This window comes from Mustela erminea, chromosome 4, assembly GCF_009829155.1.
Source record: "Mustela erminea isolate mMusErm1 chromosome 4, mMusErm1.Pri, whole genome shotgun sequence".
Lineage (NCBI taxonomy): Eukaryota > Metazoa > Chordata > Mammalia > Carnivora > Mustelidae > Mustela > Mustela erminea.
Window position 1 is genome coordinate 96,053,149 of NC_045617.1, and position 72,089 is coordinate 96,125,237.

The following is a 72,089-nucleotide window of genomic DNA, read 5'->3' on the forward strand; positions in this document are numbered from 1 at the left end:
GAAAAATGCTGTTAGTATTTTGATAGAGATTGCATGCAATCTGTAGATTGCTTTGGGTAGTATCGACATTTGTTCTTCCAACCCAGGAGCATGGAATGTCTTTCCATTTCTTGGCATCATCATGAATTTCTTTCACCAGTGTTTTATGGTTTTCAGAGTACTGGCCCTTTCACCTCTCTGGTTAAGTTTATTCCTAGATATTTTCCTGTTTTGGGTGCAATTATAAATGGAATTCTTTTCTTATTTTGACTTTGTGCTGCTTCATTATTAGCATATAGGGATGCAACAGATTTCTGTGCATTGATTTTGTATCCTATGAGTTTACTGAATTCATGTGTCAGTGCTAATAGTTCTATGGAGGAGTCTTTAGGGTTTTCTATATAGAGTATTATCAGAGTTTTATTTCTTCCCTACCCATTTGGCTTTTATTTCTTTATGTTTTCTAACCACTGTGGCTAGCACTTCTAGGTCTCTGTTGAGTAAATGTGGTGAGAGTGGACATCCTTGTCTTATCCCTGAGCTAAGGAGGAAAGCTCTCACCATTTTCACCAAAACTGTGAATTTTTCACATAAGTCTTTTATTATGTTGACGTATGTTCCCTCCAGACCTACTTTGCAGAGGCTTTTTAGGATGAATAGATGTTCTTTGTCAATTTTTTTTTCTGTATCTATTGAAATGATTGTATGTTTTTTATCCTTTCTCTTATTCATGTGATGATTCATGTTGATGATTTTGTCAATATTGAACCACCCTTGTATCTTGGATTCAAATCCTACTTTTTCATGGTGTATGGTTTTTTAGATGTATTTTTGGATTTGGTTTGTTAGTATTTGTTGGGGGATTTTTGCATATATATTCATAAGAGATATTGGCCTGTAGTTATCTCTCTCTCTTTCTTTCTTCTGTCTTTCTTTCTGGTGTCTTTATCTAATTTTGGTATCAGGGTGATATTAGTCTCATAGGATGAATTTAGTTTTCTTTCCTCTTCTGTTTTTGGGAATAGTTTGGGAAAAATAGGTATTAACTTCTCTCTAATTGTTTGGTAGAATTCTCCTGTGAAGCAATTTGGTACTGGATTTTTTGTTTTTTGGGGGGAGATTGTTTGCTTGCTGATTCAATTTCATTGCTGGTTATTGGTTTGTTCACATTTTCTACTTCTTCTAACTTTAGTTTTTGTAAGTTTTATGTTTCTAGGAATTTAGTCATTCCTCATAGATTGTACAATTTGTTGGCATATAGGTTTTCATAATACTTTGTTACAGTTATTTGCATTTCCATGGTATTGGTTGTTATTTCTCCATTTTCATTAGTGATTTTATCTATTTGAGTCCTTTCTGTGTTTTTGATACATCTGGCTACAAGTTTATCAATTTTGGATTTTTTCAAAGAAATACCTCCTAGTTTCCTTGATCTGCTTAATAGTTTTTCTGGATTCTCTATCACTTATTTCTCCTCTGATATTTTTAATTTTCTTTCTTCTGATGGTTTTTTTTTGTTGTTGTTGTTGTTCTTCTTCTTCTTTTGTAGCTCCTTTAGGTGTAAGGTTATGTTGTTTATTTGAAATTTTTATTGTTTCTTCTTGAGATAGGCCTGTATTCTTATAAATTTCCTTCTTAGGAGCACTTTTGTTGCATCCCAAAGATTTTCTTCTTTGATTTCTTGGTTTATCAATTCATTAGTCGCATGTTATTTAATCAGCATGTGTTTGTGGATTTTCCAGATTTTTTTTCTTGTGGTTAATTTCTAGTTTAATAATGTTGTGGTCAAAAAAGATACATGTTGTGAGCTTGATCTTTTTGAATTTGTTAAGACATGTTTTGTGGACTAATATGTGATCTATTCTGAAAAAAATTCCATCTATACTTGAAAAGAATGTGTATTCTGGTGTTTTAGGATAGAATGTTCTGAATATATCTGTTAAATCCATCTGGATTTTGTTGTCATTCAAAGCCACTGATTTCCTTGTTGGTTTTCTGTTTGGATGTTCTATCAATGCAAGTGGGGTGTTATCATCCCTTATTATTATTGTACTACTACCAACTCATTCCTTTATGTTTATTATTAACTATTTTATGAATGTGGGTTTTCCATGTTTGCTGCATAAATATTTACAATTGTTATATCCTTTTTTGGATTGTCCTTTTTATTATTGTATAGTGTCCTTTGTCTTTTGTTACACTCTTTGTTTAAAAGTCTATTTTGGGGGCATCTGGGGGCTCAGTCAGTAAGCATCTGCCTTTGGCTGAGGTCATGATCCCAGAGTCCTGGGATTGAGCTCTGTGTCAGGCTCTCTGATTGGAAGGAAACCTGCTTCTCCCTCTCCAACTCCCCCTGATTGTGTTCCCTCTCTCACTGTGTCTCTCTCTGCCAAATAAGTAAATAATAAAATCTTTAAAAAAATAAAAAAATGAAAGTCTATTTTGGAAGAGAACAAGATGGTGGAAGAATAGGAGGGGACCTTGTTTCATCTGGTCCCTTGAATCTAGTTAGATAACTATCAAATTATTCTGCATACCCATGAATTCAACCTGAAATGTAAGAAAAATATCTGGAACACTACGAGTAGAAAAGAGACCACTTTTTGGCAAGTTAGGAAGTGTGGAGCTGTGAATCTGAGGGGATATACCAGAAGAAAAGCTGTGGGGGAAGGAAGGCTTCAAAAGGTGGCACTGGAAAGTGATATAGCCACAGAGTCCAAAATGTGAACGCTCAGAAATCTGCCCAGTGAGAGAGACATTCTTGCCTAAAAGGTGTTCAGGTGGTGAAATGGGGGAGATTTCTAGGTGGGACAGTGTTATCTCAGGATCCCTGGCATCATGGAAAGAACATGGGTGTCTGAGCTGGTGGAGTTCCCAAACATTGAAGCAGGGAAACTGGTTATGGTTAGTGAAACTGGGAAGAGGCAATCTTAGCTCAGTTTGCCATAAACTGTGAGCTGGGATGAAGGTGACCAGTCTCTGTGTGGGGACCTAGTAGAGGACAGGAATGTGGGGACCCTCCAACTTCCCCTGGGAGACATGGGGCAGTTGCGTACACCATTGGAAAAAAGCTCTCAGTGTGGGAGCCCTTCAAAAACACAGGAATATTGTGACCCCCTACTTTCCCCCACGGAGGGAGTGGTTGTGCACCACAGAAACCTGCAGAGTTTGGCGCTCATGAAAGGGAAGACTGCTTATCCCTGAGGGTTGTTGAAGAACAATCTTTTAACTCTGGGGCTGGAGATTGGGGGCATGGCCATTTAAATTGTGGTCCTCTAAAGAGGTGTGACACAAAGCCCTCAAGGAACAAAATCCACAGAGAGCAACCAGAAAGAGTTTACACAGAGCCTGGCTGCCTAACAAGGGTGATGCAACTCTGCCCAGGCAAAAACACCTAAGAATCAGCACAGCAGGCCCCATCCCCAGAAAAGCAGCTGGAAGAAGAGGTGAACAGCAAGTTTACGGACCTCACAGGACTACAAAATTCCAGTACTATGGGAAAATAATCTATATAGTTTGAGGTTTTTTCTCATGATTCCTTTACCTTTCAATTTAAAATTTTCCATTTTTTTTCCCTTTTCAACTAGTTTCTCTATCAACTCTTGGTTTTTAAGTCTTTTTTTAACTTTCATTTTTTACATTTACATTTTATAGATATAGTTTTCATTTGTGACTTGCACTCTATTCTATTATATATGCATATATATATATATATGGTTTTGCTTTCTTTACAACTTTGAGATTTAGTGTCTTCTAACACAGAGACCAAAATACATCCAGGACCAAGCAGATCACCCTATTTTATCCACCCTGTGAGATTATATTCTCTCTCCATCCCCCCCTTTTTTTTTCTTTCTTTGTTTTTTCTTTTCTGTTTTCTTTTCTTTTCCATACTTTCTTTTCTTTCTTTCTTTTCTTTGTTTTTTGTTTGTGTTTGTTTGTTTCTGACCTCTTTGGCTTGTCTACTGTGTATATCTTTGGGTCGTGGTTGATATTATTTGATTCTGTTCACTCATTCCATTCTTTTCTGGGAAAAATGACTAGAAGGAGGAATTAAGAACAACAACGACAACAACAACAGCAAACAGTGTTAATACTGTCTGCTACAGATCTAAGCAATATAGATATAAGTAAATGTCAGAGCTGGAATTTAGATAACAATTATAAAGTTAGTAGCTGGGCTTGAAAAAAGCATAAAAGACACTAGAGAATCTCCTAGTACAGAAAAGAGATCTAATCAGGTCAGAATTAAAAATGCTGTAACTGAGATGCAGTCTGAATTGGATGCTCTAACAGCTTAGGTAAATGAGGCAAAAGAGAGAATAAGTGACATAGAAGACAAGTTGATGGAAAGGAGGGAAACTGAGGAGAAGAGGAAAAATTCTAATTGTTCATGAGGGTATGTTTTGAGAAATTAGCGATTCTATAAAACAAAACAATACCAGAATTATTGGGGTACCCAAGGAAAAGAAAGATTAGAGGGCCAGAACGTATATTTGAGAAAATCATAGCTGAGAATTTCCCTAATCTGGAGAAGGAAACAGGCTCCCCAAATCAATAAAAATAGATCAACTTACTGACATATAATAGTGAAGCTTGGAAATTTCAAAGAGAAAGAGAAAATCCTGAAAGTACCTTGAGACAAGATATTCCTAACCTGCAGGGGCAGGAACATCAGACTGGTATCAGACCTATTCACAGAGACCTGGCAGGCCAAAAAAGGCTGGCATGATATATTCAGGGTATTAAATGAGAAAAACATGCAGCAAGGTTGTCATTCAGAATGGAAGGAGAGATAAAGAGCTACCAGAGTACCTGAAACAATATACAACCACCATGCCAAACTTGGAAAAAATATGAAGGAAGTCCTGCAAGGAAAGGGAAAGCCCAAGAGTAACATAGAGCAGAAAGAAACAGATAATCTACAGAAAAAGGGACAAAACAGGTAATATAATGGCACTAAATTCATATCTTCCAATAGTTACTCTAAATGTAAATTGACTAAATGTTCCAACCAAAAGACACAGGATATCAGATTGGTTAAAAAGGGAAGACTGATCCATATGCACTCTCAGGAAACTCATTTTAGACCTGAAGATATCTGTAGACTGAAAGTGGGGGTGGGGAAATATTTATCATGCTAATAGACATCCAAAGAAAGCTGGGGTAGAAATCTTTTTATCAGGGATGCTTAGGTGGCTCAGTGGGTTAAGCCTCTGCCTTCTGCTTGGGTCATGATCTCAGGGTCCTGGGATTGAGCCCCACTTTAGGCTCTCTGCTCCACAGAGAGCTTGCTTCCCCCCACTACCACCTGCCTCTCTGCCTACTTGTGATCTCTGTCTGTCCAATAAATAAATAAAATCTTTAAAAAAATCCTTATATCAGACAAATTAGACTTTAAACCAAAGACTATAGTAAGGAATGAAGAGGGCCACTGTATCGTACTTAAAGGGTCTACCCAACTAGAAGATCTAACAATTATAAGTATTTGTGCTCCTATTTTTGGGAGCAGCTAATTTTTTCAACTAATTAATAACCAAATTAAAGAAACATATTTATAATAATAGTAGGGGACTTCAAAACCCCAATCACACCAATGGACAGATCAACTAAGCAGAAGATCAGCAAGGAAACAGGGCTTTGAATAACACACTGGACCAGAAGGACTTCACAGATATATAGAGAGCATTCCATTCGAAAGCAACAGAATACATATTCTTCTTGGGTGCACTTCAAACTTTCCCCAGAATAGATCACATACTGGGTTTCAAATCAGGTCTCAACCAATAACAAAAGATTGGGATTATTCCCTGCATATTTCTAGACTGCAATACTTTGAAACTTGAACTCAGTCACAAGAGGAAATTTGGAAAGAACTCAAACACTTGGAGTTAAAAACACCCCACTAAAGAATGAATGGGTTAATCATGAAATTAAAGAATTTAAAAATTCATGAAAAGTAATGAAAATGAAAACACAACTGTTGAAAACCTTTGGGATACAGCAAAGGTGGTCCTAAGAGGGAAGTGCATTGCAATACAACCCTCTCTCAAAAAATTAGAAAAATCTCAAATATACAACTTAACCTTACACGTAAAGGAGCTGGAGAAAGAAGAGCAAGTAAAGCCCAAGCCAAGCAGGTGAAGAGAAATAATGAAGATTAGAACAGAAACCAATAAAGTAGAAATCAGAAGTAAAGTAGAACAGATCAATGAAACTAGGAGCTCGTTCTTTGAAAGAATTAATAAGATCGATAAATCCCTGGCCAGACTTGTGAAAAAGAAAAGAGAAAGGACCCAAATCAATAAAATCATGAATGAAAAATGAGAGATCATGACTAACACCAAGAAAATACGAACAATTTTAAGAACATGTTATGAACAACTATTTGTCAACAAACTAGGCAATATAGAAAAAAAATGGATGCATGCCTGGAAGCTTATAGCCTACCGAAACTGAAAGAGGAAGAAACAAAAAATCTGAACAGACTCATGACCAGCAAGGAAAGTGAAACAGTAATCATAAACTGCCCAAAAAACAATCCAGGGCCAGATGTCTTCCCAGAGGAATTCTACCAAACATTTAAAGAACTAATACCTATTCTTCTGAAGCTATTTCCAAAAAAGAGAAATAGAATAGAAAGTTAACAAACTTGTTCTATGAAGCCAGCATCACTATGATCCCAAAACCAGATGGATCCCATCAAAAAGAAGAATTACAGACCAATAACCCTGATGAACATGGATGCCAGAATACTCACCAAGAGAGTAGCCAATAGTATCCACCAGTACATTAAAAGTATTATTCACCAAGATCAAATGGGATTTATTCCTGGCTGCAAGGATTGTTCAACATTCACAGATCAATCAACATTAATAAACAACACATCACATTAATAAAAGAAAGGACAAAAACCATATGATACAATACATGTTGAAAAAACATTTGATAAAATACAGCATAATTCCCTGCTTAAAACTCCCCACAGTGTAGGATAGAGGGCACATACCTCAATATCATAAAAGCCATCTACAAAAAGCTCACAGTGAATATCATGCTCAATGGACAAAAACTGACAGCTTTTCCCCTAAGGTCAGGAACATGACAGGGATGCCATGCCCACCGCCACCACTGTTGTTCAAGTAGTACTAGAAGTCCTACCCTAAGGAATGTGGAATCCCCAAAAGACTCCACCCTAAAATTGTCAGAACTCATACAAGAATTCAGCAAAGTGACAATATATAAAATCAATGCACAGAAATAAGTTGTATGTTTATACAGTAACAATAAGAGAGAAGAAAGAGAAATTAAGGAATCGATCTCACTTAAAATTGCACTAAAAACCATAAAACACATGGGAATAAACCTAACTGAAGAGGTAAGTTTCTTTACTCTAAAAACTATAGAACACTTATGAAAGAAAATCTGTGCTCATGGATTAGAAGAACAAATATTTTTAAAATATTTATACTGCCCAGAAAAATCTACACATTCAATGCAATCCCTATGAAAACAATATCAACATTGTTCACAGAGCTGGAACAAATAATCTTAAAATTTGTATGGAACCAGAAAAGGCCCTGAATAACCAAAAAAAAAAAAAAATGTTGAAAAAGAAAACCAAAGTTGGTGACATCACAGTGGCAAACTTTAAGGTCTATTACAAAGCTATAATCATCAAGACAGTATGGAACTGGCACAGAAACAGACACCTAGGTCAATGAAACTGAATAAACAACCCAGAAATGGACCATCTACTCTATGGTTAGCTGATATTTGACAAAGCAGGAAAGAATATCCAATGGAAAAAAAGAAAGTCTCTTCAAAAAATGGTGCTGGGATAATTGGATGGCTACATGTGGAAGGATGAAACTGGACTAACTCCTTTCACCATAAACAAAAATAGACTCAAAATGGGTGAAAGACCTAAATGTGAGACAAGAATCCATCAAAATGCTGGAGAACAATATATTGAAATAAAGGGATTGAATTAAAAAAAAAAAATCCTAGAGAACACAGGCAGCAACCTCTGTGACCTTCAGCCGCAGCAACTTCTTGTTACATATGTCTCTAAAGGCAAGGGAAAGCAGAAAAAGTGAATTATTGGAACTTCATCAAGATCAAAAGCTTTTGCATGAAAAAGGAAAGAGCAAATCTAAAAGGTAAACTACGGAATGGGAGAAGATATTTGCAAAATACCTTATCAGGTAAAGGGTCAGTATCAACTTTTATAAAGAACTTATCAAATTCAACACCTCAAAACCAAAAAATCCAATCAGGAAAGGGCAGAACACATGAACAGGCATTTCTCCAAAGAAGACACTCAAACAGAACTGGAACAAATCTTAAAACGGCCAACAGACATATGAAAAAATGTTCCACATCACTTGGCATCAGGGAAATACAAATCAAAACTACAATGAGATGCCACCTCACACAGGTCAGAATGGCTAAAATTAACAAGATAGAAAACAGAAAATATTGGCAAAGTTGTGGAATATCCCAAAGATACAGATGTAGTGATCCTAAGGGGCACCTGCACCCCAATGTTCATAGCAGCAATGTCCACAATAGCCAAACTGTGGAAAGAGCTGAGATGTCCATCAAAAGATGAATGGATAAAGAAGATGTGGTGTATATATTCCAGTGTGTGTGTGTGTGTGTGTGTGTGTGTGCATGCGTGCATGCAGTGGAATATTACTCAGCCATCAGAAAGGATGAATATTTACCTTTTACATTCAGATGGATGGAACTGGAGGGTATTATGCTTATCAAAATAAATCAAACAGAGAAAGACAATTATTATATGGTTTCACTCATATGTGGAATATAAGAAACAGCCCAGAGGATCATACTGTAAAGAAAGGGAAACTGAATGGGAAGTCATCATAGAGGGAGAAAAGCCATGAGAGACTCTTACCTATAGGGAACAAACTGAGAGTTGTTGAAGAGGAGGTAAAGAGGGAGATCGGGTAATTAAGTAATGGGTATAAAGGAGGGTACAAGATGTAATGAAATTCTCAACTGATACATTTTTTAACTGATTTGCACTGATATATTTTGAATACCAAGTCTGAAACTAATGATGTACTATGTGTTAGCTAAATGAATTTAAATAAAGAATTTAAAAAAAAAAAAGAAAAGAGGGGGGAGGAGTCAAGATGGCGGAGAAGTAGCAGGCTGAGACTACTTCAGCTAGCAGGAGATCAGCTAGATAGCTTATCTAAAGGTTAAAAACACCTACAAATCCATCGTCAGATCGAAGAGAAGAAGAACAGCAATTCTAGAAACAGAAAAACAACCACTTTTTGAAAGGTAGGACTGGCGGAGAAGTGAATCCAAAGCGATGGGAAGATAGACCCCGTGAGGGGGGGGGGGGTCCTGCTCCGGGCAAGCAGCAGAGCAACGGAGCACAAAATCAGGACTTTTAAAACTCTGTTCCTCTGAGAGACATCGCTCCAGAGGCTAAACTGGGGTGAAGCCCACGCGGGGTCAGCGTGGCCTCAGGTCCCGCAGGATAACAGAAGGATTGGGGGTGTCTGAGTGTCACAGAGCTTACAGGTATTAGAACAAGGAAGCCAGCTACAGAGACAGAGCCGACAGTGAGCTCACAGCTCGGGAGTACCTTGAACTGGTCGCAGGCTCGGTGAGCTTGGAGCGCGGCTGGAGGTCAGGCAGACGGGAGTTACTGAGCGCTGTTCTCTGAGGGCGCACTGAGGAGTGGGGCCCCGGGCTCTCAGCAAATCCGGGCAGGAGACCAGGAGGCCGCCATTTGTATCCCAGTCCTCCGGAACTCTACGGAAAGCGCTCAGGGAACAAAAGGTCCTGAAAGCAAACCAGAGCGGATTACTCAGCCCGGCCCCTGGTAAGGGCGGTGCAATTCTGCCTGGGGCAAAGACACTTGAGAATCACTACAACAGCCCCCCCTCCCAGAAGATCAACAAGAAATCCAGCCAAGACCAAGTTCACCTACCAAGGAGTGCAGTTTCAATACCAAGGAAAGCAGCAGAATTCCAGAGGAAGAAAAAGCAAAGCACAGAACTCATGGATTTCTCCCTATGATTCTTTAGTCTTGCAGTTAATTTAATTTTTTTTCTTTTTCATTTTTTTCCTCTTCTTCTGCTAAAATTTTTTAACTTTCACCCTTTTCTTTTTTAATGTTTTTTAACTAGTTTATCTAATATATATATACATATATATATATTTTCTTTTTTATACTTTTCTTTATTATTTTTCTTTTTAAAATTGTTTTCTTTCTTTCCTTTTTTTCTTCCTTTCTTTCTTTCTGAACCTCTTTTTATCCCCTTTCTCCCCCCTCACGATTTGAGATCTCTTCTGATTTGGTTAAAGCATATTTTCCTGGGGTTGTTGCCACAGTTTTAGTATTTTACTTGCTCCTTCATATACTCTTATCTGGACAAAATGACAAGGCAGAAAAATTCACCACAAAAAAAAATAATAATAATAATAACAAGAGGCAGTACCGAAAGCTAGGGACCTAATCAATATAGACATTGGTACTATGTCAGATCTAGAGTTCAGAATGACAATTCTCAAGATTCTAGCCGGGCTCGAAAAAGGCATGGAAGATATTAGAGAAACCCTCTCGGGAGATATAAAAGCCCTTTCTGGAGAAATAAAAGAACTAAAATCTAACCAAGTTGAAATCAAAAAAGCTATTAATGAGGTTCAATAAAAAATGGAGGCTCTCACTGCTAGGATAAATGAGGCAGAAGAAAGAATTAATAATATAGAAGAACAAATGACAGAGAATAAAGAAGCTGAACAAAAGAGGGACAAACAGCTACTGGACCACGAGGGGAGAATTCGAGAGATAAGTGACACCATAAGACGAAACAACATTAGAATATTTGGGATTCCAGAAGAAGAAGAAAGAGAGAGGGGAGCAGAAGGTATATTGGAGAGAATTATTGGGGAGAATTTCCCCAATATGGCAAATGGAACAAGCATCAAATTCAGGAGGTTCAGAGAACACCCCTCAAAATCAATAAGAATAGGCCCTCACCCAGTCACCTAAAAGTAAAATTTACAAGTCTTAGTGACAAAGAGAAAATCCTGAAAGCAGCCCGGGAAAAGAAGTCTGTAACATACAATGGTAAAAATATTAGATTGGCAGCAGACTTATCCACAGAGACCTGGCAGGCCAGAAAGAGCTGGCATGATATATTCAGAGCACTAAACGAGAAAAACATGCAGCCAAGAATACTATATCCAGCTAGGCTATCATTGAAAATAGAAGGAGAGATTAAAAGCTTCCAGGACAAAAAAAAACTGAAAGAATTTGCAAACACCAAACCAGCTCTACAGGAAATATTGAAAGGGGTCCTCTAAGCAAAGAGAGAGCCTACGAGTGGTAGATCAGAAAGGAACAGAGACAATATACAGTAACAGTCACCTTACAGGCAATACAATGGAACTAAATTCATATCTCTCAATAGTTACCCTGAATGTTAATGGGCTAAATGCCCCTGTCAAAAGACACAGGGTATCAGAATGGATAAAAGAACAAAACCCATCTATATGTTGCCTCCAAGAAACTCATTTTAAGCCCGAAGACACCTCCAGATTTAAAGTGAGGGGGTGGAAAAGAATTTACCATGCTAATGGACATCAGAAGAAAGCAGCAGTGGCAATCCTTATATCAGATCAATTAGATTTTGAGCCAAAGACTATAATAAGAGATGAGGAAGGACACTATATCATACTCAAAGGGTCGTCCAATGAGAAGATCTAACAATTTTAAGTATCTATGCCCCCTACGTGGGAGCAGCCAACTATATAAACCAATTAATAACAAAATCAAAGAAACACATCCACAATAATACAAAAATAGTAGGGGACTTTAACACTCCCCTTACTGAAATGGACAGATCATCCAAGCAAAAGATAAACAAGGAAATAAAGGCCTTAAATGACACACTGGACCAGATGGACATCACAGATATATTCAGAACATTTCATCCCAAAGCAACAGAATACACATTCTTCTCTAGTGCACATGGAACATTCTCCAGAATAGATCATATCCTTGGTCCTAAATCAGGACTCAACCGGTATCAAAAGATTGGGATCATTTCCTGCATATTTCAGACCACAATGCTCTGAAGCTAGAACTCAACCACAAGAGGAAGTTTGGAAAGAACCCAAATACATGGAGACTAAACAGCATCCTTCTAAAGAATGAATGGGTCAACCGGGAAATTAAAGAAGAATTGAAAAAAATCATGGAAACAAATGATAATGAAAATACAACGATTCAGAATCTGTGGGACACAACAAAGGCAGTCCTGAGAGGAAAATATATACCGGTACAAGCCTTTCTCAAGAAACAAGAAAGGTCTCAGGTACACAACCTAAACTTACACCTAAAGGAGCTGGAGAAAGAACAAGAAAGAAACCCTAAGCCCAGCAGGAGAAGAGAAATCATAAAGATCAGAGCAGAAATCAATGAAATAGAAACCAAAAAAAAAAAAAAAAAAAAAACAATAGAACAAATCAATGAAACTGGGAACTGGTTCTTTGAAAGAATTAATAAAATTGATAACTCCCTGGCCAGACTTTCAAAAAGAAAAGAGAAAGGACCCAAATAAATAAAATCATGAATGAAAGAGGAGAGATCACAACTAACACCAAAGAAATACAAACAATAATAAGAAAATACTATGAGCAACTCTACGCCAACCAATTTGACAATCTGGAAGAAATGGATGCATTCCTAGAAACATATAAACTACCACTACTGAACCAGGAAGAAATAGAAAGCCTGAACAGACCCATAACCAGTAAGGACATTGAAACAGTCATTAAAAATCTCCAAACAAACCAAAGCCCAGGGCCAGATGGCTTCCCGGGGGAATTCTACCAAACATTTAAAGAAGAACTAATTCTATTCTCCTGAAACTGTTCCAAAAAATAGAAATGGAAGGAAAACTTCAAACTCATTTTATGAGGCCAGCATCACCTTGATCCCAAAACCAGACAAGGATCCCATAAAAAAAGAGAGCTATAGATCAATATTATTGATGAACACATATGTGAAAATTCTCACCAAAATACTAGCCAATAGGATTCAACAGTACATTAAAAGGATTATTCACCACGACCAAGTGGGATTTATTCCTGGGCTGCAAGGTTGGTTCAACATCCTCAAATCAATCAATGTGATACAACACATCTATAAAAGAAAGAACAAGAACCATATGATACTCTCAATAGATGCTGAAAAAGCATTTGACAAAGTATAGCATCACTTCCTGATCAAAACTCTTCAAAGTGTAGGGATAGAGGGCACATACCTCAATATTATCAAAGCCATTTATGAAAAACCCACCGCAAATATCATTCTCAATGCCAAAAAACTGAAAGCTTTTCTGCTAAGGTCAGGAACACAGCAGGGATGTCCATTATCACCACTGCTATTCAACATAGTACTAGAAGTCCTAGCCTCAGCAATCAGACAACAAAAGGAAATTAAAGGCATCCAAATTGGCAAAGAAGATGTCAAACTATCACTCTTCGCAGATGATATGATACTTTACGTGGAAAACCCAAAAGACTCCACTCCAAAACTGCTAGAACTTGTACAGGAATTCAGTAAAGTGTCAGGATATAAAATCAATGCACAGAAATCAGTTGCATTTCTCTACACCAACAACAAGACAGAAGAAAGAGAAATTAAGGAGTCAATCCCATTTACAATTGCACCCCAAACTGTAAGATACCTAGGAATAAACCTAACCAAAGAGGCACAGAATCTATACTCAGAAAACTATAAAGTCCTCATGAAAGAAATTGAGGAAGACACAAAGAAATGGAAAAATGTTCCATCCTCCTGGATTGGAAGAATAAATATTGTGAAGATGTCTATGCTACCTAAAACAATCTACACATTTAATGCAATTCCTATCAAAATACCATCCATCTTTTTCAAAGAAATGGAACAAATAATTCTAAAACTTATGGAACCAGAAAAGACCTCGAATACCCAAAGGAATATTGAAAAAGAAAGCCAACGTTGGTGGCATCACAATTCCGGACTTCAAGCTCTATTATAAAGCTGTCATCATCAAGACAGCATGGTACTGGCACAAAAACAGACACATAGATCAATGGAACAGAATAGAGAGCCCAGAAATAGACCCTCAACTCTATGGTCAACTAATCTTTGACAAAGCAGGAAAGAATATCCAATGAAAAAAAGACAGCCTCTTCAATAAATGGTGTTGGGAAAATTGGACAGCCACATGCAGAAAAATGAAATTGGACCATTTCCTTACACCACACACAAAAATAGACTCAAAATGGATGAAGGACCTCAATGTGAGAAAGGAATCCATGAAAATCCTTGAGGAGAACACAGGCAGCAACCTCTTCGACCTCAGCCACAGCAACATCTTCCTAGGAACATCGCCAAAGGCAAGGGAAGCAAGGGCAAAATGAACTATTGCGATTTTATCAAGATCAAAAGCTTTTGCACAGCTTTTCCTTGCACAGCAAAGGAAACAGTTAACAAAACCAAAAGGCAACTGACAGAATGGGAGAAGATATTTGCAAACGAGATATCACATAAAGGACTAGGGTCCCGAATCTATAAAGAACTTAGCAAACTCAACACCCAAAGAATAAATAATCCAATCAAGAAATGGGCAGAGGACATGAACAGACATTTCTGCAAAGAAGATATCCAGATGGCCAACAGACACATGAAAAAGTGCTCCATATCACTCGGCATCAGGGAAATACAAATCAAAACCACAATGAGATATCACCTCACACCAGTCAGAATGACTAAAATCAACAAGTCAGGAAATGACAGATGCTGGCGAGGGTGTGGAGAAAGGGGAACCCTCCTACACTGTTGGTGGGAATGCAAGCTGGTGCAGCCACTCTGGAAAACAGCATGGAGGTTCCTCAAAGTGTTGAAAATAGAACTGCCCTATGACCCAGCAATTGCACTATTGGGTATTTACCCTAAAGATACAACCGTAGTGATCCAAAGGGGCACGTGCACCCGAATGTTTATAGCAGCAATGTCCACAATAGCCAAACTATGGAAAGAACCTAGATGTCCATCAACAGATGAATGGATAAAGAAGATGTTGGTATATATACACAATGGAATACTATGCAACCATCAAAAGAAATGAAATCTTGGCATTTGCGACAACGTGGATAGAACTAGAGCGTATCATGCTTAGTGAAATAAGTCAAGCGGAGAAAGACAACTATCATATGATCTCCCTGATATGAGGAAGTGGTGATGCAACATGGGGGCTTAAGTGGGTAGGAGAAGAATAAATGAAACAAGATGGGACTGGGAAGGAGACAAACCATAAGTGACTCTTAATCTCACAAAACAAACTGAGGGTTTCTGGGGGGAGGGAGGTTGGGAGAAGGGGTTGGGGTTATGGACATTGGGGAGGGTATGTGCTTTGGTGAGTGCTGTGAAGTGTGTAAACCTGGCAATTCACAGACCTGCACCCCTGGGGATAAAAATATATGTTTATAAAAAATAAAAAATAAAAAATTAAAAATATAAGAAAAAGAAAGTACATTTTGTTGGGGTGCCTGAGTGCCTCAGTTAGTTAGAAGTCTGCCTTTAGCTTAGGTCATGATCCGAAGAAGATGAAAAAGTGGACAAAAAACAAAACCCATCTATATGCTGCCTACAAGAGACTTATTTCAGACCTAAAAACTCCATGTCAAACAGCATGGGCTGTTTGTTGTGCTTTTATAAGACCAAAGACTCGGGTTCCTACCTCTGGGCTTTACCAGAGACAGAGACCACTGATTTCTAAAAATTCTACACTTAAAACACTCCTGCTGGTTGCAAGAATTCATGAAATCAGCTCCTCTTGATTTCAAAGGCAAATGCTATGGGGATTTGTCCTCTGTATTCATGACTTCCCCAGTATGAAATGTTTTTGCCTTTCTTCATGTCACTGGCTCCCTCTCCACTGTGATCAGCCATGGCCCATTTCATTCACAAACCATGTCTTCACAAGTCTTATCTTCTTTGATGTGGTCTCATCTTTAGTTGTGGAGTTTGTTCTGCCCATCTTTGAATCATTTTCTGGGTTATTTACACTAGTGGGAATGTTATCTAGTTGTATCTGTGTTATATCTAAGCCAAATTTAGGCTCCACTTACCCTGCCCTATTACCCCAGGGTTAGATGCAAGCAGTGGGGAGCATGACTGGAAGCTAGGTCCCTGAATACCTAGGCAGTGCCCTTTTCCACACTAAAATTTTTTTTTTCCCTTCTCTCATTCTCTCTCTCTCTCTCTCTCTCTCTTTTTTTTTTTTTTGTTCCCTGCATTGGCAGTATACTTAAAATGTGAACAAAATGGTGCAAACTGAGAGTTTTGCTTTATTCCTGAGAGGAGAATCCAGATTGGAAAAATACTATAATACTGTTTTCCTCTGTAACATAAAGAGAAAGCATTCATTCATTAATTACTAAGTAAAGAGTTAGCTGGAGAATTTTGTAAAATATTTCTTATTAAGATGAAGAAGTTACCTTCTATTCCTAGGTTTTTGAATACTGAAACATTTCATTCCTCACTTTGTCATGGTGTATAATATTTTTTATATGTTGAATCTATGTTCATGAGAAATTGTAGTCTATAGTTTTTTTTTCTTATGATGTCTTTGTCTGGCTATGGTATAAGTTAATGCTACCTGAGTTGGGAAATAGTTCTCCTGTTTTCTGTCATGATATAAATAAATATTATCCTGAGATTGCACAATATATATTTTGTATTTAAGGTACATCCATAATCTAGTAAAATTTAAGTCAACCTCTCTTCTACTCAAATGTCTCTTAACTGGTTGCTTGCATTCTTGTTCTTTTACAATTTATACCTCATCATATCACCATCTTCTTGTTCTTTTACACTCTTGTTCTTTTACAATTTATACCTCATCATACCACCATCTTCTTTAATATATTCTCATGGCTTGTTATCCTACTTATAACAATATCCCAATTCTTTATGTACCCTAGAGCACAGCATATGACTGTTTCTGCTTAACTCTCTGGCCTGCTTTCAAAATGATCTTTACCTTGCTCATTCTCCTCAACTATGTTAACTTTATTCCTACCTCAATAACTTTGTATTCACTATATTCTGTTTTCTCCTTTAAATCATCTTGTCCATTGTTCTCTTAACTTCTAGTGTGATTCTAACCCATCCTTAGAGAGGATGCACCTGACATTCTTATTAACATTTTCCCAGTCTATCCTCACTATTCTCTATTCTGTTGCCCATTTTAGTTCATAGCACTTACCACTTCCACTATTATCTTAAATATTTATTTGCAAAATAACTTCCTATTTCCCTTATGAAAGTATGAACTCCATGGAGTTCAGAACTTGGTCTCTTTTGTTAATCACCTTATTTCAAGATCCCTAATTAAACACCTGAGACATTTTTCAATAAATATTTGTTGGATGCAGGAATGAAATGCATTACATTGTGAAGAGTATTATGAAAGAAAATACAAGGAGCTATGAGAGAGAATGGGGTGAATTCTTCAGATTAAATGCACAGAGGAATCTCTTGGATAAAATGACATTAAATGTGAAGAAGTTATTCTAGCAAATAATAAAAGGATGACTCGTCCAGACAGAGCTAATAGCAAACACAAATGCCCATAGGTAAGGAAAACCTTAAGGAACTTGAGAGAATTAAATAAGGTCGTTGATCATTATTGGAGCATAAGAACTAAAAGAGAGTGGAATGAAGTGGGATTAGAAAGGAGCGTTTAAAAACATCATTCTACTTCTTGCAGATTGGTATAAAAGTATAAATATTATCTAAATGCTTAAGAAGTTGACAGAAAGGTTTTGAAAGTAGACTAATTAAGAAGCATTTCTCTTTAGAGGATAGGAAATGTGCTCTAAAAATCACATCCAGGACATACATTGGTGGTCTTGAACCTCTCCTTACTTTCCCTTTACCCCATAACTATACCTGCCCTTGATATAATTTGTGAATCCTGACACTGCATAAGGATGTGAATCTAGTATGACAATCCAATTATTGGTGTATCTGAAAGGTCTATGAAAAATATAAAATCAAATATTTAGCAATGAAATAAAGGAATTGACACTGGGTAAGGGAGTGGCTGAGAAAGAATAACCAGATAATCAGGAGAAAAATTTTCCAAGCATTATAGAGCCAAGAAAAAAAAAAAAAAGGTGTTGTTGTTGTTGTTTTAAATGCATTTTTTATTTTGGAGTACTTTTAGATTTACAGAAACTTTGCTAAGATAGTACAGAGAATTCCCATATACCCTTCACCCAGCTTTAGTTTCCCCTAATAATCATCATCTTGCATTACTCTGGTACATTTGTCAAGGCTAAGTAATGGGTGTTACTATCAAAACCAATTCAGACTCTATTTAGATCCCACCATTTTTTCCCACTAATGACCTTTTTGTGTTCAAGGATCTGATCCAGGAGACCACACTCCATTTAGTTCTCATGTTTTTGTAGTCTCTTCTGGCCTGTAATGCTTTCTTGGAATTTCCTTTTTGCTCATGATTTTTACATGAGCAACAGATAATCATGGATTATGTTATTTTTTTAATCCTTTGTATGAAAGATATTTCTGTAAAATAAAAAGTAGATCCAAGAGAAAAAGTCTTATTATTTGGAATAAAATTTATAGCTAACATGCTTACATCTGTGCTAATGTCAAATCTAAGATGATGCCGGTCTCCTTCCCTTAGCCCTGCTCAGTCTGTATTGGCATTTAGTAAATTTTGTCTTCACATTCGCAGGAGGCCTTGCAATTTTTCTTGACAAAATCATGTTCACAGCTATAGTTTTTCTTCAAATCATTACAGTTAGAAAATTCATTTTTATATTCACAACTGTTGGCTGGAATAAAAACAAAGAAATTAGTCTGTTCATTATTGTTTTCCTCCATAGCAGCAATGCAAACAATAAATTCAATGTAAATGGGGAGAAGACAATTGAGCAAACAAGTTGGTATAACATTACGATGTAAAGGGACACATTAATCTGTCACTTCTTTTAAAATTTGAGCTTTCTGGAATGTTTCTAAAATGAATTGACTTACTTTCTTTTCTCAGAAAATAAAGTAAAATAAACTTAAATGAGTTTCTCTACAATTACACTGTCCAAAATTATAACCTCTAGCCATGTGGTTGTTTAAACATAAGCTTAAATTAATTAAAATTACATAACATTAAAAAATAAATTTTCAGGTCATTGGTGATACTTGTTACACATCAAGCACTCAATGTTCAATTTGTCTAGGGGTTACTTTACAGGACAGTGAAAATATTGAATATTTCCATTATTGCAAAAGATTTTACTAGACACTCTTGCTCTATCCAGACTTTAGTGACACTAGTCTTTCTTTCAAGAGAAAGAAATCATTATGAGAAAATGTAAATGTAAAAACAGGAAGGAATTTCACTATGATTATCAGATATTTCTACCTTGAAGTTCCTCATTGGCCACAAATTCAATAACTCTCAAACTAAATTCATCATTCTACTCCCAAGTGTGGCATTTCTTTGGAGTCACTCTCCAACTCCCAACTCAATTTCCCCAGTATCAGAGAAATGAAATTCCTAGTTACTAAATAATTCAAACCAGGAACTGGGAATCAACATGAACTCACTGCTTTTTACTTTTTGTCAGCATTTGCCAAGTACAAGAAACAAACACCGGTTTTGCTACTTCCTTCCTATGGCTCTTTACTGTCCATTTCTCTTCATTAAGTTTGTCCTAATGCAGTAAATACATCCATTTGTTTTTTGAACCCCCATTTTCAACTGTCTCCAAGCTGGCTTCCATTCACTACTGCCAGATTTTCATAAAACACAATTCTGATCTCATTACTTTTTTGTTGAAAAATCTTTCAGTTGGTTGCCTCTTGCTAACAGGATAGATTCCAAACCCCTTAACAAATAGTATTCAACAGAGGAGTAAATATGTTCTTCTTTAATGGATGTACAGCTTTAATATCATTCAATATTCTGAACTAGAGCTACACAATTCACTCAGAAAGAATGGTGCAGATCAATCTAGTGAATGCATTTGAAAGTAAAAATTTCAGTTAATGGGTTAGCTGCATTATTCATAATAATTTTTTTCAACTTAATTTAATTTTAATTTCAATTAAATTTACTTTTTTCAATTTAATTTGTGTTTGAGGTCAGCCTTAGTTTTATTTATATTATAATATTTAATTTTAACTATTTAACTCATTGAATTTTACACATATATATATGTTTACATTGCATTCACACTAGATATATTCACTTTTGGTGGCTTTCTTTTTTAAATTAAATTAAATATAATTTTTTTTCAGTGTTCCAAAATTCATTGTTTATGCACCACACCCAGTATTCCATGAGATATGTGCTCTCCATAACTCCCACCACCAGGCTTAATAATTTTGATAACATATCACAACTAAACAAAAATACCAATTATTTGTATTTAAATCCATAACACTAAACATGAAATATTATATGACACTAAATTTAATCTTTTGCTATAGTATTTTGAGGGTTCTGTGAGTTAATAATGCTATATGCAGATTTGATTGTCATTTTAAAAGTATGTAAAAATTACTAGCAAACACAAGTGTGAGTGTTTATTAAATTAAACTTGAAAAAAATAACCTTGATTATTCTAAGTATACTGAGGGGAAATGAAGAACTTAGTATGATAAACTCATTAATTATATAAAGACAGGTGTCTGAACTGATCTGTGTCTGTTCTCATACTGTTATATCTTGTACATATTTCTCTTTATAAAATCTTACTTTTGATTTAATTGCATTAACTTTGATAGAAAAAAATATTTAATTGCAATGAATTATTTCCACAGAAACATTTTTATATATGCCCATATGTAACAAGTGCATATATATTGATGGTAGATGTTTTTTTAGGTTACACGTGGTAACAGGAATTTCATTGCAAATAATACATAGATACTGTGTAAAATTTTTGATTAGACACATCTGTTGCATACTTTTATTTTTGTCTTTTGCATGAAGACATTAAGTTGGTTACAATCAGAAGCTTTCCTAGTTCTTAAAAAAAATTTTAAAAAGGGTCTATGGCTTTTATGATATTGAGGTATGTTCCTTCTATCCCTACTCTGTAGATAGTTTTTATCAAGAAACAATACTGTATTTTGTCAAATGCTTTTTCTGCATCTAGTGAGAGGATCATATGGTTTTTATCCTTTCTTTAATTAATATGATGTATCACACTGATTGATATGCAGATGTTGAACCCTTCTTGCAGCTAAGAAATAAATCTCACTTGGTCTGGTGAATAATCTTTTTAATGTACTGTTGGATGCTATTTATTAGCTAAGGTCTTGGTAAGAATTTTTGTATCCACGTTCATCAGATGATGCTCTATGCAGACAATCCAAAAGACTCCACCAAAATTTTGTTACATATAGGAATTCAGCAAATTAACAAGATATAAAATATTGATTTTGTTGATTTATTATTCCTATTTCTAAGCCCTAAAAATGAGGCAGAGGAAAGAGAAATCAAGGAATTCATCCCATTCAACTGGACCAAAAAACTGTAAGACATTTAAGAATAAACCTAATCAAAAGGTAAAAGCTCTGTACTCTGAAAACTAGAGAACACTTATGAAAGAAATTGAGGAAGACACAAAGACAAGGAAAAACATCCCATGATCATGGACTGGAAGAACAAATATTGTTGAAATGTTTATGCTCCCCAGAGCAATCTACACATTCAATGCGATCCCTATGAAAATACTATCAACATTGGTCACAGAGCTGGAACAAATAATCCTAAAATTGGTATGAAACAGGAAAAGACCCAGATAGCCAAAAAAAAGTGTTGAAAAAGAAAACCAAAGCTGATGGTCTCATGGTGCCAGACTTTAAGTCTTATTACAAAGCTGTTGTCATCAAGACAGTATGGTTCTGACACAAAAACAGACACCTAGATCAATGGAACATAGCAGAGACCTCAGAAATGGACCCTCAACTCTATGGTCAACTGATCTTTGACAAAGTAGGAAAGAATATCCAATGGGGGTGGAGACAGTCTCTTCAAAAAATGTTGCTGGGGAAACTGAACAGCCACATGCAGAAGAATGAAACTGGACCACTTTCTAATACCATACACGAAAATAGACTCAAAATGGATGAAAGACCTAAAGTTAAGACATGAATTCATCAAAATTCTAGAGAAGAACATAGGCAACAACGTCTTCAACCTCGGCAACAGCAATTTCCTGCTAAACACATCTCCAAAGCCAAAAGAAACAAAAGCAAAAATGAACTATTGGGACTTCATCAAGATCAAAAGCTTCTGAACAACAAAGGAAACAGTCAGCAAAACTAAAAGACAACTGATGAAATGGGAGAAGATATTTGCAAAATATGTCTTATCAGATAAAGGGCTAGTATCAACATGAACTTATCAAATTCAATACCTCAAAACCAACATCCAGTCAAGAAAGGGCAGAACACATGAACAGATATTTACCCAAAAAATACATAGAAATGGCCAACAGACATGAAAAAATGTTCCACATCACTTGGCATCAGGGAAATACAAATCAAAACTACAATGAGATACCACCTCACACAGGTCAGAATGGCTAGAATGAACAAATCAGGAAACAGCTAATGTTGGCGGGAACTCTTTTTCACTGTTGATGGGAATGCAAATTCTGGAAGACAATATGGAGGTTCCTTAAAAAGTTAAAAATAGCGCTACCCAATGACCCAGAAATAGCACTACTAGGCATTTATCCAAAGTCTACAAACATAGCTATTCGATGGAGCACATGAACCACAATGTTCAGAGTAGCAATATCCGCAAAAGCCAAACTATGGAAGGACCCCAGAAGTCCATTGGTAGATGAACTGATAAAGAAGATGTGGCATATATATCTATATTATGCATATAAATATCTATATTAGAATATAACCCAGCCATCAAAAAAAACAAAATCTTGTCATTTGCAACAACATGGTTGGAACTAAAGGGAATTATGCTAAGTTGCTAAGTAAGATAAGTCCATCAAAGAAAGACAGACTATATGATTTCACTCATATGTGGAATTGAAGAAACAAAACAGATGAACATAAGGGAAAAGAAGGAAAAATAAAATAAGTTGAAAACAGGGAGGCAAACCATAAGAGACACTAAACTCTAGAAAACAAACTGAAGGTTCCTGGAGGGGAGGTGGGTGCAAGGACGGGATAACTAGACGATGGGCATTAAGGAGGGCCCTTGGTGTAATGAGCATTGGTCACTATATGCAACTGATGAGTCACTAAATTCTACCCCTGAAGCAAATATAATGTTAATTAAATTGACTTTACATAAATAATTAAAAAGATAAGAGGTACCCATAGAGAAAAAAAGAGTCAGGTTATTTTATTATATATATTAACAAACAAATGACATCAAACTTACTGCAGAGTCCATTGACACAGTGATGAGGACAGCTGGCACAAGTTTTTCCTTTCAGGTAAGGGGTATTTATCTTGCTAATAATATTACCACTGAAATTTGAAATACAAAATGTCAAACATTTTTCATTTTTCAGTTTAGTTTATACTGCCAGGGTAGCATCTATCACCATATATACCTGAATATTTGGTCACTGTTTTTCATCATATCAAATAACTGAAAAAGTAAAATTCTCAGCATGTACTCAGGTATCAGTGTAAAGAAAAAAACTGACACATTCACTCATGTCCTTGACCATAATTTCACAGCCTGAACAACGGAAATGGGATTAATAGGGTCTAAAATATTCAGAGTTCATTTTAACATGACATTCTTTCTTCCCCAAAAGATTTGGTCAGATTGCTAAATTAGTGAACCCCAAAGTGATGGATAGTGATAAAACATATCCTTTAGAGAGAGATCACAACTTGGGATCAAAAGGGTTGCAGTATGTAAAGCTTAAAGTTACATATAATTTTATATTAAAAATGATAATTTCTATAATATGAGCTAAGGAAGGCAAAGCCCCTGGATAATTTTGGCTTCAAGATGGTGGTATTGAGGGCACCTGGATGGCTCATTGGGTTAAGCCTCTGCCTTTGACTCAGGTCATGCTCTCAGGGTCCTGGGATTGAGCCCTGCATTGGGCTCTCTGCTCAGCAGGAAGCCTGCTACCCCCCTATCTCTGCCTACGGCTCTGTCTACTTTTGATCTCTCTCTCTGTCAAATAAATAAATAAAATCCTTTTTTTTCTTCTTTTACTTGTTTCTTTTTTTTTTTTTCTTAAGATGGAGGTATTGATTTGGGGTACCTGGATAGCTTAGTAGGTTGTCTGCCTTCAGCTCAGATCATGATTCTAAGGTCATGGGGTCAAGCCCCATATCGGTCTCCCTGCACTGTGGGGAATCTGCTTGTCCCTCCCTACTTCTTGTTCTCTCTCAGTCACTCTCTCAAATAAATAAAACATTAACAAAAAGATGGAGGTAGTGATTTTAAAGTAGTTTTTGATGTGTGTTTTTGGTAGTAGGGATGCTTAAAGGTTTTTGAATGTCTAGAGGATTTATGTGTGAGATTTTAATGCTTACGAAAAATGGGAATGTTAGAAAAAACAGTTTTATTAACACTAATCACTAATGTATATTGGTTTTACAATAACTAACCTATATCTCATTGATGAATATTATTCAAGAGAGTCAAAGTCTCAATAGTACCAAGTGGGCCAAAAATACAAAGCCATACACCTGAATCTCACTCCCTGCACAGAATATAATAACCATGTGTGAGTCCCTGGAAAATCATGAAATAAGACACAAACATTTTCTGGAATTTCTCTCATTCCTGCTTTTCCTCATTATTCACTCCAACTCTCACTTCAGATGACTGGCTCCAGATCCTCCTCTCTTAGAGCCAGCCAGTGAGTTTGGGTGCCTTCTCCTAGGACCTTTCAATTCTTTTTCTTTTATTTTCTTTTATTTACTTATTTATTTATTTTAAATCTATTTCTACTTATCTATCTATTTATTTATTTATTTATTTATTTATTTATTTTTAATTTATTTGACAGACAGAGATCACCAGCAGGCAGAGAGGCAGGCAGAGAGAGAGAGAGGAGGAAGCAGGCTCCCCCCAAGCAGAGAGCCCGATGTGCGGCTCCATTCCAGGATCCCGGGACCTTGACCTGAGCTGAAGGCAGAGGATTTAACCCACTGAGCCACCCAGGTGCCTGGACCTCTCGATTCTTTCTAGTAAACCTTAATAAGTGCTTGCAGGAAAATGATATTGGAGGTCATACTTCTCACCCTTGAGATTCATATGCTCAGGTTATCTACAGTCTCAAATAAATCCTGTAGGAGCCTTGGTTCTAGGGGTCCTCCTGTCTCCATTGGCAAGAAAATCAAACATTAAAAGAAATTAATGTTAACAGAGATATTGAGATTAGATCTTCAGTATATCCACAGAGTTTATTGTGGGTTAGTTTAGACATAATCCTTGATGAAATAACATATTTCCTGCTATAGATCAAGACCTTAAAGTATGGTTCATTATAGAGATTTTATGAAAACTTCTGAAAAATAAAGACAAGATTTTGTTCTTTTCTGGACCCTGAAGTACATTAAGGATCTCTTGAAAAACCTTTGAGCTGCAAAAGAATGAATAATTTGTGAGGTAATAATATGGCTGATTTTTTAGATAAACAGGACAAGGGATATTTTAGCAGGAGAAGCTAAAATCTCTATCTGCCATCCCCTACTTGGCACTCCTCTACCATCACTTCTTAACCATCAAGCTGTCACCCTTCTAAAGTGTGAAGTTAGTGAGAACCGATGATATCAAATCTAGAGTATTGCTCATGGAATAGCTGTGGGCACAAGGGAAGGGCAACTGATAGAAAAGATGCCACTTTGAAACTGAGAAAAGAGAGTTTCAGATTTTATACTTGGAATTGAGAACCTGGTCTCTTCCCTGAGAAGTTGAATGTATCTCAACTTAAAAGGCATTTCCAAAGATGTATTGCTTCTGGATGGACCCAGAAGGTATTATGCTAAGTGAAATAAGTTGAACAGATAAAAACAAATACCATATGATTTCATTTATATAGGGATTCTAAAAAAATAATAATAAAAAAATAAAAACCACAAATATACCATAAGTACAAGAACAAACTGATGTTTGACAGAGGGGTGGCAATGGGGGGTGCAAAATAGTTGAAGGGAAGGGGCACCGGGTGTCTCAGTGGGTTAAAGCCTCTGCCTTCAGCTCAGGTCATGATCTCAAGGTCCTGGGATCGAGTCCCACATTGAGCTCTCTGCTCAGTAGGTAGCTTGCTTCCCACTCTCTTTCTGCCTGCCTCTCTGCCTACTTGTGATCTCTCTATCTCTCTCTGTGAGATAAATAAAAAATCTTTAAAAAAAAAAAAAGTTGAAGGGGAGTGGGAAGTAAAGGCTTACAGTTATGGAAAAAGTAAGTCATGGGAATAAAAAGTAGAACATAGGGACTATAGTCAATAATATTACTATAGTTATAATAGCATGATATGGTGACTGGTGATAGCTACAGTTGTGGTGAGCATAGCATAAAGTATAGACCTGGTATTATGTCATATACCTAAAATAATATGACATTGTGTATGAACTATGCATCATTTAAAAAATGAAAAAAGGATTTATTCCTTTTCATTACTGAAATGTTTTATATTCTAGTTTGTCTACTATACAAGAATTTAAAAAATATTAAATTGCACATAGGATTATCACATGAACTCTAAAGTATATACTTACGCAGGACAATATTGGCAAACATAGTAGTATCTTAGAGTCTCTTGATTGGGACAATAGGCAACCCCACATCCAACACGGTAAGAAGAATACCATACAACCTACAATTTCAAAAAGGAATATAGGAGAGTACATTAAAGAAGAGGGAAAATACTGCAAAAAATAGTAGCAACTGTAACACTGAAAAATGATACTATCATAGTTTGTAGCCAAGTTCCTTTAGAAAATATTTGATACTATCATAGTTTTTTCCTTTTGAAAATATTTAATTCAGTTATTGAAGAAAATTGCAAATTTTAAAATATTAAATCTTAATGTATCTGTACTATTTTACCCATTTCTAATTTTGAAAAAAATATGGAGTATGCTTCATTACCAAGAGTTTTGCAAGTGATGGAAAAAAAAGACAACTCTAGATGAAGTACCAGCCAATGCCAGGGCTATCATATCTATTCATGCTCTTACCCAAATTGAACATTGGACTTGGTCATAATTTAGAGATGCTTTCATGTTAGAGCATTTGTGGTCAAAGTATTTTCATTTTTTTTGTCTTACCTGGGTGTAATGTCCAACAACTGCATTGGAACTCTTTGGTCCTACACCATAGACAAAATCATGGTGCTCATCATACCAGTTTTGGATTGCATCTGACCAGGAAGCAGGGTAACTTGACATAAAGAGATTCTCACCACATTTTGTATCTAAAGATAAATGGATTATTCTTGAGGAAGCAATAAATCATGCAATGGCAAAAGAAATCAACTACATGCTTTCACTCATATGTGGAACATAAGGAATAGCATGAAAGACCAGAGGGGAAGGAAGGGAAAACTGAAGGGAGGGCCGGAGAATCAGAGGGGGAGATGAGCCATGAGACACTATGGACTCCAGGAAACAATCTGATGGTTTCATAGGGGAAGAGGGTATGGAGATGGGGTAGCCCAGTGATGGGTATTAAAGGGGGCACATGTTGCAATGTACACTGGGTGTTATATGCAAATAACAAATCATGGAACACTATATCAAAAATGAATGATGTACTCTATGATGACTAACATAATATAAAAATATTAAAAAAAGAAATCAACTACATGCAAGGATGTTGCCCTTCAAACACAATGTCTGTATTTATAATTGTAATACATAATTAAAAGGGCTTCCGTCCTTCTCAGATCTAAAGCTGAATGGAAGTCAGATCTGTCTGGGGCACCTGGGTAACCTAGTAGCTTAAGAGGCCGACTTTTTATTTCAGCTCAGGTCATGATTTCAGATCATGAGGTCAAGCCCTGCCTCAGGCTCCCCACTCAGCAGGGAGTCTGCTTGGGGTTCTCTTGCTCTCTCTCTCTCCCTCTCTCTCCCCCTCTGCCCCTCCTCCAGCTTATACTCTCTCTCTCTCTCTCTAAAATAAATAAATCTTTTTAAAAAGATTTTATTTATTTATTTGTGAGAGAGAGTGGGAGCACAAGCAGGGGAAACTGCAGGCAGAGGGAGTAGTAAGCTGCCTGTTGAGCAGGGAGCCTGATGCCAGATTTGATCCCAAGACCCTGGGATCATGACCTGAGCTGAAGGCAGACCCTTAACCAAATGAGCTACCCAGGTGTCCCTAAAATAAGTAAATCTTAAAAAAAAAAAAAAATTGGTCTACGATGCAGAGACAGGCATCAACATGCAAGTCTGCATAGGTTACAAAGACCTTATTATTCAAAAATAAAAAAAATATTAAAAATCTTATAACTCAAAAATATTGTTTTTTAAAAAGAAGGCTACTTCTCCACATTGTAATGATGCCTATGCTCTTAGCTTTGTACTGTAAATTCTCAAAAAGCAGTGACCAACTTTCATTCTTTTTTTCCACCTCTTGTCCACCCTCATCAGAGTTTTTTCACATATTAGACTTTGTCTAAATGTTTATACTTAGGATTTTTGTGTGACCTTCCAAAAAGAGTTCTACAGGCCGTCTATAAGAGCCCCAATTAACAGGCAACTTACATCAGGAGGGATGGCAGATTTCAAAGCTTTTTGATTCTCTCTTAATCACTACATCAGAATGTCATAAAGCCAAATCTTCCTCAGAGAATTAGCCAAGAAGAGCCTTGTAGAAGGTGACATCAGCAAGATGGGGGAGTAGGGACCCCTGGACTCTCATTTCCCTAACACACTGATCCAGTAACAATTTCCAAATAAATTGCCCTTTGTGGGAAAACTAACTGAAAGACTCCTAGACCATGGGAGAATATGAATGCAGACTCACTGAAATCTGTAGGGAAACTGGGACACCCTTTGCTAGAATGCCTACCCTCAGAACAGTGCCTCCCTTATGATCAGGAAGAGGTCCCCTAGCTCCCAGCATCTCCCAGGAGGAAGGAAGGAGTTGATTCCAGTGTCCAACATCCCAACCTTCCCTAAGGAAACTCCCCAGATAGCTTGTTTCTGTCTTGATAGTTTTAGAGCTCTGACAGGCACAGGCTACCCTACCTGGAGAAAATGGAGATGATGGCTTGAGCTGGTAGGTACCATACCTCCTCCCCTTGGCTCAGCACAGAGCAAGCAAATGAATAATCTTAGTTCTCAGCTTCCTCCTGGGGAAGCAAAGAGCTGATTGGTGGGTCCAGGCCTCTAATTTCTCTAATGCTGTCTAAAGAACTGACATCTGTCTTGCCAGTCTTGGAGCTCTGAAGTTTTTTGCACAGTGTTGCTCCCTGAGGGAGAGCAGAAATGGTAGTTTGGATTGGTAGAAGCGATAGCTCTTCTTTCCAGTTCAGTATAGAACAAGCCAACACCACTGCTGCCTGTTTCTCCCTAGAGTGGGGCAGATTTGGTCTATGCATTCAATGTCACAGATTTTCCAGAGGCTACCCCAAAGACTGCCAAAAACTGTCCTTGCCTCTCTGAGAACGCTAATAAGATCTAGCATAATCTAGCTGCCTGGGGCAAATGAGAAGAGATAGAGATTTGGATTCACAGTTGCCTCAGTTTCCCTTCCTAGTTCAGCACAGAATGAGCAGATTAAAAACAAACAAACAAACAAACAAACACAATTTCAGCCTCTTCTTGAATAGGAAAAGAGTTGAATGAAATGTCCAAAAATCTTTTTCAGGGGGCTGCCTGAGGAACTGACTATAGATCTTTTCTGATCACAATGAACTTGAATATATATTTCTTCAAGGAAGATGTACAACTTGAACAACAGGTATATAAATGGCCTTGGATAACATGGACATTTTAACAACATTGGTTCTTCTCAATAAGCAAAAAATACTTTCTTCAATAAGTGATGATGAGAAAATTGGACAGATACATGCAGAAGAGTAAATTTGGACCTCTATTTTATAGAACTCACAAAAATTAACTCAAAACAGATTAAAGATTTAAACGTAGGACTTGAAACTGTCAACCTCCTCGAAGAAAATATAGGGAAAAACCTCTTTGACATTGTTCTTAGTAATTCTTTCCTGGATAGGACACTAAACGTTCGAGCAACAAAAGCACAAATAAATAAGTGGGCCTGAATAAAACTAAAAAGTTTCTGCACAAAAAAGAAAAAATCAAGAAAATGAAAAGGTAACTTATGGAATGGGTGAAAATATTTACATAGCATATAATTGATAAGGAGTTAATTTTCAAAGTACAAAAAGAAATCATACAACCCAATAGCCAAAATTAACCCCATTTTAAAATGGGCAGGGTTTTTTATTTTTTCTATTTTTTAGTTACCACTTTTTATCTAGCATTTATTTATTTTTATTATTTTATTTTATTATTTCCAATGTAGCTAACATACAGTGTTATATTAATTTCAGGTGTGCACTGTAGTGATTCAACAATTTTCGACATCACTCTGTGCTTATCACTAATGCTCTCCCTCATCCCCATCACCTATATCCCTCCTCCACCCACCCACTTCCCCTCTGGTAACCATCAGTTTGTTCTCTTATAGTTGAGTCATTTTCTTGATTTGTCGCTCTTCTTTTCCTTTGCTTATTTATTTTGTTCCTTAAATTCCAAATATGAGTGAAATCATATAGTATTTGTCTTTCTCTGACTGATTTTGCTTAGCATTATACACTCTAGCTCCACCCATGTTGTTCCAAATGGCAAAATTTCTTTTTTTTTTATGGCTGAATAATACTTTATCATATGTTTGCATGTGTATATTCATTCTGTCCTATCAATGGACACTTGGGTTGCTTCCATAATTTGGCTATTATAAAATAATGCTGCTATAAACATAAGGGTGCATGTATCCCTTTGAATTGGTGTTTTTGATATGTTAGGGTAAATACCCTGTAGCACAGTTACTGGATTGCAAGATAGTACTATTTTTAACTTTTTGAAGAACCTCCATACTCTCTTCCACAGTGGTGGCATCAGTTTGTACTCCCATGAACGGTGCATGAGGGTTAATTTTTTTCCACATCCTCTCCAACAGTTGTTGTTTATTGTGTTTCTTATTTTAGCCATTCTCGTAGGTGTGTGATGATACACCTCACTGTGGTTTTGACTGCATTTCCATGATGAGTGATGTTGAGAGTCTTTTCATGTCATGGCTGGCCACCTGTAAGTCTTTGGAAAAATGCCTGTTCAAATCTTCTGCCTATTTTTTGAGCAGAAGACATCAAAAGGTATTTTTCCAAAGAAGACATACAGATAACCAACAGGTATTTGAAAAGGTGCTCAACATTATTAGTCATCAGAGAAATGTACATCAAAGTCACAATGAGATATCACCTTAAACCTATTGTGATGTCTATTATGAAAAAAAGAAAAAAGAGACAAGTGTGTTGGTGAGGATGTAAAGAAATCAGAATCATGTACACTGTTGGTGAGAATGAAAAAATAAGTGTAGCTACTGTGGAAAACAGTATGGAGTTTCCTCAAAAAATTAAAAGTAGAACTACAAAATGATCCAGCAATACCACTTCTGAATATTTATCCAAAAGAATTGAAATCAGCATCTTTAAGAGATAGTGAAACACTCACGTTCATTGCAGCAGTAGTCAAAATAGGCAACATTTGGAAACAATCTAAATGTCCATGGACAAGTGAACGGATGACAAATCACACATGCACACACACACACACACACACACACACACACACACACTGGAACATCATTCATCTTTAAAAGAAAGGAGGAAGTTTTGCAACATGTGATAACATGGCTAAAATTTGAGGACATGATGCTAAGGGAAATATACCAGCCACAGAGAAATTACTGCATGAATCCATTTATATGAAATATCTAAGAGTCAAATTCACAGAATCGGAGTTCAATGGTGGTGGCTGAGGATGAGGGAAAGGAGAAATGGGACTCACTAATCAATGAATTTCAGGTAAGCAAGGTAAATAAGTTCTAGGTATCTGTTGTACAACATTCTTCCATATAGTATTTTTAAAAATTGGTCAAAAGTGTAGGTCTCATGTTAAGTATTCTCACTACAATAGAACTTTTTAAAAAAGCATTGTTGCTACAATAAAAGTACTAAAAAAATAATGAAATGTCTTGCAGCTCAGAAACATTTGCCTCTTTTCAGCTCTCACTTAGTATTTACATTTTGGTGCCTTGAAATATAATATCTAGATGCCGCTTAAAGAGAATATAAAGTATTCTTGGTACACAGTCTATGCAAACTACTTGACTATTATCAAAGAGTAAAAACTGAATGAACATACACAAAGTATTCATGATGATATTTAAAGTTTAAGTATTTTTATAACAGAATTCAGGAACTAGTCTCATAACTCAGTATATTTATGAATACAAAATAAGGAGATATTTAAACACCAAGCAGATCAATTTGCAAAAGGGCAGTGGGTTAGAAATCAATAAGCCTGTCTTTCTTTGACTGAGTTATTTCACCTAGCATAATACCCTCTAGTTCCATCCACATCATTGTAAACAGCAAGATTTCATTCTTTTCATTTCATTCACTCATTCAAACACTCATATGTGGAATTTAAGAAACAAAACAGGCAAACATAGGTAAAGGGAAGGAAAAATAAAATAAGATGAAAACAGAGAGGGAGAGGGTGGCAAACCATAAGAGACTCTTGACTATAGGAAACAAACTCAGGGTTGCTGGCAGAGAGGTGGTGGGGGGTTAGGGTAACTGGGTGATGGGCATTAAGGAGGTCATCTGGTATAATGAGCACTGGGTTTGTATGCAACTGATGAATCACTGAATTCTACCTCTGAAATTAATAATACAGTATATGTTAATTAAATTGCATTTAAATAAGAGATTTTAAAAAATAAATCAATAAGCCCCACATTGGGCTTTCTGCACAGTACATGACACGACTTCAGGATGGGCTCCTTGGTCTTTTTTCCCATGTCCCTAAGCTTGGAAGCTGGAGAAATGATGCTGTATGACTTGTTAACTCATGAGCTTGTTGAGAGGAACAAATGAAGTATTGCTTCAGGAATTATTTGCATAATGTAAATAGTCAAGAAGCCTAAACTACTTATAATTCTCCCTCCCTCTATAGATAGTTCGATTTTAAAACAAGCAGTATAAGCAACATTTATTTACTAAGTCTTCTTACAACATCCCAGAATGTTCCATTCTATTTGATTTTTCCAATGTTATTTTATTTGTTCATTCATTCAACAAATATTTACTCATTTACATACTGGTTTTTCGGTCCTCTGGCACACTGTGTTCTAAAGTGCACTTGTTTGCCCACTTTTGGGCATTTGCTGCTGCTTCTGTGCTCCATTCCTAAATGCCAAAAGAAAAAAAAAAAAACACTTAAAGCTTCAATTCCAATGAAACATATGCTTTATAATCTGATTGGCAGGTTGATTTGCACTACTTTAAAACTTCTGTAGCTATAGTAATTGTCGTCGGTTTGATGAGGTCTTTTTGTTAGGGAGGTACGTGTGTGTTTATCTTCTCCAATGCCCATTTCCACATGAAGAGAAGTTCATAAATGATGTGTCTACTGAGAGAAACATCTAATACAATATCTGACAATTTGTGATAGTACAGGAGCCACACCTAGGATTTTTAGTAATAGTTCTAGTCTAAATACTCACCAATATGTGAAGTCTTTAAATTATATTTCAATAGTAATAAACTGTCCCAGATTACTCCCAATTCCACTTATAGCTCATCACATTTAAATGGGAGACATCTAGTATTTACAGATTGTGTCTTAGAAAGTGGACTATTATTTACCCCAAATGACACTGATTTTTTTTAAAAGACTTTTAAAATTTATTTAACCAAATGATTTGTGGTTTTCTAAGTTTTACATTTTTGTTAAGTTTATTCCTAAGTATATTATTTTGATGCTACTGTAAATGAAATTGTGTTTTCATTTCATTTTCAGGTTGTACATTACAAGTGTATATAAATACAACTAATTTTTTTCAACAACAGAACTCAATATTTGTATATATTGTGAAATTATCACAAGTCTCGTTAACATCTATCATTACGCATAGTTACAAATTTCTTCTTGTGATAAGAATTTTTAAGATCTATCCTCTCAGCAACTTTCAAATATACAAAATATAATAGTTCTAACTATTGTTACCATATTGTATATCACATCTTTAGGACTTATTTATAACTGGACTTTTGACCACCTTTCCTCATTTTACCCATCCCACATCCCTCACCTCTGGCAACCACCAATCTGTTCTTTGTACCTATGAATTTTTTTTAATAATATTTAAAATTTTTTAAAAAATTTATTTTCAGTGTAACAGTATTCATTCATTTTGCACCACACCCAGTGCTCCATGCAATCCGTGCCCTCTCCAATACCCACCACCTGGTTCCCCCAACCTCCCACTCCCCACCGATTTTGAAAGAAAGTAGATAGGACAGATAGTGACAGAAAGTGCAATGGCTTCACATTTGATGTCTGAAGATCTGTCTTCTAATTTTGCCTTCCTGACTTAATAGCTCTTTAAACTTGACAATTACTTAACCATTATAAAGAAAAAAATAATTTTTGCCCTGCCCATAATACAGTTCAAATGAAATAGCAGAATGGAAGCAAAACTTTGTAAGCACAAAGTTCTTAAGAGATGTTGGTTACCAGCTGCCTGCTCTAATCACTGCTGATTCACACCATTAGCCTTTATCACTACCTCTTACCATCTTTAGCATGTTGCTGGCAGGTGGAGAGACCGATTTCCTTAGTTCATTGTGTTTATTTACAATCTTTTCTTGGACTTGCTTTTGAGTGGCTAACAAAGTTCTAAAGGATGGATCCTAAAGGGAGATAAAATTAAGGTTATCTTTTTAACATTTGTTGAAATTGCATTTAAGAGTGCATAAGTGAATTCGAGGGAGCCAAGATCATTTTAGAAAGCATTCAAGTCAATATTAGTTGTTAAGCATTGCCAATGAACCTGAGCCGAAGCTATGACAAGTAGGAAAGAAGTAATTTGAAGTTTTAAGAATGAAGATGGAGTTCATGGCATGACAAATTGAAATCTCCTCTGAGGCCACCAATGCCAATTTCTAGTTTCAAGGGAATTCTTACTGTATCTTTTCTAGCCATTTGAGAGATAATATTTTATAATCATAAAGGAACACATAGAAACATTAAGATATTCATTCAAATTCACAGGCTGCAGCAGATGGGATGAGAGTAGACCTCAAGATTCATCCTAGATGTTAAGGAAACTTTGACCTGATATCGTTTGTATTTAGAGGAATAATGTATTTAGGGAAGGGATATTCAGGTTCGAAGTATATTTAGTAATCATAAAATTATTCTTCCTATTATGGTAGATTTAAGGATCTATTTTATTATGATCTGATTTCATGGGGTCACTCAAAAGGTAATTTTGCAGTATTAAAGAATTCCAAGGCCATTTAGAAGGAACAAAATCACCCAATTAATGGGCCATTGCTAACTCTGGTTCTTTTTTAGTAACAGCATAAACTATTAAATCAGCTGCTGGGGGCATCTGGGTGGCTCAGTGGGTTAAGCCACTGCCTTTGGCTCAGGCCATGATCTCAGGGTTCTGGGATTGAGCCCCACATTGGGCTTTCTGCACAGCGGGGAGTCTGCTTCCCCCTCTCTCTCTGACTGCCTCTCTGCCTACTTGTGATGTTTCTCTCTCTCTTGAATAAATAAATAAAACCTTTTAAAAAATCAGCTAGTATATTTTGGTATATTTTATTATTGTGCATGTGATGGGAGAGGTGTCTAGCCTAGAGGTAGGGTAGAGTGTATGAACTTTTCCCTCAAGCTTGTCTACGGCCATACCACCCTGAATGCACCCAATCTCATCTGTTTCCACAAAATCTAAGATACATGATAACTTAAAATTACACATGAGTGTTATGTGATATGAACATGACCAACAGTTTAAAGTCTAAGTCTAAACAGACAGGGCCCTTCATTTCGCCTACTTGCTTGTATGTTCCTAAGGACAGGGACCAATAGTGAATTTTTTTTTTATTTGAATTTTATTGTACTCACAGATCTGGCACATTCCCAGCTACTAACTCTTAGGCTAGAAAGGATACACATGTGAAATATTAGCAGTGGCCCATCTCTGCTTTACACTAAAGCATAAAATAATACCCTTGGATATTTCCCATTGACCCTCAAAAATCTGCTTAATAGAATTTCATTTCAAAACACTAAAATTTGGTCCCTGAGAAAGAAGTAATTATTTCCTCCTTCTTACCCTATCTTATTATGTAGATATAAATCCTACTGAAGACATGTCTATTTTTTTAAAATGAATTTCAAGAAAGTTTTTATTGGGTGACAGGGAATATGAAAAGTGTTGAGCATTAAATAGATCTAATAAGGTATCTATCCTTAAAAAAAAAAAGAAGAAGATTTTATTTATTTACTATGTCATCGACAGTACAAGCAGGAAGAACAGCAGCCAGAGGGAGAAGCAAACTCCCGACTGAGCAAGGAATCCAACACGGAACTCAATTCCAGAATCCTGGGATCATGACCTGACCTGAACACAGATGCTTAACTGACTAAGCCACCCAGGCATCCCGATATCTATTCCTAAAAAATTTATTTTGATTCTTTCTCTCTCTCTCTCTGCCTATCCCTGCTCTGCACTGTCATTCTCTCTCTCTCTCTAAAATGATTAGAAAAATATCTAAAAACAGAATTTATTTCAATAGACTATATGACATGAATGATAACTATAATACCACATGATAACTGAAGTGATAGGTGGATTCTGCTAGATACATAAAAAACAAGGGATTAATTCTTGAGTCAGGTTAGGAAAGCTTTGTAAAAGACAGTCTGGATTGACATTATAAAGGATGAATAGTGTTTTCTATTAAGAAGGTGCAGAAGCTGGTGCAGCCACTCTGGAAAACAGTATGGAAGTTCCTCAAAAAGTTGAAAATAGAGCCACCACATGACTCAGCAATCACACTACTGGGTATTTACCCTAAAGATACAAATGTGGTGATCCGAAGTGTTTATAGCAGCAATGTCCACAATAGTCAAACTATGGAAAGCATCTAGATGTCCATCAACAAATGAATGGATAAAGAAAATGTGATATATATATATATATATATATATATATACACACAAAATAGAGTACTACACAGCCATCAAAAGAAATGAAATCTTGCCATTTGCAACAACATGGATGGAACTAGAGGGTATCATGCTGAGCAAAATAAGCCAATCAGAGAAAGACAATTATCATATGTTCTCTCTGATATGAGGAATTTGAGAGGCAGGGAAGGGGGTTGTGGGGGGTAGGGAGGGAAAAAATGATACAAGATAGGATTGGGAGGGAGACAAACCATAAGAGACTCTCACAAAACAAACTGAGGGTTGCTGGGGGGTGGGGGGAGTAGGGAGAGGGTGGTTGGGTTATGGATACTGACGAGGGTATGGACTATGGTGAGTTCTGTGAAATGTGTAAGCCTGATGATTCACAGGCCTGTATCCCTGGGACAAATAATACATCATATGTTAATAAAATAAATTAAAAAAAAGAAAGTGCAGGAAATTGGGGCACCTGGGTGGCTCAATGAGTTAAGCCTGTGCCTTCAGTTCAGGTCATGATCCCAGAATCCTGGGATGGAGCCCCCCATCCATTGGGCTCTCTGCTCAGCAGGGAGCTTGCTTTCCCTGCTCTCTATGCCTGCCTCTCTGCCTCCTTGTGATCTCTCTCTCTCTGTCAAACAAATAAATAAAACCTTTAAAAGAAGAAAAAGAAGGTACAGAAAAAAAAAGTACAGGGCAAAAGGTATGTAGGGATTCTGATTAGCAAATATTTGGCAGTGCGAAAGAGAAAAATATATCTATATTTTAAATAATTTTATAAATGAAGACCAAGAGACAGACCAGAGAGATAACAGGGGATTGGAAAAGACCATGAAGAAAAATCTTTAGGGGCACCTGTGTGGCTCAGTCTGTTAAGAGTCTGCTTTTGGCTCAGGTCATGATCCCAAGGTCCTAGGATTGATCTCTCCTGAAGTTAGGTTCCTGTTCAGTTTCTCCCTCTCCCTCTACCCCTCTCACTGCTTGTACTCTCTCTCTCTCTCTGTCAAATAAATAAATAAAACTTTTTAAAAAAAATCTCTAGGAAAGAGATTGGGAAGGTGGCAAACTTTTTTTTTTTTCCTTTTTTTTTAATTTATTTTTTTAAACATTTTATTTATTCATTTGACACAGAGAGATCACAAGCAGGCAGAGAGGCAGGCAGAGAGAGAGAGGAGGAGGAAGCAGGCTCTCTGCGGAGCAGAGAACCCGATGCGGGACTCGATCCCAGGACCCTGAGATCATGACCTGAGCCGAAGGCAGCGGCTTAACCCACTGAGCCACCCAGGCACCCCAGGTGGCAAACTTTTTGAATGAAGATGTACATGATGCATAAATTGTCCGCAGATTGAAAATTAATTATAATAACATAATGACTGTATTTCTGAATACCACCTGAGTATTGGCCTAGTCTAAAGTCTGATCTGTGGAGTCTTAGCTATTCTTGTTAGCTCAGAGTTAAGGGAGAATAAGGGAACAGACAGCAATGACCAAACTTCACATTCAGGGTTTTTCTGATCAGAAGATAGACACTTTATATAGACACCTACCCACCAAACATTTAAGAGAAAGGTTAATCTTGTTCTTAAGATTATTAAAGTGCAGCAGCATATTATAAATAATTGGATCATCTTATTCTTTATATACTAATTGTAAGACCATGAAAAAAATCCAAATACTTAATCCTCTTACCAAAGTTTATTTTTATAATTTAAAAAATAGGTATAATTATTCTTATACAATGACTATGAAAATAAATGTGATATATGTGAAGAAGTTTTTCTAACTTTCTATGAGGATCACATTGTAATGAATTAAATAAAAGGAAATCAGAAAACATCTCTAGACAAGGTGATAGAAATATAATGATAGCATCAAACGTAATTCTAATTTCTGAGTGGCCACTTTGAAAAAGAAAAAAATAAACAGATTGAATTGGTATTTATGATATACTTATTTATCTAATAGATTCAAAATTTGTTTTCATCATGCAATCAATATTAAAATTACTAATGAAATATCTTACCTTCCTTCTTTACTAAGTCTTGAATTCTGCAATGTATATATGCAGATCTCAGTTCTGAAAAATCTGTATTTCCAGTGTTCAACACCCTCATGTGGCTAGAGGCTACAACATTGGTCACCACAGCTTTAGATTTAATTGTGTTATGTACCTGAGCAACCAGTGAGTACTTTGTCATGTACCAGACTCTCTATTCCTTTTCATTTATGGAAATTGATCTATTAGCTTTCTATGTATAGATTGCTTCAATTATTCTGAAAATATTTCAACCTTGACCATACCTGTCCATTTGCAGGAAAGAATGGAAGCAGAACAACAGCCAGGAACAGCAACTCCAGGAATAAGACCATTGCTGGGAAAGCAAAACAAAGGGAACAAAGACCTGCATTGGATTGTTTAGTGTATGAACTTCTGAGGAATACAGGGGGAAACCAAAACAAAACAAGGTAGTGATTTCAGTTGTTCCAAATTCATTAGTAATATAGCCAGAGGAGATTTGTTACATGATGCCACTGAATGATAATGAATTCACCCAGAAACCACCCTCCAATAGGGACCTAAAGAACAAAAGGAAGTACTTGATTGAAGCCTTCAACGTACACATATAAATGTCAAGTATATAATGCCCATTTCACCCTAGTTCCACACTCTTGCCTATGTAGCAACTCTTGGTTCTAAGAATGGCTTCTTCACCCTGCGCACTCAGAAGTAATAGCTCCCAACTGTTAGTAATACAGGGGTACTATTGTATTAGGTCTTAATGGTTTCCTTAAACCCTTCTTTTTTTTTTTTTTTTTTTTTTAAAGATTTTATTTATTTATTTGACAGAGAGAGATCACAAGTAGGCAGAGAGGCAGGCAGAGAGAGAGGAGGAAGCAGGCTCCCTGCTGAGCAGAGAGCCCGATGTGGGACTCGATCCCAGGACTCTGAGATCATGACCTGAGCCGAAGGCAGCGGCTTAACCCACTGAGCCACCCAGGCGCCCACCTTAAACCCTTCTTAATCCTTTATAAATATACCTTTATTAATATCTTTTCAAATCACTAATGATCACTTGCCATTTCTTTCCTGCCATGAGTTTTAAGATAACAAAAGAAATTTTATTGCTTAGTGATACTGACAACCCTCATGTGTTGGGAGATATACAAAAAGATGATAAACTCTTGGGAAAGTGCCTCTGATTTTGTCTAACGTATTAGTTTCTTTTTGGCAACCTGGTGTAGCCAAAAGTTTAGGCATTATGGTGATTGTGTAAGATAAGAACAGAGGCACAGAGGTATTAAGTCACCTCCTGATGGTATCATTGCTAGATAGCATATGGCTAGGACAGAACCCAAGTTTCTCTTAACCTCAAAATGCAGTTCCCACGAAATTGTATTATACTTTTTGGGGCATGGAGTTCCAGGTAAGAATGGAAGAATTTAATGAACATACTGCCTTGACGAAAAAGGCTTACATTGTTATAAATATTTTCATGGCTATTAAATAGCTGGTTTATTAAACACATTTAGTAGATTACTAAACACATTTGACAAAATTAGAAATTAAAAAAAATTAGAAAAAAACACAATATTAACAATTAAGTCAATCTTTTTTCTGTTATTCTGCAAATATAAAATAAAGCTCATACAACTTAGCTCAAATAATATTTTCTTAGAATATCCATCTTGTGTTGAAAATATTGAAAAGATAGCCTTTATATATGTAATTTTGTTGATATAATGAAGAATTTTATTGGCATCTTAATGAGGTATTTTTGTCCATTTACTAACTAGAAAAGGAAGGGAAACAATTGGAATGAAAATCACAAAATTGGCAACATATTCTTATAAGGGTCCCATAAGGTATACAAATTATGCAGGAATTTCTACAATGCTTTAGAAATTTAAACTCTTCTATATCATTATAATATTTATAACATTATTTTTATAATATTTATAACAATAAAAAGTTGATTTTGTTTATACTGTAATTTTTAGGTAGAACAGAGGAAGAGGTGAGAAAATAAAATGAAAAACTGAAAACAGAAATGAAAGAATATGGAAAGAAAAATTAACTTAATTATGTATTAAAAAAACACATAAATCTAGTGTCCACAGAGGCATTTTTGTTTCTCAGAAATACCTGGTCCCATACTGAGCAAACTTAAACACCTAACCTTGGCACCTGGTATGTGAGAATGGGAAGAGTGCATTATAGGTGTTAAGAAGCCTGCATTTTTGTTGTTGTCATTAATTCTATTTTACCCAGCTCCTCTTCAACTAGCTATATGAAATTGAAAATCTTTATCAAGTTAGACTATGGTGACATAGGATCACTTCATACAGTTCTTGAGAATGAGATAAGTAATGTTAGAGCAATTTGAAAAGTAATGTTAGAGCAATTTGAAAATATTTTAAAAATGTATGCATATACATACATAAGACATACTGTCTTAGCATTAACATTAGTGTTACCATTTGGGATGCTTGTGCCCTCAGCTGGGAGCGTTGACAGCAGAAATCTCTCAGCACTTCAGCTGATTGACTGAAGCCTCCCCTAAGACTCTACCACAGCTTCACCTCACCTTAAAGTACCTTGGTTCTCTTTCCATCCTTCCTAGGGAATTCATCCCATATTCTTCAACTTCCTGTGTCTCAGATTTTGTTACCTGGGGAACACAACCTGGTACATTATTCATTAGATAATCTTTTTTTCCCCAATAACTCTAGTCAGGATGGGCTCCTCATTAATAACCTCATTATCCTTTGAGCATATGTCCTTTGATCACGTTAATCCTTAACCTGGATTTTAGCCACATCCTTCAAGACTGTGAACATTTCTGAATTCCCTCTCCAAAGAAAGTCATAGATAACTCCCAAAACACTAACCTTGTCTCTGGGTAGGAACATTTAAAGCCCACCCAGTAAATTTTGATTTTATTCAATTTTTTCTGATCCATGTTCATGGTCTTATTTCCCTCAATTTCTATACATTTGATTTTTTTTCTGAACTACATTGTGAGTAGCTATGACTAAAGACACCTCACTCTGTACTTGCTCAGTGATGGAGTGATAGGAGTTTGCAAAGTCTCCAGAGGACTCTCTCCTACACTAGTATCCTTGGGCATGCACATCCCTCTGTCATGGCCTCAAGTGGGCCTCCTAGAAAATGTGAGAGCAAAATACAAAAAGGATCCTCCCTTTTTTTGCAAGTAAGTGTCAGTCAGATACTGTTCTTTCCTTTAATAGGCATCCATCGGGTTTTCCATACTTTATCCATGATAGCATGCTTGATATTATTGAGCATGGTCAAGTGAATACGACAGAATTCCTGCCCATCCTCTGTCTTGGCATATCGTTAGGGGAGCCCATCATTCTAGTGCCCACACTTTGAGCTTGTTGGATTTTCCCATTTGTGAAAAAGTAAAATGTAAAGTTTTATCTTCTTTTGCTTTGATCCCTTCTGGGACTTTGGAGAAGGACAGGGAAGGACCCAGTATAAAACAAGGCTCTGGAAGTAAATATTTTAGATACAGTAAATATGATAAAAACCTGTTATCAGTTGTAAGAGCAATGCATTTAGTTCTACCTCATGTCTCTCTCCCAGAGGACTCCCTAAATAACAAGTGTAGATAGGATATGTTTTATTTGCACATCCATTTGGTAGAGTTACAGAGAGAGCATTAGGATGAATTAGGAAAGTAACTGCCTTTTCCTGTCATTTACTTACATGTAGACAATTTCTAAATGTGTAATGTTATATGTCTCCGCTGTTATTTCCTTAGGAACAAACTTTGATTCTTTCTAAATCATTTCCCTAAAAAGAGTTATTTTGCTACATGCATGTTACCAACTCTCTTCTTTTATATAGTTTTTCTGCTCTGCCATTCATAATTTTCTTTTTTTCAAGAGATCAGTAATTACTCATAAGTGTGACTAGAGAAAAGTCAAAGATTTACAATTCTAAGTATTGATGGTTTACTACTAATTACAGACAGCAGGGGAAATTGTGTCTTTCTGAAGCATAAACTTACATATACAATTAAATTATAGCATATTGCTGCTTCTTTACATTAATGTTAGGGCCACCATAAGTTAGAAACACTCACTTGGAAATAAATAAGTTGTTCTCTCTAATGACATCATATCAATGCTTACTAATTAATAAAAACATATATTTAAAAAATTATATAGGCTTACCTTGCCTGAGAAGTCTGTTTTATGGAAACAAAGATTTTTATGATCAAATAAATTTTATATCAGAACTGTAAGAATAATTCAAAAATTTAAAAAAAGAATAATTCAAATTAGAAAATGTATTGGTCCAATTCATCATATTACTGTACTAAATAAAAATCATGTGACAAAATATGTTGTGAAATGTAACTCCTATTATAGTTAAAAATAAGAAGAAGGAAGGTAGAGATTATTAATTTGATAATGGAAATATAACCAAATATCTCTAACAAATATAGTTATTGGAGAAACTCTAGATGAATTCATTTAATATTGAGACCAAAAAAAGAGTGAGCAATGTCACTAGTACTGTTAAACATCATGTTGGAGAGGTCTTGATCCAAGCCGTACAAAAACCCCACACATTTGTAAGTCTTGTAAAGGAAGAGCTAATATTAGTATTATTTAAAAATTATATGGCTGGGGCGCCTGGGTGGCTCAGTGGGTTAAGCCGTTGCCTTCGGCTCGGGTCATGATCCCAGGGTCCTGGGATTGAGTCCCGCATTGGACTCTCTGCTCAGCAGGGAGCCTGCTTCCTTCTCTCTCTCTCTGCCTGTCTCTCTGCCTATTTGTGATCTCTCTCTGTCAAATAAATAAATAAAATCTTAAAAAAAAAATCTTTAAAAATGATATGGCCATTTACCTAGAGAATACATCATAATCAAAAGTTTGCAAGATGTAATATCAACCAATAAAAATACCATTGCCATATACTAACAACACTCAAGTAGAAAATCAAATTAAAAAGAAAACATACAACTCACAATAGTACAAAAATGAAATAACCAGGAATAAAAAATCTTTTTGGGAAACAATTTTAAAACCCCAGAAAGGGGCATAAAAGTAAATCCACATAAATTGAGAGATTTTCATGCTTTTAAATAGTATGTGTTAATATAATAGAGATATCAATCCTAATTAAATTAATATAAAAAATCTTTATAATCCCAATAAAAATTCTGATTGGCCCATGAATAACTAATATACCATTTATAAGAAGGATTAATTTGGGTATCTTTTCATATTAGTTATTAAAATAGGCTTCAAACATGTATTGACAAAATTTGGATATTATATTAGAAATGGACAAAAATGGGCCAATGAAAGTAAATAGAAAATTTAAGACACAGACTAAACAAGGTAGCATAAAAAAACATTAGAGGAAGAACAGATTGTCTAGCATATGGTTCTGGGAAAATTACCTTGTTATGCGGAGAAAATTAAAGCCAGAACCTTCTTAAGCATTACCAATAAAGGTGAATGTATAAGGAGAGGAATTAAATTCATAAATAGATAAAATGCTTTATATGCAAATTTTCAGGGTCATATTCCTTTGCCCTTAAGTGAGCCATACAATAATGCATTCATATGGTGATTCTGCGTTTTGTGTGAAGCACTGTGTCACTCTTTACGGGCTCATTAAAACTCCTAACAATCTAGAGAGTACATAATATTACTCAATACCCTAGTTTACAGATCTGCAGTCCCAAGATCAGATTTTTAATAATGCAATGTCATGTGGTTGCATGCAGAAGAACCCGGGGATAAACCCAGACAGTTTGGCCTTAAAGCCCTAGCTCCTGAAAGGAGGGATGGAAATGTTTCAAACAATTAGACCAGAAGAAATACCATTAAAGACATCAGCCCAGGGACATCTGGGTGGCTCAGTCAATTACCTGTCCTACACTTGAATTTGGCTGGGGTCATGACCTCAGGGTAGTAGGAGCCAGCTCATTCCCCCACCCCCATCAGCTCTGGGCTCAGCCCAGAGTCCGCTTGAGAGTCTCTCCCTCTCTCTTACCCCCTCCTCCCACTCTCTCTCCCTCTCTCTCAATAAATAAATTATTTAATTAATTAATAAAATCTTTAAAAAATTAAAACCATCAACACAACATGTGTAATGTGGGCATTACGGGTAGTCAGACATCTATGTATCAATCAGCACAGAAAAGTGTTTGATGCAATCTTTCAACCTTATATGTCATATTAATCTTCCTTCTGGTCACTTTCTGTCATTTCAACCACTTTTCTATACTACAGGAAGCAGCCGTTGACACTATACAGAGTTTGCCAAACTTCTAGACTTCACCACCTAGGACATCTGTAAAGATATCTAAATAATAGTAGCCACCTTGACAGTTCCCAAAAGCAAGGTTTTTTTGTTTGTTTGTTTGTTTTGTTTTGTTTTTTTCATTTCTACATATGATTTTCTGCTCCTTACTTGAATTTACTAAATGGCATTATTAGAATTATTAGCACTATCTAATTTAGATCTTGAGGTCTGACTCTTCCTCCTAATTTACTTCTTCCCCTTACAAATCTGACCTTAGTTCAGGGGCACAAACTGACCTTCCTACCCGACATTATAGAGTAGTTCCTGGCTTTGCAACTTGACATTGCTTTAATATCCTTTGATGATCCTCCAGAGGGTGAGTCATTCAAGCAAATGTAGGCTTTGGTTTTAACTGGCAAAAGACACAACACCAGATCTTCTCTGGCACAGTAAAATCCTCCCTAAGCTCCCTGCATGGCAGCTAGCTGTAGAGAAGGACATTAATAAAATATTTTGAAAATCAAATCCTCCCTCTGCAGGGTAAATATCTCCTTGTATGTTGTCCCTAGGTATCACTTCTTATTTGCCAAAAATAAAAGTTCTTTGTGGCAATTGCTTCCTTATAAAATATCCTCAGTAGATAATTATATTCAAATCTTCATATAAATGTAGCTGCTTGTGTAGATTAACTTTTGATCAGAAAACTTCTAAGTCTTCTGCCTTATTTTGGTTTGAGTGAATTTCATGAGGGAAATTTTATTTTGCTGATAATTGCTAATGGAATTTTTTTTTATCTCTACGTCTGTGTTATCATTTTGTTTTGATAGATTGAAAATTATTAGCAATAGCTTCTGCTCCTTATTTTAATAATGTCTGTATCAACACATATCTATATATGTGAATATTAGTAAAATTATTAAAATGGAAATATGTAACACATATATCCTTAGTTTTTCATTTTTCTATTAAAGGCAGTTTAGTACAATTGTTTGCAAAAGTCATAGATATGGAAAATATATACTTATTTTACAATGAAAAGTGAAATTTAATTTAGATATTAAATTAGCTAAAAGTGTGTTTGGAATAGTAAAGCTACATGTTACTTTCTGAGCTTAAAAAGAGTATAAAAGTTAAGTTCATTACTTTCAGTAAAGGTTATTAGCAGAGTTTTGAAAATCATAGATTCTTATACAATATATCATTTACCACCAAAAAAGCATAAATAATATTTGCACGATAAAATGTTCACCTTAAAAAATACATTACTTACTGTTGATTCTCAGAGCCAGGTGAAGCATCGGCTTTATCTGTAGGAGGAAGGAGGGTGTAAAGATAGAAGGTCAGAGCAGTATATATATATTACCCTTATTTCCTGTTTTTGGCCAATTATGGTTGTGCAAGTAAATCTAAGTCAACAGGTCTGAAACAGGATTTGTCATACCAATAGTCTCATTGCTGATTGTCTAACTGCAGTTTTGGCAATATCTTGTGATTCTGCACATGCCTTTTTTTTTTTTTTAATGGCTTTTCTTCAGCTCAAGTGATGTCCTTAGATGTCCCCTTTGCTGTGCATTTATTCTCAAGTACTCCTTTGGTTCCTAGAACTGAATTCTCTGCAGACTTGGGTGGAGTGTATTTAATGTTTCCTGCATCTAGAGGAAGACAGGTAGAAGACTGTGTGCAGAGCTTTTCCTCCTTTGGAGCTGGGAAAGATGTTTCCTCATTTAAAGCAAATGTCTTTCTTCTGGATATTTCCCAGGATGCAGAATGAGTCCATATATTGACACATTTACTTACTGGGAGCTCTGACGTGGCCAGTACTGTGGGAAATCTCACAGAAACTAAATGTAGACACTTGTTTGTATGCATACATTTCTGCAAGTAAAACTAGCTTTGCTTCAGTGTGCATGCTGTGTGGTCATTATTGTAATAGGACTTGATTTGTACAGGGTATCTAAAATTAATGTTGAATTTACTGTACTTATTTTTAGACTTCTAAATGTATTTGTTTATATTGGAATTTGGTCCATTTTCTAATGGAAAGAATAACCTAGAAACCTTGATTTAAGGAATGCAGGCGGGGTGGAGAGTGCATCTCATACAGGCCTGTTTTACTGTGTTCCTTTCTTTCTTTTTCTTTTTTTTTTTAAGATTTTAATTTATTTATTTGCAAAAGAGAGACAGAGTTAGACAGTGAGAGAGAGAGAGAGAGAAAGCAAGAGAGCGCATAACCCAGGAGGAAAGAGAGATAAAAGTTTCCAAACAAGCAGAGAGCCGGATGCGGGGCTGGATCCCAGGACCTGGGATCATGACCTGGGCCGGAGGCAGACGCTTAACTGACGGAGGCACACACGTGACCCCATTTTACTGTGTTCTAAAGCAAATTGCACCTGCTTTGGCATCTTTTCAGGCTTGGTCCTGCAACATTAAGTTATGAGAACATTAACTTAACTTTTCATATCGAGTTTGTACTTTTCTGACTTGGATAATTTTAAGGCAGAAAGATTTTATCTCCTTGCTGTGAAAATTTTAAGGCCTTTAAAATAGATAATGCAATGCATTCTGATTCTAACTGGATAGACTTGCTGTGTTCAAAAAACGAATTTAGTTGTTAGTATGTGTGTTACATGTAGATGCTGTGTGGGTGTTCCCACTTCTTTGCATCTCCTTAGGAGGGTTTGGCTCCAAAACATTTTTTAAACCTCATTCTTGATTTCCTGATTTTCAGGTTCTGGATTTCTTCTTAGCAGATAATATTAGGAGTCCTGATAAAGCATGTGGTGATATGAAGGGCCCAGCAGAAGGAATATCAGCCAGCATGTCTTGAGCAACGGTTCAGATGGTCAGTGGTAAGTCAGGGCTTCTGGACCAGGTGGGTACACACCAGTGTTCCTCACTGCTTGCACCACACCTGCCCAGTGGTTCAGCACTGTTTAGGAATATGGTTTTGGGGAAAATCCTCCCTTTCTGATGCATTCCTGATGGGGAGCTGGTAGCTTCAGGTATTATGTGTAGTTAATGGGACCAATGAAGAAGTTGGTTGTTTGGGCCTAGAATTTGTTCATTCTCAAGACTCACCAAGTAATTTGAGATAAACCATCACGATATGTTCACTGTACTTGTAGCTTGATATAATCTCTGTACTATAAGTAAGTTGTATGCATTTAAGTTCAGGTACAACAAAGTTGAGAGTTTCTGGAATTTTTTTTTTTAATTTTATTTATTTATTTGACAGAGATCACAAGTAGGCAGAGAGGCAGGCACAGAGAGAGAGAGGGAAGCAGGCTCCCTGCTGAGCAGAGAGCCCGATGCGGGACTCGATCCAAGGACCCTGAGATCATGACCTGAGCCGAAGGCAGCGGCTTAACCCACTGAGCCACCCAGGTGCCTGAGTTTCTGGAATGTTAAAACAAGGGATTGGTTCAAGATGACACGTGGTTGAAGCAGATTATTGACCATGTTTCCTTCTCTTCCAGGCATGTTAGGTCATAACCTGGGTCTTGGGAATCTATCACCTAAAGTTTTTCATAGCTTTCCTTTTCCAAAACATCCCTCTTTAATGTAAGATTCAGATAGAGTATAAACTGTCCATGTGGCTCTGTTTGTTTGGGGAGAGTGGTGTTTTTGTAGGCTTCATAGGATTGCCCCCTTTCTATAGAAACATTTGGAATACAAACTTTGAAACTGTTCTCTCCGTGTTTAAAAGGTTCCTAGAACTTTGGTGATAGTCATAAATTTGTATGTGGAATGACTCAGGAAGCCCTCTTAACAACCACATGCGGTGAGTGCTCCTGTTACTTCATTTTACAGATGAGAAACAAAGGCACATGGAGTTACAGGACTTGTCCAAGGTCACGTGGTAGAGTGCATGGGACCAGGGATGGCATTCCTTCCTGATAGCTTCCTGAGTTCTATCTACACTTATCAGTTAGGTCCCCTTCCCACAGTAACCAGAAGTTTTAACAGAGGCAACTCTGTGACTAATCAAGGCCACTGGAATCCTGCTGCCAACAGTAGGGTCCTTTTGAAGGTGATGTTCTCTAATTTCCCAGAAGAATGAATTGAAAAATTCCTTGCTCATGCTGCTTCTGGCCAGACCTGGGCCAGGTAAGAGGGTCCAAGTCCACACGTGACCAACCAGCCTAGGGGGGGAAGAGAAAGCTTACAAACCAATGGGAAATCAATTATTCCTGTCAGCACATATGTTGCTGTGATTAAACCCAGAGAGGTCCATGCCCATGAATCCTCCTTCTGATGGGAAAGACACACTTTCTGTGTACAAGGTGTTTTCCACAAGACTGTTCAAATTGTGTACATGACTTTAAGCACAACTGTCATTTCAAATTTAACTATTGTATATTTATTCTTTAGTGCACTTTTACTCTTAGAATCTATATACATTTTTGGCAATCAATCAATACAGATATTCTCTAAACAAGACATACGAATGGCTCACAGACACATGAAAAAATGTTCAACATCACCAGCCATCAGGGAAATGGAACTAAAAACCATGATGAAATACTTTGACAATTCTTAACCAAAGTATTCTCTGTACAACTTTAGGGTTTTCAAGATTACTTCTGTAAGAGTAAAGCTAAGCTTACATTTGTGAACTATAGAGATCTAAAGTAAGTAGTAATCTATCGTACCTTATTTTGGAGAATATTTTGGTCTTTTTTCTTTGTAAATGGAAGTACATAGGGTCTTTCATAACATAATGATAAAAGACCCCAAAACTCATTAGTATTTTTAAGTTCCAAGTTATGATATTAAATTTTTACTTTGTATAAAATTCAGTATATAACAATGATCTACATTACATACTAAATTATTATCATTTGTTTCTGTTCATCTGTGGAGAGTTTTACTTAACTGTTCCAGACTTACTTCTATGTTTCAAAAATGAAGAGAGTTAGACTAATAATTTCCTGCTCTCTCTACCTCCAAAATGTCATGATTCCAAATACTGCGTTTTATAAATGAGGGAATATAAATTACTAAATCACATAACACATTCATAGCACTGACAGGCATTTCTGAGTGCTCACGTTAGAATGTAGATTGCACAAAGTGGTGAGTAATTCAGTAATTTCTGTTCATATTCATGTGTGTGCTAGCTTTATGAGTTACGTGATTAAAATGTACTAGAACTGACTAGTTCCTACTCAACAGATATAACATTTAATTACAGTTCATCATTAAGCTACATAATTGAATTTTACTCCAGATGTTCTTTATAAGAGAACTTAGAACTCAAGATAGATTGCACTATAAAATAATAAAATAAAATAAAATAAAATAAAATAAAATAAAATAAAGTAAAATAATAATCAAACTCTGCTAACCAGCTGCCATGTATCCAGTTAGTTCCTAAAATGTATTTTATTTTTACATAAATGTGAGGTGAGATGAGAGCATAGCTGAATCAGCCACTTGGTTAAAATGGCCTTGGAAACATCTGTGCACCCATTTTCTATATTGGATTGGCAGTTTGACCTTAATCTTCCAAAATGTTAGTTTGCAATCATCTTTGTTCCCTCATCTGCCATGATTAGTTTGTCTTTTTCCATACTGACATCCACCATTGTCATTGTTGGTCTTTTATGACCCATCCCTCCCAACTTTATCAGTGAGTACCTTTCATCTTGTTCTTATTTGCATATACAAACTTTATGTTAAAAAAGGAAGTCATTTGCTCCTGTTTCTATATTTCAAATCCATTCCAATGATTCTGCTGGAACTTGCAATAGAGTATCTTAGTGACCATTGCTATTAAACACTACATCTTGTTTAGAGAATATTGCATTTCTTATTCCTTAAAATTAATCTTCTATTCTTGGGTTTTACTCATTCTACTCTAACTGGGTTGGCTGCAACATAAAATAAATAAAGCAGAGCTTCTCTCCGTCCCTGACCAGCCCTCCTTTCATCTTAGTCACAATCACAACTGTATTGTCATTTCTGTGCTGATCATAGAAACTAACTAATCACTGGAAAGATGAATAGGATTCCTACCTGAAAGCTGACCTCTCCTGGCCCAACTCTCTATGACTTTCACTTCCCAGTAAAGAACTACCTATAGCTTACTGACTAAAAGCAGAATCTTTGGAAACTGTCAGCTTTAAGAAATCTTCTCCAAGCCCCAGTTTTTCTCTTCTGTAAAATGTAGATTTTCATATGATAGGTTGCTTTGACGATTAAAAAATTTGTTGTACATAAAACTTGTAAGACAATCCATGACATGTAATACTTAACAAATAAACATTTTTATTATCTTCTCTCAAGTGTGATATTTTCTGGCCACATAAAATATTTACTGAACACATAAAATATTTCCATAAATGCATTTCATTTGGTTGAACAGTTAATGCAGGGGTATTTATAAGAACAATTTCTTCTTTTAGATGTCATAGGAAAGAATCAGTATAATTTAGTAAGAAGTTCAAGTGTTTACAGACCAATTCTATCAGAGACCATTAAGAAAATGAATGATCATCTCTGTGTTTTTGCTAAGAAACTGAGGGCCATAGACATAGGTGCGTTTTAAAATTAGCATTATTTCATAAATAAAGACATGTTGCAAATAATCATCTGTAGTAACTCTTTCCTTTGTCTTAGAAGATGTTGAGGAAGATAAAAAATAACCTACCAGGGAAGGTTTTTCTGGTGTACAGGAGGACTAAGAGAGTGAGGGGGAAAGGAAAATAGCTTGTTCATCCTCTATCCTCTTCACTAGCATATATGGGCTTCCCATTGCTGAGTGCATACATCTTTACATAAAGATTCATAGGTCATAGCACCTAAACAATTTAAAAAGACTTCTGTGATTATACATTACTGATCTCATAGTAAACTTTTTGTATTTTGAGATTTCAGAAGTGCTTAGAAAAGCTAAGTGGGCCTCTATAGTATCTAATATATTAACTTATAGATGCCTGACATCCTTTATGTTTGAAAGTCCCTTAAAAGAGAGCACAACTGTTCATCATTCATTGGGGACAGAGTAGTGGAGCATGGATGACAAAGATGCACTGAGGGGTGATTGGGTCAAAATGTTTGGATTTAAAACCATGCTTTTTTTTTTTTATTTTGACTATTAAGTCACTTATCTATGAATAAGAAAAAAGATGTGTGAAAGTAGGTATTTCATAAAACTGTAATTTCAGATTAGAAAAGGTAGATGTCACTGGGCAGTGTTACGCAATAAGAAACAAATCCATCAGATTAAAATTACAGATAATTTATTTTTCCCTGGATGGGGAAAGGCACCCCCATAGACAGTAATCTTTTGTCTACAGGCCATTCTTTTTGTACATATTAAAATGTGTTCAATCCTGACATGACAGTTTGCTCTTTCAGCTATTTCTGCCTGAATAACACCCATTTATGCTCATCCTGTCCTTCTTAAATGTTGTTAAATCCAAGTCATTAAAAGCAGACAGCTTGGTTAGTTAGGATAGAGGGTTTTCCACTGCAGTAAGTAATAGTTCCCAGGGTCCTCTGGAATATTTCTGAAAACTCTGACACTGCCTTGGTGTCATTAGAGCCTCCTTCATCATTTCAGTCAAGGACAGTCCACATTCTGCTTTTTCTCTGCGTGGGTCCTTTGACTCTGACACATGTCACTTTATTACATTTCCTGAGAAAGAGCGGTCATGTTTAGAATGTGCTCAGGTGACCTGACATCTTGTGTAATTTCCAATGGTACCAGTCCATTTAGTTACCACAGGTAGTGGTGCAGTTTAATGAACAGTCATAGCCATATAGATTACCACGACAATTATACAAAAGTAATTTCAATTTCTCAAGGAGGATTTTGTTTTTTAGCTAGTTTCTATAAGTCGGCTAGAAAAAAAAAAATGCATGTGGAATTGTCTGCAATTCACACATTACTCACTAAATCTCTTCATCTCCTTGAGTTCCCCCCACTCCATTTTGTCATTCTTTCTGTTGTCCTCACTTAACTTCCCAAGCTGCAAGAAGAGAATAATTACAATGTCCTTGAAGCTTTCTATGTGGCATGACACAAATGGTCAGGTCATAATTATTTCCCCAGGAACACTTCAATTCTTGGTTATTTTGTTCAATACATGCATGAATACCTAAGCAATAAAAGCAATATATGATGTAGTGAGCATCTATTGTAGGTATAAATTATTCCATCTTCTGTGGGGTGAAAGAGAAAAGATAGTAGACAATCCATTTGGACATATTCATCCAGTATTGCTAATGATACAATCACAATTAACAAGGACGCTGATTTTTTTTTTTTGAAAAAAGCTTATACATTTGTGTACTGTTGTATGTTTTGTTTCGCTTTATTTCATCCTCAACATACAGAATCAAAATCTCTGGAAGTGGAGTTCATATTTCAGCATTTTTTATAAGCTTCCTAAGTGATTCTTACATTTTAGTAACTCTTTGAAAGGAGATACATATGGGGAGTCGCTTGAAAAGTTTTCTAAAGCTGGTTAGAATGGCCATATAATTTATGATACTTTGAAGCTAAAAGAGGACAATATTAAAAATTATTATTTAGGGCAAGCTATGTAGATCAGGGACTTCTTAGACCAAGAAGTACTATTGTTCTAGTAAGAGCTGAATACTAAGGCACATATTTTGAATATAGAATCCAGGACAGACTAAAAATTTTGAAGTATCCTAGACAGTTAGCTCCATATTATGCTGACCCATAGAACAGCAGATTTTCCCTCCAAGTTATTGCTACTCCCAGCTCATCAACTGCATTCCCAGTACCACTGTTAGATCAAGCCCTCCTTTAGCTTCTAGATCAAGCCTTCATTTAGCTTCTAGATCATGGTGTTGGCCTTATAACTGCTTTTGCTCTCCATGTTTGTCTTTCTTCCATCCTGTCTTCCTATCTGATATCACAATAATGATGCATAAATGATTATTTTATTATCACCCTTGGAATTTGTTCATGTTTCTATATGATTTAAACTATAATAATAAACATACTAAAATATAAAATATATGCCGTAATAATATTGACATGAACAAGAAATTATACAGTGTTAGACGGAACACTTATTTAGCCATTGTAAATGAAAACTTGAAATACCAGTTAGCAAATTGCCACTCCTCTTACCCTTTCAAGTGCTCCTTGCTCCACTGCAAAACTTTCTTAACATCTGCCTTTAGAGCCCATGTGGACATTCTCACAATCTGGTGATAAACAAGGCTAGGCCTGGCATGGCATGGCAATGTCCTCTTGGACCCAGCTCCGCTGTTATGGCCTCAAAGAGCTCTAATGGATCAGTGTCTGTGTGATACAATTAGAACAATCTTTTCATGATGTACAGTTCTTCATGATTTGGCTCCTTCATACCTCATGTGCTCGAGGGTCTAACTTCTCCCAGTCTGCTTCACTGCTCTGAAAAGCCACATCTTCTCCCATGTCTTCATGCTTGTGTACCGCTTTGTGGACCACTCTCCTTCCCTACTTACATTCTTCCCAAATTCTTACTTATTGTTTGTATCCTAGCTTAATTTTTTGTGTGTGTGATGGTCTTCAGTAGGTCCTGTAGGCATATTTCAATATGTTTCCTATGCTCCCATCTTATTTTGTACATATCTCTAACTCAATAATTTTTTAAATGTGGCTTTTTATATAAATGTTCATTTCCTTTCTAAATAGTAATAATCTTGACCCTTGGATTTTCAAATATATTTGCCCCCAGTTCTTAGCTCTTTTACTGCATGTAGTATATATGTCACCATATATTGACAAAAAAAATAATTAATAAATAAAGAATGTTTGTTGGAAAGAATACACAATTTTTTTTAAAAAGTTGGTTAAGATTTGTCAGTGAGGTTTTCATGAATGTGATGCATTTTGAGCTGAACTTTGAAGGAGTAAGGGATATGGAGGGTTGGGGATGAGGGTGATTCACGTTCCCAATGAGGCCACCAACAAAAGCAAAGCACAGGAAGAGAAATGAGGACATAAGTGAGTGGAGAATGGCAACACTGGGTTAGTAAGCAAATGGCAGAGAAGGAAGAGAATTATCTCAAAACATTGTACATCAGTTTGAGGAGTTTAGAGCCATACTACTCAGACCAGTAAATCCAAAAGCTTTATCTCCTCACAATAGACTTGGATTTGTAACAATTGAAAGTTTGTTCTTCCCTGGGGCTTGGTTCCAAGACCATACAATGTCATCATCTGTGTCCCAGAAGGATGCAAATCCGTGTTAAGTATTAACTAATCTTTCTGTGCACTCATAATGAACTCTCTGAGTTCATTACGTTTACTCAAAGGTCAACTGATGGCTGCTTGGGCCTGCTGGTTTACTGTTCCTTAAGCAAATGGTTCTTTGTCAAATGTTAATCCCTGTAAGTTAAGGCCCAAGGAATAAAGAAATCCATTTAGTGACCTATGTGGATTTGCTACCCCTGGCACAGTTCCTTGCTCTTTGCCATGTGACCTTTCTATGCTAGTTTTAATAATTCACTGGTGTTTAAAGATCACCTGTGACTCAGCAGAACCCAGTTCTTATGACTACGAAACCAAATTTCTGATTCTCTCATTCAGGAAAATACCTCATCTGCTTTTAATATGAAGCTTATAGAATAATTGCAGTTGTCTATATTATTATTTCTACCTTTCTGAGGTTAGAAATTGTCTCTAGAATACTGAGTGAAAGCAATCCACTCTTGATCAGGTTAAATAAATTCTAGTCCAAAATTTTATTTTTTCTCCCTAGTTATACAAAATTGCAATGACCTATGCTCATTTCATTTCATCTTAAGCAAAAGCAAAGTTTTTAGGCCAATAGGATCCTAGACTGGGATTAGAAAACAAACTATAATTATAGGTCTACTCATATGAATAATTAATACTAATCTCTTTGAGTGGATTCAGATTATGTTATTTACTCAAGGGATACTGTCCTAGACAAATTTCCTTCTTACCTGGGGTAAGGACACTTCTGTTCTGCCTGCTGGACAAGTTTATAGATATAATTACCACATGCTGTTCTCTAGTATTCTAGATTTATCTCTGCCTTGAGTTGGGTCTCCAGCTATTCTTAGTTATTTATCCATATGCTTTCACTGCTTGAAGGATACTACCTCCATCCCCACCCCAAGCCTAGGGAAAGATTGAGTAGAACACGACTTTTCTACCCATGTTTCTCAAGGTTAGTTTTGAGACAACTTTTAAATTACCCATTGCTCCTCTTCATTTTATTGCCTAATCCGATTTTTTTTTTTTTTACTTTCCCTCCATTAGCCCCGAACTTAGAAGGCTTCTTTTCTACTAATAGCACATGTGATTCCCATGAAAATCACGCTCCCTCTCGTGATGATGCTCCAGCCACATGAGACTTCTAACACTTCAGGATAAAAGTTCATTTCCACACTAGACACTTTATGCCTTCTGGGCTCTCTGCCTGGATTGCTCTGGCCTGGTCCTACCTCCTAGTCATAGCTTCATGACTAGCTGCCTCATGTCATTCAGCTTTTAGCTCAAATATTAGTTTTTTAGAAAGGCCTTTACTGACTCCTATAGACTTTTCTGCACATATAGGCTGAATATAAATTTGTTGGATAAGTGACTAGTCAAACCTGGTATTAAAAATGTCATATTTGAGAAAATGAAAAGATGTTGAAAGTACTGGAAATGTGTGGATGAGAGGAGAAGGTCAGAAATAGATATTGATTTTCCACATTTGTTTAGCACTTAACAGTTCACAAAGCACCCTACATACATACATCATCTGAATTTTTGAACCTCCATGATGGAAAAGTGTTGTTCTCTCCATTTCATAAAAAATGGAGGCTCAGAAAAATAAAATAAAGTTTTAAGATCATACAGTAATAAATAGAAGAAGTTGGAAGTTGAAGCATACTCTCATCTTCAAATTTAATGGTTTGTCTTCTGTGACATATTGGAGTCCCCTGACTTAAGTTGTGTGATCTATAGGTAAAATATCAGCAACATTAGGTGAATGGCAATTATCACAGTTGCACATTTTCATGGATGGAGATTCAAATTCCTTTCCTGCTGCATAACACCAAATGTTCCACCTTCCATGCAACTCTGGTGTAGCCTCTTCTCAATTCGACCACCAACTGCTAACTCCATACTTTAGTTTTTTTTTTTTTTTCTATAACTGGGGTTAATTATGTACATATTTCACAGAGTGGTTGTGAGAATTAAACTAGTCTATACATGTAAATCTTTTTCAGAACATAGTTTAAGACATGAAAACTCTTATGATTATGGTCATCATTGTTATAAGTACAATTGTATATGCTTAATAAAGATTTTCCTTCCTCTTGAGAAAACACTAAAAGTACAATATATGTGACAGTTTTATCTGTAATTAATTTTTCAGACCTTCCATCAATAATTGTATGAAAGAAGAGTTCTTGTTTATTTTTAATCTTTAGACATTTGGCTGAACATGGCTTGGCCCTTGGCACTTTTCTTATGAGGTTGCAGCCAGCCCTAAACCAGAAGTGTTAGAATGCATCTAACTGATCTTGGATTTGTTTTGCAATTATAAGTTGCAAAAGAATAAGGTCTCACTGTGAAATACATCAGAACTTAAGTAAAATCATATTTTAGTGATTAAAAAGGCATTTTTAAAAAGGGCATTAACTATTATCTGATTTATTTATTTATTTGAGAGAGAGGGGGCACAGAGGGAGAATGAGAGGGAGAAGCAGACTCCCCACTAAGCAGGGAGTCTGATACAGAACTTCATTTCAGGACCCTGAGATCATGACCTGAGCAGAAGGCAGATGCTTAACCAATTGAGCTACCCAGGAGCCACCTATCATCTGATTTCTAACCCAGTTCTTAACATGAGTAAGCACAGTCCTTCTTGTCACTTTACACAGAGACAAGAAATTTTCTGCACTTGGAACTATTCTATACAGTGTGGGTTTTTAACTTTTTATAATTTGTTTTACTAGGGTTATGTTTGCTTTTTTCTCTTCACATTGCTCCAAAGCAGATCTTGCTCATGGATTTCACTAATATATAGTTACATTTTGAATATTGAGGTCTTCAACCAGGAGAATAGAGTCCCTTGGAAGATGCCAATGCTGTACCTTGTAGAAAGAATTCTTGGCCCATTTCATGATTCGGCTCTATTTGCAAGGGAATTTCTAGGATTCCTGGTATGAAGGGAAGAGCAGTGATTATGCTCTCCTTAGAGACTTTATACTCAGAAACTTTCTTCCTCATGCTCTGACTTTCCCTGATATCTTTAATAAGATTGCATATAGAATGAATCAATAAGAGAAGTGAGAAGAACCACATGGTCCTCTCAATTGATGCAGAAAAAGCATTTGGCAATATACAGCATCCATTCCTGATTAAAGTGATTCAAAGTATAGGGATAGAAGGAACAGTCCTCAACTTTATAAAACCTATCTATGAAAAACCCACAGTGAATATCATCCTCAATGGGGAAAAGCTGACAGCCTTCCCTTTGAGATCAGGAACATGACAAGGATGCCCATTCTCACCACTCTTGTTCAGCATAGTACTAGGAGTCCTAGCAACAGCAATCAGACAACAAAGGGAAATAAAAAGTATTCAGATTGGCAATGAAGAACTCAAAATCATTCTCTTCACAGATGACATGATAATTTATATGGAAAACTCAAAAGACTCCAGCCCCAAACTACTAGAACTCATACAGCAATTCATAATGTGGCAGGATACAAAATCAATGTACAGAAATCCATTGCTTATACACTAACAATGAAAATATTGAAAGAGAAATTAGAGAATCGATTCCATTTACTATAGAACCAAGAACCATAAGATGCCTGGGAACAAACCTACCCAAAGAGGTAAAAGATCTGTACTCGAGGAACTACAGAACACTCATGAAAGAAATTGAAGAAGACACAAAGAGATGGAAGAGCATTCCATGCTCATGGATCAGAAGAATAAACATTGTTAAAATGTCTATACTGCATAGAGCAATCTGCACTTTCAATGCCATCCCAATCAAAATTCCACTGGCATTTTTTAAAGAGCTGGAAAAAAACAATCCTAAAATTTGTATGGAACCAGAAGAGACACTGAATTGCTAAGGAAATATTGAAAAAGAAAAACAAAACTGGGGGCATCAGGTTGCCTGATTTCAAGCTTTATTACAAAGCTGTGATCACCAAGACAGCATGGTACTGGCACAAAAATAGACACATAGACCAGTGGAACAGAGTAGAGAGCCCAGATATGGACCCTCAACTCTATGGTCAAATAATCTTTGACAAAGCAGGAAAAAGTATACAGTGGACAAAAGACAGTCTTTTCAATAAACGGTGCTGGGAAAATTGGACAGCTATGTGTAGAAGAATGAAACTCAACCATTCTCTTATACCATATACAAAGATAAACTCAATATGGATAAAAGACCTCAATGTGAGGCAGGAATCTATCAAAATCCTAGAGGAGAACATTGGCAGTAACCTCTTCTACATCGGCCACAGCCACTTTTTTCAAGATACATCTCCAAAGGCAAAGGAAACAAAAGCAAAAATGAACTTTTGGGACTTCATCAAGATCAAAGCTTCTGCACATCAAAGGAAACAGTCAACAAAACAATGAGGCAACCCACGGAATGGGAGAACATATTCACAAATGACACTACAGACAAAAGGCTAATATCCAAGATTTATAAACTCAACACACACAAAACAAACAATCACATCCAAAAATGGGCAGAAGATATAAACAAACACTTCTCCAAAGAAGACATACAAATGGCTAATGGACATATGAAAAAATGTTCATCATCATTAGCCATCAGGGAGATTCAAATCAAAACCACATTGAGGCACCACCTTACACCAGTTAGAATGGCCAAAATTAACAAGACAGTAAACAAGTGTTGGAGAGGATGTGGAGAAAGGGGAACCTTCTTACACTGTAGGTGGGAATGCAAGTTGGTGCAGCCACTTTGGAAAACAGTGTGGAGATTCCTTAAGAAATTAAAAATAGGGCTCCCTATGATCCTGCAATTGCACTAATGGGTATTTGCCCCAAAGATACTGATGTAGTGAAAAGAAGAGCCATCTGTACCCCAATGTTCATAACAGCTATGGCCACAGTCACCAAACTGTGGAAAGAACTGAGATGCCCTTCAATGGATGAATGGATAAAGAAGATATGGTCAATATATACAATGGAGTATTAGGCCTCCATCTGAAAGGATGAATACCCAACTTTTGTATCAACATGGACTGGACTTGAGGAGATTCTGCTGAGTGAAATAAGTCAAGCAGAGAGAGTCAATTATCATATGGTTTCACTTATTTGTGGAGGATAAGGAAAAACATGGAGGACATTGGGAGATGGTAAAAAGAAGTAAGTTGGGAGAAATCTGAGGGGGAGATAAACCATGAGAGACTGGACTCTGAGAAACAAACTGAGAGTTTTGGAGGGGAAGAGGGTGGGGGTTCGGTGAGCCTGGTGGTTGGGCTTATGGAGGACACGTATTGCATGGCGCACTGGGTATGGTGCATAAACAGTGAATTCTGGAATACTGAAAAAAAAATAAAATAAAATAAGAAAAAATAAATGCACAATTTGACCACTTTGGGCATTGGGAAAAAAAAAAAAAGACTGAACAAATAAGAAGCAAAACCTTCTTACAGAATTCAATAATGCATAGTCTGATACAATGGTTCTTAACCCTATTGGACCCAATGCTCCCATTTTGTTTTTCTATTTTTTTTTGTACATTATATCCCCTTTAATTACTTATTTTATAACTAGAAGTTTGTTTTCTTTGTTCCCAATGCTTCCCTTTCATCACAAAATCTTTTTTTTTTTAACATCTCCGTTATTATTTTAAAAGAAATTCAGGGAATAACATATCCAGGGAAGGTTTCCCCTAGAGTATGTGAAGCCCTGATAAAATACTTTGTTTGGAACCCCTTTCTACATAAACCATTCAGCTTACCTAAAATCAGCATGTAAACACCATTCTATTGGCCCAATATCATTTGATCATGTAAAAAAAAAAAAAATACTACACTGACAGGTGGGAGCTATCTATTCACCAGGCAGCTCACCTGGAACTAAGGCCTTGCCATGAAGCATGAGGCACTCTATGGGTTCAGTTGTGTTTCTTTAGGGAACACCTATACCCCATGTATGGGGCTGAGCATTGGAGAGCAGCCCATAGGGGAGTAATAAGTACTGGGACCCACACTTCTGGGAAACTTAGATATTTTCAAGGGTGTTACTGTATACCACAGGAGCACCCTTGAGACCCAATTAAAATACATCCATGGGGCAGGAACCCTGCCAGCCCATGTCTAAAAATAGTATCAACCATATTTCTAGGCATAATTTTTTAGGAGATTGTTATTAATAATGCCCATGTATAATGTAACAGGAAAATAAAGTTATTCATAATTAATTACACATATTTCAATACAAAAATTTTGATGTGTGGCTATACCAGAAGACTTAATGAAATTGTCAATCTCAGCCTATTCTGAGGATACATTTGGAGTTAAAAGAATAAGAACATCATCAACCATTCAGTACAAAGAGTATAGGTAATGAAAGAACAGTTGTATAGATGGACACCAGAACAAAATAAAGTTGGGATAGTTAATGAGGAACCTGATAAATCAGTATATGATCAAAGAAAAAGGTAAATAAACTTAATGAATTTATGATTATGTAGCAAGACAAATTAAAGACTGGCAAACTGAAGAAATGAAAAGTAAGAATTTCTTAAACGTGAACTCAGCATTATTTGTAAATGCATTGTTAAAATAATTGTGCTATGACATAAGTCTCAGATGACCACTGTGTTTTGAAGTGAAAATTATAAGGCTCCTTCCTGTGCCTGGAATGGTCTTCAGTGCCACTTTGGAAGAGTGCTCAAGCCAAACCAGTTCCTGTATGGGCCCAGTTCCCATTCTCTGCTTTGGGTTGTTGTCCAATCCTTTACATATGGAATGGAATTGAGGGAGCATCCCAGTACATTTGCCTATTATCTTGGGATCCCAGCACATGTCCAGGCACACTCTCAGTCTCTGTTTTTTTTTTTTTTTAATTAACATACAATGTATTATTAGCCCCAGGGGTACAGGTCTGTGAATTGCCAGGTTTACACATTTCACAGAGTCTCTGGTGTTTTAAACAACCTTGCAAACCTTATTCTTGAAGAGGTAATGGGGACCATAGGATAGGTTAGAAAAAGAAACAGTAATTCAGGAGGCTGTGGAGAATTTGTGTGACACTTTGCTTGAGATGGTATCCAAATAAGATTGAGTATGATCTCTAACTCTAGCAAGACAGCCTTTATTGTATTATTAGAAAGTTGACAGGAGCTAATGATTTTAAAGTTTTAAAAGAGGTGGTATGGGACAAAGGTTCAAGTATCTCCCAGTTTTCTTGTTCATTCTGGTCCTGTGTAGACAGTAGAATCAGAGATTCAGCTAAGGGATGCCTAACTCACAGATAGTCTATTAATTTCATTACATATTTTGCTTTTAAACCCTGAGTTTTCCTAAATATTATTTAATTGGTAGCATATTATTAACATATAGTACTCATTGCACATGATAAAGAAACTATGCATTTTTTTATATAAATTTTTAAAAATTTATTTATTTTCAGCATAACAGTATCATTTTTTCACCACACCTAGTGCTGCATGCAATCCGTGCCCTCTATAATACCCACCACCTGGTACCCCGACCTCCCACCCACCTGCCACTTCAAACCCCTCAGATTGTTTTTCAGAGTCCATAGTCTCTCATGATTCACCTCCCCTTCCAATTTACCCCAACCCCCTTCTCTCTAACTCCCCTTGTCCTCCATGCTTTTTGTTATGCTCCACAAATAAGTGAAACCATATGATAATTGACTCTCTCTGCTTGACTTATTTCACTCAGCATAATCTCTTCCAGTCCCATCCACTGTACATTATTTTTAAAATCAGAAAAAATGTTATTTACATAATTTGTTTTTATTCAAATGAAAATATTTTAAGAACTGGTGGTAAAACACAAAAGAAAAATAATGAAGATTTGTCTTCAGGATATGATGTTCTTCATATTAATTATTCTACTTTTAAATAAGGATAATTTCCAGTTATTGAAAATTCTTTTCAAATTCTTTGAAAATTCTATTGTGGAAATAAATGACATAAACTGTTCTTTATATATGTCAATCTGAAGCTCTAGACAAATAATTGTCTGATTTGATTCTCTCTTTAGTCTCATTCTTGTCCCAGCTGTAGAAAATGTCCTTGAGCTTGGAAGCCTTGTGATTCTTTGAACCATAATCATTAATTATTGACCGGGTAAAATAGTATGTCATATTCTTGCAAAAAATACACTTTTATAAATTTTTCTGGCCTTTCCCATGTGAACGTGGCTGAATTTTGCCATTATTTTGGGACTTTCCAAGTTTGGTATATCCTCCAAAGAACTACTGGCATTACTCTTCTAGAATATTTTGTTCCTGTTTAGATAGAAATATGAGAGGTGCAAACACAAGCTTTTCTGCATTTCTGCCGACAGAAATGTTGCCTCAAACTATATAATTGACATTATACTATACCATCTAGTTCATTCCAGCCTCGGTTATATAATGCAAATCATACAGAAAAAAGGAAAGGAGGTATAAATGGTACTTCCTAGTTTAGCATAAACATGTTTTCAGATGTGTGTAATACTGTGGTCCTATAAAATCATTATACTAGTATTTAAACAGTGTGGTTGACTCAGGAAGAAAGACAGTGTTTTCTTTAGTTAGTTCCACTTGGAGTCCACTACTGAAATAGAGAGTATCTCCATACCTAAGAAATGAAATGAAATGACACCAACATTAATGACTTTATACACATGTAATACGGTCATTATAGTGTAATGGGTAAGCACGTATCAAGAGTTTGGAATATAAACTAAGAAACAATAGCTTATGCTATTATAAGTGATTGCAAGAATGAGTTCTGAAACACCACTGGGTGCCTCCAAGATGTTCACAACCCAAATATCGACATGTTAGGAGTAAATGTTCTAAATGCTCTAAATTCATTTTTGTATCATTCAAGCCTCTCAGTTATTTTTTATCTTGTTCCCTCTGTAGTCTTGGCTCTGTCTGCAGAATCTTGGTATATTTAACTACGTTTGGCTTACCTTCTCAGTGTGACCCTGCTCCAAGTACGATAGTGGAAGTGTGGATTTCTGTTTGGAATATCTCCTGCAAAATAATAACTCTTGATCACCTCCTTTCAAATTATTTCTGTCTTGTTGGCAAGATTTTCTGCTGAATATCACCTTTAGATTTGAAATTCTTAGTCCTCCTAAACATGCAATCAAGCCTGTACTAGTTATAATGATCTTTCCAACCTAGGAAACCTCAATCATCTTGAACTTCTTAGAACCACAGGACACAGTCCTAGAGGACAACTAGTTATTTATTTTGGATATTTTAGCACTCCAAAAAATTCATAGGCATAGTTTATGTCAGTTTGGAGGGAACAATTCTAATTTCTCATGTCCTATAGATCTTCAGTTTCCTCACTAAACACTAAGTCTAAGACTGTTCTGTTTGCTAAGTAGTTTTTTACTCTGCCATTCTGCATTCATTTCTGAATCTAAATTCTTGAAGCTAAATAAGTGGTTTGTTAACATTCACTGATGCGCATGTGGATATAATCACATGTATGAAACAGAAATAGATCAGTTTGGACCACTGACAATGTTTTCCAAAATGCAGTAAATATAACAGGACTAGTGAATAGTTTTGAGAGTAGTGTAGATCCATGTAGTTTTATGGGAATCCTCCAATGCCAGATGTGTACTTTTTCCTAAAAATGATCTTTCTGAGACTGTATCTACAGATTCTTGCTGATTTTGTGTTCATTGAAACTCTCTGCTGATTTGCCTTCCTTAAGTTTCTGCAGTGTCTCTTGCCCATCTTGAATGGTGAATTGCTTCAAGATGTAGAACCTCTAAGGACTCTGCAAAAGGGTAATCTAAATTATAGGTATCAGGGAAAGCCTTCTTTAATTAAGGCACCAAAAGGAAGGTGCAGAGATAATTTTATATTTTCTTGAATTTCTACACTCAAGCATTAAATATTATAAATACTGTAAAAAGTCCACTTTTTCCAGAAGTATACTTGCTACACAATGTTACATTAGTTTCTGGTATTTCTACATTAAAAACCTTGCTCACACTTATGTGGTGATGTTTAAAAGAAATTATTAACCTCAAGGGGACTAGTCTGTGAATATTTTAACGAGAAATTTATTTTTCACAAACAGTGGAAGCCTCCATTCTCAAAAAATTATAAAGGTAATGGCAATCTCAAAAGGTAATTTTTCAAAAAAAAATTTAAAAAAAAGGTAATTTTCCCCCAGAACAAAAAATAAAACCTCTCTCAATGGAGCCATATGAACAAAAATGATCAGTTATTATCAAAACTTATAGGAAAAATTGAAAAACAAAATATAGATAGAAAAATATAGATACATATATATGTATCTCTATATATGACATATTTTTATGCTTTATTTTTATTTTTTATTGATGTATAATTGATACACAATATTAGTTTCAAGAATATAGCTTCTTAATTTTCTCTCTCACATCTCTAAAAATCTTTGTGGATCATTGTTTAAGCCTGCCTGAATGAAAAAAGACCCTATGAGGTGCACCCAGGTGCCTCAGTCAGTTGAGCACCTGACTCTTGATTTTGGTTTAGGTCATGATCTCAGGGTTCTGGGACAGAGCCCCAGGTCAGGCTCCATGTTCAGTGGGGAGTCCACTTCAGGATTTCTCTCTCCCTCTGCTCCTTCCCACACCTCTCAAATAAATAAATCTTAAAAAAAAAATAACTAACTAACTAAATAATATATATATATATATATATATATATATATTTTAAATAAAGATCCTATGGGATGGTTCTCCATAATGGTTAAGCACAGGCTATAATCTCCAGTACTCAACCCTAGACAAGATGCTCATTCTCTCTCAGCTTAACATTTTTTACTTGTTAATGGGATGACTTTACCTGGTAGTATAGTTGTAAGGATTAAATGACTTACACCTGATGAAGTGCTTAGTCCAGGGGTTAAAGTAAGTTCTCAATAAATTGTAGATAAAATTTTCTTGATTGAAAAAATGATCAATGACCAATTTAAACTGTACAAGAATATACTATAATTTTTTTTTACTATCTGCACTAGCAATCAAATGATAGCTTCAAAGAAACAAACAAAAAAACAAACCAGACCCTTAAATGTGCAGCTCTTCCTGAACTATCAATTTTCTCCTATAGACACAAACTTCAGATTTACCTTCCTTTTATCTAAATGAATCTAATAAGGTAAAAAGTAATTGAATCTATTTCATTCTATTTATATATTTTTACGTTCTCAGACACTGTAGTTTTGGGGACATCGGCTTTCATACATAGGAAGTAAGAGTCAAATTGCAAAAGGAATGTATAGCCAGAGAGCCAAAGTTCTGGTGTTCTGGTGTTCTTGGTTTTTTTTTGTTGTTTTTGTTTTTGTTTTGTTTTGTTTGTTTGTTTTCTTTTAATTTAGACCTCTATGTCATTTGTCTATTAACTTCTGAGCCACTTTTCTCTATTTGGCAAGAGACTTAGATAAAAATTGTAGCCTATTGTCTCAAGTATACCAATCAGGGTTTCAGAGACATAATTTGGGAACTAGAAATAATCTCAGATTATATATAGATATCATTTTTCAAATGAAAAAATCCAGAGAAGTGAAAATGATTTGCCATAGTTAAAGCTAGTTAGTGACATGATTATTCTTAGAACAATTCCTGTTTCTTTTTTTTTTTTTAAATGTCTTCACATGTTTGTTGGTCATTTCTTTTTCCTTTTATAGTAAAACGCCCACATCTTTTGCCTATTTTTCTGTTTCCTTTTAAAGTGATCTTTGTTCTATACCAATGTTTCTCAAATTTTAAATGAAAGAAACACATTGAAGAACTTGTCAAAGCAGACAACAACCCCCAGCGGTTGTGATTTAGTAGGTTTTAAGGATACCCCAGTAATCTGCATTTCTTTATTTTATTTTATTTTATTTAAAGATTTTATTTATTTATTTGAGAGAGACAGTGAGAGAGAGCATGAGCGAGGAGAAGGTCAGAGAGAGGAGCAGACTCCCCGTGGAGCTGGGAGCCCGATGCGGGACTTGATCCTGGGACTCCAGGATCATGACCTGAGCCGAAGGCAGTGGTCCAACCAATGGAGCCACCCAGGCGTCCCAGTAATCTGCATTTCTAACAAGTTTTCTAACAAGTTTCTGGGTGTTGCTGCTGCTGACTGGGAAGCACACACATTGCTCTAACAGCATACATCTGAGACCTCTAGTCTACCTAATGTATTTTTAATCCCAAGCTTCTGAGAACCCATTACTGGGCATTCCTCACTACAAATCTATACTGCCTTTTTCATTCTGATGGGACATATCATCTTTCTGTAGCATATCTAGAGGCTTTATTTGCTGATGGCTTGGTCTAAGAACTGAAGATTTTCTGGGCAATTAGTTGTTTATCTAATTATAGACCAATAAATGTATGCATGCTTCTTTAAATAGACCACCATCTTGTGGTAACACCTTAATTTTAAGTTTCTACTTTGAATTAGTTTTAATAAGTAGAAAACTTTTAAGTATTTTTAAGGTACATAATTACAAAATGTGACTATAAAAATAGGTGAAATAGGTGATGGGGATTAAAGAATGCACTTGCTCTGATGAGCACTGGGTGCTGTATGGAAGTGTTGAATCACTAAATTTTTATACATGAAACTAATATTACACTGCATGTTAACTATCTGGAATTTGAATAAAAACCTTAAAAAATAAAAATAAGTTTAAACAATAAAATAAAATTAATAAAATAAAATTTCAATTACAACTATATATATATATGTATACACATATATATATGTATACATATATATAATTTATTTTTTTTTTTGAGAGAAAAAGAGAGAGTATGAGGGGAAGTATGAGGGGAAGGGGCAAAGGGAGAGCGAGAGAATCCCAAGCATGGGGCTCAATCTCACAACCCTGAGATCATGACCTGAGCTGAAATCAAGAGTCAGGTGTTTAACCAACTGAACCACTTTGTTGCCTCCAAAATATTTGTGTGTGTGTGTGTGTGTGTGTGTGTGTGTGTGTGTGTGTGTGTGTTATATGTGTACGTATGTGATATGTAAGTATGTGTATATATATTCACACACACACAAGCAATTATTTCTTAACTTGTAGATCTTTACTAAGTTCAGGTTTTTCAAGGCACTGATTCTTTTCCCTACAGTTTCATTTATTTTATTTAACTGTTCTAACACCATCAGATATTCTGTACTAGCAGTACTTGAATTTGTCACCTTTTTTTATTAACCTCTTGTCTGCTTATTTTCAATCTCATATTATTGTATTCTTAACTCATTTTAATTTCTTGTATAATTGTTTCCCCATGATGTGTACTTATTCTCTAAATGTTCTTCTTTATCTTAGGTTAAATCAGGTACAAAAGGGACACCTGAGTGGCTCAGTCAGGTAAGGGTCTGCCTTGAACTCAGGTCATGATCCCAGAGTCATGTGATCAAGCCCTGAATCAAGCTCCTTGCTCAATGGAGAGTCTGCTTTCCCCCTGCCCCTCATACCACTCATGATCTCTCTCTCAATCAAATAAATAAATAAAATCTTTTAAAAAATATGTACAAAAGCATGATCTCCAAGATCTTTTGGTGGCTTTTAAGATTTTTAATAGGTCTTTCTGTTTGATGCTGTATTAAATTCACCTTTACTGTCTTTTTAGTAATAGTTTTTTTTTTTTTTAAGATTTTATTTATTTATTTTACCGACAGAGATCACAAGTAGGCAGAAAGACAGGCAGAAAGAGAGGGGGAAGCAGGCTCCCTGCTGAGCAGAGAGCCCAATTCGGGGCTCGATCCCAGGGTCCTGAGATCATGACCTGAGCTGAGGCTTAACCTACTGAGCCACCCAGGCACCCCAGTAATAGTTTAACTAAGCCCATAATCACCCAGTCAAAGAATGCATTGTTCTTGTTCCCTATGAGCTAGATATGATCATTTGGCTAAGTTCAGGCCATAAGAACTTCCAGTTCTCTTTCTCAAAGACATGGTGCTTGCTCTGGATTCCTCTTTCTCTACCTAGTTGCCTGGAAAACATCAACAATTGAATTGATCTTCCTGCTTACAGAGATGGAAGCTGGGTTTCTTGCTAACAGAGCCATTTTGCTAGCCTGAGTCCTTGGATAAACTCAAGACGTGGCTACTTTCCCATAATGACCCTGGAATGTCACATAAGAAAGAAAGACACATTTTTGTTGATATTTTGGGCTAGATGGTATCTTGTTGTGAAGGTTGTGCTATGTGTCATCTATTGTTTAGTAGCACCCTTATCCATAGCTACAAGATGCCTATAGTACCTCTTCTCATCTCAGCTGTGATTAACAAAGATGTTTCCATTCTTTGGCAAATGCCCTGTATAAGTAAAAATTGTCCCTGATGGGGGCGCCTGGGTGGCTCAGTGGGTTAAAGCCTCTGCCTTCAGCTTAGGTAATGATCTCAGGGTCCTGGAATTGAGCCCCACATCAGGCTTTCTGCACAGCAGAGAACCTGCTTCCTCCTCTCTCTCTGCCTGCTTCTCTGCCTACTTGTGATCTCTGTCTGTCAAATAAATAAATAAAATCTTAAAAAAAAAAAAAATTGTCCCTGGTGAAGACCACTAGTCTAGAGACTAACTAATGTAGAAATTGTTAACTGTAAGTGAGATGCCTTAAAAAAAAAAAAAAAAAAAAGCTCAAAAAACATGGCATTTGTTTAGAAGTCAGGTGGAAGGAAATGGGTAAAGTGGCATGGAAAGCTAGAAGGTGCTGATAATTTTCTACTGTGGCATTTGGTAAAACTGCTGTCTATGGTATTGTAGTAAGCAGAACACATTCCTATAGAGCCTAAAGCTTATGGGAAAAGTGGTTAGAAAGAGGCAAAATATCAGTATGTTTGGGATGTAACATGCTGTTTTAAGCAAAATACCACAATTTTAAAAATGAACATATCCAGGAAATATTGGACAATCTCCTTGTTGCCTGAAACCTATTTTAGGTTAGCCAATACATCAGGCACCTGAGTTTTCTCAGAGTTGGAAAAATTAACTGTCTTAATCTCACAAACCACAAAAGAAAGATTATAATAGTTTTACTCAAAAGCCTCCCATTCAGACTCCTCAGCCAAAAATATGAAGAAGTCAAAGATAAATAATCAAGTTATAGGTGTTGCCTTCCCACTCCTGCCTACTTTTTTAGAAGGTCATAAGAAAATGAAGAAAAGGAAAGTAAGCCCAACAAAGCCACCAATTAATTACAAGCAAGAGTCAGAGGATGAAGAAACATCATTAGAAGGTTTTTTGAGTGAGCTTCTTTTACACAGGGATCTTGATTCTTCAGAAAGTTGAAAAGACAGTAGCTTGGCCTTCAGAGGTTTTCAACTGTGTGATATATGAAGAAATCCTTGATTTCTTAACACTGCCTCAGCAGAGAGGAAGCCAAGAAAGCTGTGCAGTAGCCCAATGTGGCCCAACTCCCCAACATCTGCTTTGGCAGATGTCAGGGAAGATGAGGAAACAAGGAAAATTTCCCAGGTGACAAAACATGGGGCCAAAAAAGGACAACGAATAAGAAACTTCCTCCCAGAGAACAAACCAAGTCTAACCACGGAAGTTCTTTCACTGCTGGTTCAGGGGGCTTTTGAAATTTTGAGCCAGTATCATTTATTTCACAACTGCAATGAACTAATGACTTTTTTAGGTCAGGATTTTTAATTGCTGCTTTTCTATTTCTTTTCCGCCATGTTGCGTATGGGTGTCAGAGGTGGGAGAGAAATAAATGACTGCACTTTTCTGTTCACTAGACTGTTGGGCTCCTCACTGGACCACATGGAAAGATTATGCATCACCCAGAGATACCCAATTTTGAGTGAGATGCAGTAACTGGACTTGGATTATACCTGTTGGAGAAATGGTGTTTTCTTTATCTAGGAATGATATATGAATACTTGTACATGGGTACTGGGGGGGCGGGGCAGAGTGACAGTCTATCAGAAGCCATTACTGTCCCCTCAGTTTTTGTGACCCCTCCACTTTCTTTTAGTAATAGACTCTATTGATTTTTAGTTGTGCATTTTTGCTCTTAAATTAACAACATTGCCTATGGCAGCTCTTTATCTACAGAACTAGACAAAATATTTTCCAAAAAGTATTTTAATTTCTTCTACCTTTCTGAGTATTTTCTTATTCTATCTTCTAATACAAAAGAATTTTTATATTTTTTAATGACTATTTACATATCTTTTTATCTTTAAAACCCAGTTTTAAGATTCAGTAGTTGTATTATCTATTTATTGAACAATATCTGCTTTAAAAATAAAATAATTTCTTCTTTATTTAAAACCAAGATTTGATCTGTAGC

At 36.1% G+C, this 72,089-nt stretch overlaps 1 protein-coding gene across 1 annotated transcript; it reads right to left on the minus strand.

Moving 5' to 3' along the window:
* Positions 1-18,489: 18,489 nt before the first annotated feature.
* On the minus strand, positions 18,490-47,260 carry LOC116588733 (cysteine-rich secretory protein 2-like). The gene is made up of 9 exons (XM_032340223.1): positions 47,029-47,260; positions 46,858-46,894; positions 39,599-39,669; positions 34,894-35,010; positions 33,417-33,504; positions 27,338-27,483; positions 26,786-26,883; positions 23,472-23,560; positions 18,490-18,885 (listed from the first exon to the last, which is right to left on the minus strand). Exons 1-9 carry the CDS (start codon positions 47,038-47,040, stop codon positions 18,758-18,760), a joined length of 786 nt encoding a protein of 261 aa, XP_032196114.1. The 5' UTR covers positions 47,041-47,260; the 3' UTR covers positions 18,490-18,757.
* Positions 47,261-72,089: the final 24,829 nt, after the last annotated feature.

What these genes read in the sequence shown, in the direction of transcription:
- LOC116588733 (XM_032340223.1), bottom strand. An exon ending in GTTTGCCAATATTGTCCTGC is followed by an intron (nt 23,561 to 26,785) that starts GTAAGTATATAC and finishes TTCAAATTTCAG; the next exon opens with TGGTAATATTATTAGCAAGA. An exon ending in CTGTGTCAATGGACTCTGCA is followed by an intron (nt 18,886 to 23,471) that starts GTAAGTTTGATG and finishes TTTTTATTCCAG; the next exon opens with CCAACAGTTGTGAATATAAA.